This window comes from Salmo salar, chromosome 12, assembly GCF_965601325.2.
Source record: "Salmo salar chromosome 12, fSalSal1, whole genome shotgun sequence".
Taxonomy (NCBI): domain Eukaryota; kingdom Metazoa; phylum Chordata; class Actinopteri; order Salmoniformes; family Salmonidae; genus Salmo; species Salmo salar.
In genome coordinates this window covers 6,738,190-6,810,278 of record NC_138302.1, presented here as the reverse complement: position 1 = coordinate 6,810,278, position 72,089 = coordinate 6,738,190, and the positions used below count along the sequence as shown (strand labels likewise).

At 41.2% G+C, this 72,089-nt stretch overlaps 2 protein-coding genes and 1 pseudogene across 5 annotated transcripts in view; all 3 read left to right on the top strand.

Annotated features, from left to right (window-relative positions):
* The window catches only part of LOC106591909 (uncharacterized), a 36,973-nt gene extending 3,489 nt beyond the window's left edge, over positions 1-33,484 (top strand). The window contains exons 1-2 of one of the 2 annotated variants that reach the window (XM_045690552.2): positions 27,242-27,842; positions 32,189-33,484. In XM_045690552.2, coding sequence (XP_045546508.2) covers positions 27,467-27,842; positions 32,189-33,363 — 1,551 coding nt within the window. In that variant the 5' untranslated portion in view covers positions 27,242-27,466 and the 3' untranslated portion in view covers positions 33,364-33,484. Of the gene's footprint in view, positions 1-11,666; positions 27,843-32,188 lie in introns of those variants that run through there. The other variant, XM_045692041.2, reaches the window with a different exon arrangement.
* A 6,427-nt stretch (positions 33,485-39,911) lies between these two features.
* On the top strand, positions 39,912-53,225 carry LOC123725383 (uncharacterized). Of its 2 annotated transcripts, none has more exons than XM_045690567.2 (2): positions 39,912-40,578; positions 51,868-53,225. In XM_045690567.2, the coding sequence occupies exons 1-2, from the start codon at positions 40,134-40,136 to the stop codon at positions 52,641-52,643; spliced, it is 1,221 nt and encodes a 406-aa protein (XP_045546523.2). In that variant the 5' UTR covers positions 39,912-40,133; the 3' UTR covers positions 52,644-53,225. The 2 variants fall into 2 exon arrangements, with proteins under 2 accessions (XP_045546523.2, XP_045546522.2); XM_045690566.2 differs by having other exon boundaries at positions 51,865-53,225.
* A 1,507-nt stretch (positions 53,226-54,732) lies between these two features.
* On the top strand, positions 54,733-70,674 carry LOC123725384 (uncharacterized; annotated as a pseudogene). Its single transcript, XR_014379567.1, has 2 exons — positions 54,733-55,282; positions 69,249-70,674. The product of XR_014379567.1 is annotated as an uncharacterized LOC123725384 (transcript).
* Positions 70,675-72,089: the final 1,415 nt, after the last annotated feature.

Genomic DNA, 72,089 nt, shown 5'->3' with positions numbered 1-72,089 from the left:
ATTTCAGAATGGGTGGCAAGGAATAAGCTAGTCCTAAATAGCTGTATTATTAGAGGGGGGTAAAGATAGAGATTTTGTTGGGGCGCCAGGCAGGTATTAACCTGCTGAAAAGAAAAGAGTAGAATAGATAGAGTAGCGCTACCAGACACACACATGAAAACATTTTGGAGTCTTAAAGGAGGACTGTAGCATCTAATGATGAAACATTATGGCGTTTTAAAGGAGGCCTGTAGCGTCTAATGATGAAACATTATGGAGTCTTAACCTTTCTGGCGCAGGCGTTCCGCTAGCGACCCACCTCGACAACATCCGGTGAAATTGCAGAGCGCCAAATTCAAAATACAGAAATGGTCATAATAAACATTCATAAAAAATACAAGTGTTATACATCGGCTTAACCTGTTAGGGCTAGGGGGCAGCATTTGCACGTCTGGATAAAAAAAATGTACCCGATTTAATCTGGTTACTAATCCTACCCAGTAACTACAATATGCATATACTTATTATATATGGATAGAAAACACTCTAAAGTTTCTAAAACTGTTTGAATGGTGTCTGTGAGTATAACAGAACTCATTTGGCAGGCAAAACCCTGAGACATTTTCTGACAGGAAGTGGATACCTGATGTGTTGTATTACCTTTAAACCTATCCCATTGAAAAACACAGGGGCTGAGGAATATTTTGGCACTTCCTATTGCTTCCACTAGATGTCACCAGCCTTTACAAAGTGTTTTGAGTCTTCTGGAGGGAGATCTGACCGAACAAGAGCCATGGAACGATGATGTCCCATTAGACACCTGGCGCGCGAGTTCATGTTGGGTACCCTCGTTCCAATACGTTATAAAAGAGTATGCATTCGTCCACCTTGAATATTATTCATGTTCTGGTTAAAAAAGGCCCTAATGATTTATGCTATACAACGTTTGACATGTTTGAACGAACGTAAATATATTTTTCCCCCTCGTTCATGACGAGAAGTCCGGCTGGCTTAGATCATGTGCTAACAAGACGGAGATTTTTGGACATAAATGATGAGCTTTTTTGAACAAAACTACATTCGTTATGGACCTGTGATACCTGGAAGTGACATCTGATGAAGAGAATCAAAGGTAATGGATTATTTACATAGTATTTTCGATTTTAGATCTCCCCAACATGACGTCTAGTCTGTATCGCAACGCGTATTTTTCTGGGCGCAGTGCTCAGATTATTGCAAAGTGTGATTTCCCAGTAAGGTTATTTTTAAATCTGGCAAGTTGATTGCGTTCAAGAGATGTAAATCTATAATTCTTTAAATGACAATATAATATTTTACCAATGTTTTCTAATTTTAATTATTTAATTTGTGACGCTGACTTGACTGCCGGTTATTGGAGGGAAACGATTTCCTCAACATCAATGCCATAGTAAAACGCTGTTTTTGGATATAAATATGAACTTGATAGAACTAAAAATGCATGCATTGTCTAACATAATGTCCTAGGAGTGTCATCTGATGGAGATTGTAAAAGGTTAGTGCATCATTTTAGCTGGTTTTATGGTTTTGGTGACCCTGTCTTTGACTTGACAAAACATTACACACAACTCTTGTAAATGTACTGTCCTAACATACTCTAAATTTATGCTTTCGCCGTAAAACCTTTTTGAAATCGTAAAACGTGGTTAGATTAAGGAGATGTTTATCTTTCAAAGGGTGTAAAATAGTTGTATGTTTGAAAAATTTGAATTTTGACATTTATTTGGATTCAAATTTGCCGCTCTTGAAATGCACCTGCTGTTGATGGAGTGCACCACGGGTGGCACGCTAGCGTCCCACCTAGCCCATAGAGGTTAAAGATTAACTTCTTGTTAATCCAGCCGCTTTGTTAGATTTCAAAAAGGCTTTACGGCGAAAGCATACCATCTGATTATCTGAGGACAGCTCCCCACTTACAAAAGCATACAAACATTTTACAACCAAGTAAAGGAATTACAAAAGTCAGAAATAGCGATACAATTAATCTCTTACCTTTGAAGATCTTCATATGGTCACAAGAGTCCCAGCTACACAATAAATGTTTGTTTTGTTCGATAAAGTCCCTCTTTATATTCTAAAAACTCTGTTTTGTTGGCTCGTTTTGTACAGTAATCCACTGGCTCAAAGGCGGTCAAAACATGCAGACGAATACATCCTAATAGTACTGGTAAAGTTCGTCGACACATGTCAGACAATGTTTGTAATTAATCCTCAGGTTGTCAATTGTCTAAATAATCGATAATATTTCAACCGGACAGTAGCGTCTTCAATAGAAAGGAAAAACAACGAAGGGCGCGCACTCGGTCATGTGCGCAAACCAGCACTGAATGATTCCACACTCCACTGACGGAAAGGTCTCATTCTTCTTCCTTTTTCTGAAATCAAGCCTGAAACAATGTCTAAAGACTGTTGACATCTAGTGGAAGGCATAGGAACTGCAATCTGGGTCCTAACCCATTAGATACTCTATAGGCATTCAATTGAAAATACCCACATCAAAAAAATCCTACTTCCTGGAAGGATTTTCCTCAGGTTTTTGCCTGCCATATCAGTTCTGTTATACTCACAGACATTATTTTAACAGTGTTGGAGTGTTTTCCATCTAATCTACCAATTATATTCATATCCTAGCTTCTGGGCCTGAGTAACAGGCAGTTTACTTTGGGCACGCTTCTCATCCAGAGGTCGAAATACTGCCCCCAAGCCATAAGAAGGAGACCTGTAGCATCTAATGATGAAACATTATGGAGTATTAAAGGAGGCCTGTAGTATCTAATGATGAAACATTATGGAGTCTTAAAGGAGGACTGTAGTATCTAATGATGAAACATTATGGAGTCTTAAAGGAGGACTGTAGCATCTAATGATGAAACATTATGGAGTCTTAAAGGAGGACAGTATCATCTTCCGGCGCCGACAAAGATGGCCGCCTCGCTTCGCGTTCCTAGGAAACTATGCAATATTTTGCTTTTTTATGTGTTATTTCTTACATTGTTACCCCAGGTAATCTTAGGTTTTACTACATACAGCCGGGAGGAACTATTGGATATAAGAGCAACGTCAACTCACCAACATTACGACCAGGAATACGACTTTCCCGAAGCGGATCCTCTGTTTGGACCACCACCCAGGACAATGGATCGGATCCCAGCCGGCGAACCAAAACAACGACACCGTAGAAGGGGCAGACGGAGCGGTCTTCTGGTCAGGCTCTGTAGACGGGCACATCGCGCACCGCTCCCGAGCATACTACTCACCAATGTCCAGTCTCTTGACAACAAGGTAGACGAAATCCGAGCAAGGGTAGCATTCCAGAGAGACATCCGAGACTGTAACGTTCTTTGTTTCACGGAAACATGGCTCACTCGAGACATGTTATCTGAGTCGGTACAGCCACCTGGTTTCTTCACACATCGCGCCGACAGAAACAAGCATCTCTCTGGTAAGAAGAAGGGTGGGGGTGTATGCCTTATGATTAACGAGACGTGGTGTGATCATAACAACATACAGGAACTCAAGTAATTTTGTTCACCTGACTTAGAATTCCTCACTATCAAATGCCGACCGCATTATCTACAAAGAGAATTCTCTTCGATTATAATCACAGCCGTGTATATCCCCCCCCAAGCAGACACATCGACGGCCCTGAAAGAACTTCATTGGACTCAATGTAAACTGGAAACCACATATCCTGAGGCTGCATTTATTGTAGCCAGGGATTTTAACAAGGCTAATCTGAAAACAAGGATCCCCAAATTCTATCAGCATATCAGTTGTGCTACCAGGGCAGGTAAAACCCTAGATCACTGTTATTCTAACTTCCGCGACGCATATAAGGCCCTTCCCCACCCTCTCTTTGGAAAAGCTGACCACGACTCCATTTTGTTGCTCCCAGCCTATAGACAGAAACTAAAACAGGAAGCTCCCGCCCTCAGGTCTGTTCAACTCTGGTCCGACCAATCGGATTCCACGCTTCAAGATTGCTTCGATCACGTGGACTGGGATATGTTCCACATTGCTACGAACAACAACATTGACGAACACGCTGACTCGGCGTTCGAGTTCATTAATAAGTGCATCGGTGATGTCGTACCAACAGCGTCTATTACAACATTCCCCAACCAGAAACCGTGGATTGATGGCAGCATTTGCGCAAAACTGAACGCGCGAACCACTGCTTTTAATCAGGGCAAAGTGACCGGAAACATGACCGAATACAAACAGTGTAGCTATTCCCTCCGCAAGGTAATCAAACAAGCTAAGCGTCAATACAGAGACAAAGTGGAGTCGCAATTCAACGGCTCAGACACGAGAGGTATGTGGCAGGGTCTACAGTCAATCACGGACTACAAAAGAAAAATCAGCCCCGTCGCGGATCACGATGTCTTGCTCCCAGACAGACTGAACAACTTTTTTGCTCGCTTTGAGGACAATGCAGTGCCACTAACACGGCCCGCTACCAAAACCTGCGGGCTTTCCTTCACTGCAGCCAACGTGAGTAAAACATTTAAACGTGTTAACCCTCGCAAGGCTGCAGACCCAGATGGCATCCCCGGCTGCGTCCTCAGAGCATGCGAAGACCAGCTGGCTGGTGTGTTTACAGAAATATTCAATCAAGCCTTATCCCAGTCTGCTGTCCCCACATGCTTCAAGAGGGCCACCATTGCTCCTGTTCCCAAGAAAGCTAAGGTAACTGAGCTAAATGACTACCGCCCTGTAGCACTCACTTCCGTCATCATGAAGTGATTTGAGAGACTAGTCAAGGACCATATCACCTCCACCCTACCTGACACCCTAGACCCACTCCAATTTGCTTATCGCCGCAATAGGTCCACAGACGACGCAATCGCCATCACACTGCACACTGCCCTAACCCATCTGGACAAGAGGAATACCTATGTAAGATTGCTGTTCATCGATTACAGCTCAGCATTTAACACCATAGTACCCTCCAAACTCGTCATTAAGCTCGAGACCCTGGGTGTCGACCCCGCCCTGTGCAACTGGGTCCTGGACTTCCTGACGGGCCACCCCCAGGTGGTGAGGGTAGGTAACAACATCTCCACCCCGCTGATCCTCAACACTGGGTCCCCACGAGGGTGCGTTCTCAGCCCTCTTCTGTACTCCCTGTTCACCCACGACTGCGTGGCCATGCACGCCTCCAACTCAATCATCAAGTTTGCAGACGACACTATAGTGGTAGGCTTGATTACCAACAACAATGAGACGGCCTACAGGGAGGAGGTGAGGGCCCTCGGAGTGTGGTGTCAGGAAAATAACCTCGCACTCAATGTCAACAAAACAAAGGAGATGATCGTGGACTTCAGGAAACAGCTGAGGGAGCAGCCCTCTATCTACATTGACGGGACAGTAGTGGAGAGGGGGGAGAGTTTTAAGTTCCTCGGCGTACACATCACGGACAAACTGAAATGGTCCACCCACACAGACAGTGTGGTGAAGAAGGCGCAGCAGCGCCTCTTCAACCTCAGGAGGCTGAAGAAATTCGGCTTGTCACCAAAAACACTCACAAACTTTTACAGATTCCCAATCGAGAGCATCCTGTCGGGCTGTATCACCGCCTGGTACGGCAGCTGCTCCGCCCATAACCAGAAGGCTCTCCAGAGGGTAGTGAGGTCTGCACAACGCATCACCGGGTGCAAACTACCTGCCCTCCAGGACACCTACACCACCCGATGTCACAGGAAGGCCAAAAAGATCATCAAGGACAGCAACCACCCGAGCCACTGCCTGTTCACCCCGCTAACATCCAGAAGGCGAGGTCAGTACAGGTGCATCAAAGCTGGAACCGAGAGACTGAAAAACAGCTTCTATCTCAAGGCCATCAGACTGTTAAACAGCCATCACTAACATTGAGTGGCTGCTGCCAACATACTGACTCAACTCAAGCCACTTTAATAATGGGAAAATTTATGTAATCAATTTATCACTTGCCACTTTATATTATTTATATTAGATCATGTTTACATAACCTACATTATTCATCTCATATGTATATACTGTACGCTATACCATCTACTGCATCTTGCCATCTTGATGTAATCAGATGTATCACTAGCCACTTTAAACAATGCCACTTTATATAATGTTTTCATAACCTACATTACTCATCTCATATGTATATACCGTAAATTCCGGACTATAAGCCGCAACTTTTTTCCCAGGCTTTGAACCTCGCGGCTTAAACAATGACGCGGCTAATATATGGATTTTACCCGCTTTCAAAAAAGAATTCTCCCAAAAAAACATTCTGTGACGTGCTCAGTTTTTTGGCGGCATGAAGCTTTCATTAGACCAATGAAATTGCCGAACGGGTTAAGGTCAAACAACTTTTTTGTTTACTGTTTAGATTAAATCGAGCGCTCTCAAACTTCCCATCATTCTGATTACGGTAGTCATTTTGTCACCCTCATCATGGCAAAGACATGGAGAAATGCATATGATGCAGCTTTCAAGTTGAAGGCGATTGATCTGGCTGTTGGAAAAGGAAATAGAGCTGCTGCACGGGAGCTTGGTCTTAATGAGTCGATGATAAGACTTTGGAAACAGCAGCGTGAGGAATTGACTCAGTGCAAAAAGACAACTAAAGCTTACTGCTATTTTTTTATTTTTTTGTTACAAGCCGTGTTTCGTTAAAGCCTATTTATTTTTGTTACAAGCCGTGTTTCGTTAAAGCCTATTTATTTTTGTTACAAGCCGTGTTTTGTTAAAGCCTATTTATTTTTGTTACAAGCCGTGTTTCGTTAAAGCCTATTTATTTTTGTTACAAGCCGTGTTTCGTTAAAGCCTATTTATTTTTGTTACAAGCCGTGTTTCGTTAAAGCCTGTGTACAGTTCATTTGTTTCAATGTACCGGTAGGCACCTGCGGCTTATAGACATGAGCGGCTTATTTATGTTCAAAATAAATAAAAAATTAATTCAGTGGGTGCGGCTTATATTCAGGTGCGCTTAATAGTCCAGAAATTACTTTACTGCACTCTATACCATCTACTGCATCTTGCCATCCTGATGTAATGTATCACTAGCCACCTTAAACAATGCTGCTTTATATGTTTTCATAACCTACATTACTCATCTAATATGTATATACTGTACTCTATACCATCTATTACATCTTGCCTATGCCGTTCGGCCATCACTCATTTATATATTTTTATGTACATATTCGTATTCATTCCTTTACACTTGTGTGTACAAGGTAGTTGTTGTGAAATTGTTAGGTTATATTACTTGTTAGATATTACTGCATGGTCGGAACTAGAAGCACAAGCATTTTGCTACACTTGCATTAACACCTGCTAACCATGTGTATGTGACAAATAGATTTGATTTGATCTAATGATGAAACATTATGGAGTCTTAAAGGAGGACTGTAGTATCTAAAGATGAAACATTATGGAGTCTTAAAGGAGGACTGTAGCATCTAATGATGAAACATTATGGAGTTTTAAAGGAGGCCTGTAGTATCTAATGATGAAACATTATGGAGTCTTAAAGGAGGACTGTAGCATCTAATGATGAAACATTATGGAGTCTTAAAGGAGGACTGTAGCATCTAATGATGAAACATTATGGAGTCTTAAAGGAGGACTGTAGTATCTAATGATGAAACATTATGGAGTCTTAAAGGAGGACTGTAGCATCTAATGATGAAACATTATGGAGTCTTAAAGGATGATTTTTCCTACTTGCCGTCGTGGGGATTCGAACCGTAGACATTTCAGTTACTGGCCCAATGCTCTTAACCGCTAGTCTACAAATGCCACAAATGTTCCAACTATGCTTTAAAGGAGAAGTTTACCCAGAATCCAGAAACTCCTAAGTGATTCCATACATTGAAACTAGTCCAGTGTAGTTTTCCCTCTCCCCCTCTCTCTCCCTGTAGTGTTGTACTGAAACGGCTGCAAAACGTGACTCATGCCGTTGCTGGATGCGGACCTCGTTCTGCTACTTTCCCAGTTAATAAATGATTCAGAAATCCACAGTGTGTGGACAAATTTGTTGTTTTATTAAAGCTATAGGCCTTTGGCTTCAAATTGTTTATTTATGTCTGAGAAAAAAAAACATTTTTCAACCCATTATTACATAATAAAAGTCTAGTAAAACACTACTCAACCCATACGATCTATTACATAATAAAAGTCTAATAAAACACTTTTCAACCCATATGATCTATTACGTAATAAAACACTTTTCAACCCATATGGTCTATTACATAATAAAACACTGCTCAACCCATATGATCTATTACGTAATAAAACACTTTTCAACCCATATGGTCTATTACATAATAAAACACTGCTCAACCCATATGATCTATTACATAATAAAACACTTTTAAACCCATATGATTTATTACATAAAACACTACTCGACCCATATGATCTATTACGTAATAAAACACTACTCAACCCATACGATCTATTACATAATAAAAGTCTAATAAAACACTTTTCAACCCATATGGTCTATTACATAATAAAACACTACTCAACCCATATGATCTATTACATAATAAAACACTACTCAACCCATATGATCTATTACATAATAAAACACTACTCAACCCATATGATCTATTACATAATAAAACACTACTCAACCCATATGGTCTATTACATAATAAAACACTACTCAACCCATATGGTCTATTACATAATAAAAGTATAATAAAATGTATACAAATATGATGATGTCATAGTGAATTAATGACGTGAAGGAACAGGCATTTTCATACTTTATAATATGGCTATATATATATATATAACAAAATATAAACGCAACAATTTCAACGATTTACAGTTCATATAAGGAAATCAGTCACTGTAAATAAATTCATTAGGCCCTAATGGTGGACCGGGAGGGCGGGCGGGGGCCAGGCCCAGCCATCCGAAGGAGTTTTTCCCCACAAAAGGGCTTTATTACAGAGAGTCATACTACTCGGTTTCATCCAGTGTTCGGGTAGGTGTGGAGGTCCTGGGCGGGCTTGGTTACACGTGGTCTGTATTTGTGAGGCCGGTTGGACATACTGCCAAATTCTCTAAAACAACGTTGGAGGCAGCTTATGGTAGAGGAATTTACAGTACCAGTCAAAAGTTTGCGGACCCCTACTCATCCCAGGGTTTTGCTTTATTTTTTACTATGTTCTACTTTGTTGAATAATAGTGAAGACATAAACTATGAAATAACACATATGGAGTCATGTAGTAACCAAAAAGTGTTAAACAATCAAAATATATTTATATTTGAGATTCTTCAAAGTAGCCACCCTTTCTTTGCCTTGACTGCTTTGCACACTCTAGGCATTCTGTCAACCAGCTTCATGTGGTAGTCACCTGCAATGCATTTCAATTAACATGTGTGCCTTGTTAAGTTAATTTGTGGAATTCCTTTCCTTCTTAATGCGTTGGAGCCAATCAGTTGTGTTGTGACAAGGTAGGGGTGGAATACAGAAGATAGACCTATTTGGTAATAGACCAAGTCCATATTATGGCAAGAACAGCTCAAATAAGCAAAGAGAAACGACAGTCCATCATTACTTTAAGGTCAGTCAATCAGGAAAATGTCAAGAACTTTGAAAGTTTCTTCAAGTGTAGTCGCAAAAACCATCAAGCGCTATGATGAAACTGGCTCTCATGAGGACCTCCACAGGAAATGAAGACCCAGAGTTACTTCTACTGCAGAGGATAAGTTCATTTGAGTTACCAGCCTCAGAAATTGCAGCCCAAATAAATGCTTCACAGAGTTCAATTAAGAGACACATCTCAACATCAACTGTTCAGAGGAGAATCAGGCCTTCACGGTTGAATTGCTGCAAAGAAACAACTACTTAAGGACACCAATAAGAAGAAGAGAGACTTGCTTGGGCCAAGAAACACGAGCGATGTACGTTAGACTGGTGGAAATCTGTCCTTCGGTCTGATGAGTCCAAATTTGAGATTTTTGGTTCCAAGTGCCATGTCTTTGTGAGACGCAAAGTAGGTGAACGGATGATCTCTGCATGTGTGGTTCCCACCGTGAAGCATGGAGGTGTGAGGGTGTGTAGGTGCTTTGCTGTTGACACTGTCAGTGATTTTATTTTGAATTCAAGGCACACTTAACCAGGTTGGCTACCACAGCATTCTGCAGCGATATGCCATCCCATCTGGTTTGGGCTGAGTTGGACTATCATTTGTTTTTCAACAGAACAATGACCCAACACACCTCCAGGTAGTTTAAGGGCTATTTTACCAAGGAGAGTGCTGCATTAGATGACCTGGCCTCCACAATCCCCCGACCTCAACCAAATTGAGATGGAGTTGGACCGCAGGAAAAGCAGCCAACAAGTTCTCAGCATATGTGGGAACTCCTACAAGACTGGTGGAAAAGCATTCCAGGTGAAGCTGGTTGAGAGAATGCCAAGCGTGTGCAAAGCTGTCATCAAAGCAAAGGGTGGCTACTTTGAAGAATCGAAAATATATTTTGATTTGTTTAACACTTTTTTGGTTACTACACGATTCCATGTGTTTTTTCATAGTTTTGATGTCTTCACTATTATTCTGCAATGTAAAAAATGAAGAAAAACCTTTGAATGAGTAGGTGAGTCCAAACTTTTGACTGGTACTGTACATTAAATTCCCTGGCATCAGCTCCAGTGGACATTCCTGCAGTCAGCATGCCAGTTGCAAGCTCCCTCTGAGACATCTGTGGCATTGTCTTGTGTGACAACTGCACATTTTAGAGTGGCCTATTATTGTCCCCAGCACAAAGTGCACCTGTATAATGCTGTTTAATCAGCTTCTTGATTTGCCACATCTGTCAGGTGGATGGATTATCTTGGCAAAGGATAAATGTTCACTAACAGGGACGTAAACAACTTCGTGCACAAAATTCTGCAATCTTTTATTTCAGCTCATGAAACATGGGACCAACACTTTACATGTTACGTTTATATTTTTGTTCAGTATAGTTGCTATCAGTTTTAGGAACATATGATGTCATAGTGAATTCATGACATGTGAATGAACAAGCCTTTTCATATTTTGTAACATGGCTATATAGTTTTAGGAACATCTCCCCAAAATATTTCACCAGAATTTCACCAGAATCTACCCGAAATGTCATAACATCAGCGATTAGTCAAAATGTAGAAAATTTGTGAACATCTAAATAAATTGGGCCATTTAAATAGCGTGTGTCGAACCCTTTCGATAATGGGGAGATGTTACTGGTGTGCTTTGTGTCTTCGACGTAAAAACAAGTTTTGGACTTCCACAGAACATTACTTCTTTAATTATTTTAGATTTAAAGAAGTGTGTAGGTTGCATTCTGTATCATACAGCTATGAAGGTTATATATTAAGAACCGCCTGCTTGATAGGAATCCAGTGACGTCTGTGTCTCCATGTCCTAGAACAGTTTAGTGTTTTGTGTTCTGACTTGTAAAACAGAATGAATAAAATATGTAATGTAAACATTATCAGTAATTACCAGGAAGCTCTACAACATAATTTGTTTTAAAATCACACCAAGATTTAAACTGGCCTCAGGTTATTGAGGGATCTGATTAGGATTTACCCTCGTAGCATGGCTGTTTTATCATTTGGAGGTTTCATTCAGGTCTCTATTTAAATAAACACTATCTTTGGCAGGAGAAAGACCAGACTCCGAGGAACCAGAGCCAGAGACGTCCAAACCAGCAAGACGACACCAGTGCTCCCAGTGTGGAAAGAATTTTAAACACTTACGTAACCTGAAAACACATGAGAGAATACACACACAGGAGAAGCCTTACCACTGCTCCCAGTGTGGAACGGGTTGTAACCGGTTAAGGGACCTGAAACAGCATGAGAGAATACACACAGGGGAGAAGCCTTACCACTGCTCCCAGTGTGGGAAGCGTTTTACCCAGTTATGTAACCTGAAAACACATGAGCGTATACACACAGGGGAGAAGTGTTACCACTGCTCTCAGTGTGGAAAGAGTTATACAACATTTGGGAGCCTGAAAATACATGAGAGAATACATACAGGAGAAAAGCTGTTCCACTGCTCTCAGTGTGGTAAGAGTTTTAACCAGAAAGGATACCTGAAACAACACGCGAGAATACACACAGGGGAGAAGCCTTACCACTGCTGCCAGTGTGGAAAGAGTTTTAACCAAAAAGCCCACCTGAACCAACATGAGAGAATACACACAGGAGAGAAGCCTTACCACTGCTCCCAGTTGGGAACGGGTTTTAACCAGTTAAGGGACCATGAGAGAATACACACAGGGGAGAAGCCTCACCACTGCTCTCAGTGTGGAAAGAGTTTTACAATAATGGGGAGCTTGAAAATACATGAGAGGATGCATACAGGAGAAAAGCCGTACCACTGCTCCCAGTGTGGAAAGAGTTTTACAGCGTTAGGGAGCCTGAAAATACATGCGAGAATGCATACAGGAGAAAAGCCGTACCACTGCGCCCATTGTGGAAAGAGTTTTACCCACTTAAGTAACCTGAAAACACACGAGAGAATACACACAGGGGAGAAGCCTTACCACTGCTCCCAGTGTAGAAAGAGTTTTACTCACTTGTGTAACTTGAAAACTCATGAGCGAATACACACAGGGGAGAAGCCTTACCACTGCTCCCAGTGTGAAAAGAGTTTTACAGAGTTAGGTAACATGAAAAGACATGAGATAAAGCACAGAGGAGATAAAGATGTAGGCTGCTGAACATTAGGACATAGGACAAATGTAGGCCTCTGAACAGTGAGAAATAGGACAGGTCCAGGCCCAATACATGGTGGGACAGTAGTTCCCAGAGACTCTGAATGTGTCTTAACTTCCCAGTGTTTTCCCTACTGCTTGTATTATAGTGGATTGTGTTTGTGGATTTGTTTGCTGACTTCACAAAATGAATTTCCATTTAAATGGGCTAAGTATATCGTACTTTGCTCTCAATTTGAGAAGAAAAAATATCCAGTTAGAGGAGGGTTTCCCCAACTCAGTCCTTGGGGGAAGATCAGCTTTAATATTGAACATAGATTGTAGATTCCATCAATGTAATTGTCTGCATCATTTCCAATCATCCAAATATTTTTGGGTAAATATACAAATATACTGTTATCTCAGAATGATGTTGTGGATAATTAAGTAGTGGTCCTATAATGTAAACTCCAACAGAAATAAATGAACATGTATATCTTCAAGTTAAACAATAATTTTCACTCATGACTACTGGTTTCAATTACATTTATCAAACTAACAAGCAAATATTTTAGAAATATATTGTTACAAATCAACTTGCAAGGTTTCTAGTCTGCTAACATTGGCCTTACCAGCCTATAAATAATGTACACTACCGTTCAAAAATTTTAGAACACCTAAAAAAAAAATGTTTTTATTGAAATTCATACAGTTGAATGTCTTAATGTACTCTGAAATTAAAGCATAGAACAAATAAACAATTGGAGACAAAAAATAAATTATGGAATCGTTTTATTTATCAAAATGTAATCAACATTTTTTGACTCATCAAAGTAGCCACCTTTTGCAGACATAACAGCCGAACACACTCGTGGCATTCTTTCTACTATGGAAATCAAATTATTCTTTGGAATGTTCTTCCCAACACTGTTACAGAAATTCCCACATGTGTTGCACAGGTTTCTTTGCTTTCACCCTTCTGCCCAGTTCATCCCAAACCAGCACCATGGGGTTTAAGGCTGGAGACTGTGCTGGCCATTCCATGATTTGAAGACTACTGTCTTGTTCTTTTCTTCTAAGGTAGTTCTGACATAGCCTGGATGTATGTTTTGGGTGATTATCTTGCTGTAGGATGAACCCCATAGCCTGGAGGTATGTTTTGGGTCATTATCTTGCTGTAGTGTGTGTGTATATATATATATATATATATATATATATATATATATTTATTTACATTTACATTACATTTAAGTCATTTAGCAGACGCTCTTATCCAGAGCGACTTACAAATTGGTGCATTCACCTTGTGATATCCAGTGGAACAACCACTTTACAATAGTGCATCTAAATCTTTTAAGGGGGGGTTAGAAGGATTACTTTATGCTATCCTAGGTATTCCTTAAAGAGGTGGGGTTTCAGGTGTCTCCGGAAGGTGGTGATTGACTCCGCTGTCCTGGCATCGTGAGGGAGCTTGTTCCACCATTGGGGTGCCAGAGCAGCGAACAGTTTTGACTAGGCTGAGCGGGAACTGTGCTTCCACAGAGGTAGGGAGGCGAGCAGGCCAGAGGTGGATGAACGCAGTGCCCTTGTTTGGGTGTAGGGCCTGATCAGAGCCTGAAGGTACGGAGGTGCCGTTCCCCTCACAGCTCCGTAGGCAAGCACCATGGTCTTGTAGCGGATGCACACATATACACACAGTTGAGGTCGGAAATTTACATACACTTAGGTTGGAGTCATTAACTTGTTTTTCACCCACTCCACAAATTTCTTGTTAACAAACTATAGTTTTGGCAAGTCGGTTAGGACATCTACTTTGTGCATGACACAAGTCATTTTTCCAGCAATTGTTTACAGACAGATTATTTCACTGTATCACAATTCCAGTGGGTCAGAAGTTTACATACACTAAGTGCCTTTAAACAGCTTGGAAAATTCCAGAAAATGATGTCATGGCTTTAGAAGCTTCTGATAGGCTAATTTACATCATTTGAGTCATTTGGAGGTGTACCTGTGAATGTATTTCAAGGCCTACCTTCAAACTCAGTGCCTCTTTGCTTGCCATCATGGGAACATCAAAAGAAATCAGCTAAAACCTCAAAGACCTCCACAAGTCTGGTTCATCCTTGGGAGCAATATCCAAACGCCTGAAGGTACCACGTTCATCTGTAAAAACAATAGTACGCAAGTATAAACACCATGGGACCAAGCAGCCGTCATACCGCTCAGGAAGGAGACGTGTTCTGTCTCCTAGAGATGAACGTACTTTGGTGCGAAAAGTGCAAATCAATCCCAGAACAACAGCAAAGGACCTTGTGAAGATGCTGGAGGAAACAGGTACAAATGTATCTATATCCACAGTAAAACGAGTCCTATATCGACATAACCTGAAAAGGCCGCTCAGCAAGGAAGAAGCCACTGCTCCAAAACCACCATAAAAATGTCAGACTACGGTTTGCAACTGCACATGGGGACAAACATTTTACTTTTTGGAGAAATGTCCTCTGGTCTGATGAAATGTCCTCTGGCCAACTGTTTGGCCATAATGACCATTGTTATGTTTGGAGGTAAAGGGGGAGGCTTGCAAGTCGAAGAACACCATCCCAACCGTGAAGCACGGGCGTGGCAGCATCATGTTGTGGGGGAGCTTTGCTGCAGGAGGGACTGGTGCACTTCACAAAATAGATGGCATCATGAGGCAGGAAAATGATGTGGATATACTGAAGCAACATCTCAAGACATCAGTCAGGAAGTTAAAGCTTGGTCGCAAATGGATCTTCCAAATGGACAATGACCCCAAGGATACTTCCAAAGTTGTGGCAAAATGGCTTAAGGACAACAAAGTCAAGGTATTGGAGTGGCCATCACAAAGCCCTGACCTCAATCCCATAGAAATGTTGTGGGCAGAAAACGGAAAAAGCGTGTGCGAGCAAGGAGGCCTACAAACCTGACTCAGTTACACCAGCTCTGTCAGGAGGATGTAAACTTCTGACCCTCTGGGAATGTGATGAAATAAATAAAAGCTGAAATAAATAATTCTCTCTACTATTTATTCTGACATTTCACATTCTTAAAATAAAGTGGTGATCCTAACTGACCTAAAACAGGGAATTTTTACTAGGATTAAATGTCAGGAATTGTTCAAAACTGAGATTAAATGTATTTGGCTAACGTGTATGTAAACTTCTGACTTCAACTGTGTTATATATATTATATATATATTTATACTTAACAAAAATATAAAACAAAATGCAACAATTGCAAAGATTTTACTGAGTTACAATTCATATAAGGAAAAAAGTCAATGTAAATAAATTCAATAGTCCCTAATATATGGATTAACCATGACTGGGAATACAGCTATGCATCTGTTGGTCAACGATACCATGAAAAGGGAGGGGCACGATCAGAAAACCAATCTGTATCTGATGTGACCACCATTTGCCTAGAGTTGATCAGGCCGTTGATTGTGGTTTGTGGAATGTTGTCCCACTCCTCTTCAATGGCTGTGCAGAATTGCTGCATATTAGCGGAAACTGGAACACGCTGTCGTACTTGTCAATGCAGAGCATCCCAAATATGCTCATTGGGTGACATGTCTGGTGAGTATGCGGGCCATGGAAGAACTGAGACATTTTCAGCTTCCAGGAATTGTGTACAGATCATTGCAACATGGGACCGTGCATTATCATACTGAAACATGAGGTGATGGCGGCAGATGAATGGCACGACAGTGGGCCTCAGGATCTCGTCACGGTATCTCTGTGCAATCAAATTGCCAACGATAAAATCCAATTGTGTTCATTGTCCGTAGTTCATGCCTGCCTATACCTTAACCCCACCACCATGGGGCACTCTGTTCACAACGTTGACATCAGCAAACCGCTTGCCCACAGAACTCCATACATGTGAGGCCAGTTGGACGTACTGCCAAATTCCCTAAAACAACGTAGGAGGTGGTTTATGGTAGAGAAATTAACATTTAATTCTCTGGCAACAATTCTCTGGTGGACATTCCTGTAGTCAGCATGCCAATTGCACGCTCCCTCAACTTGAGACATCTGTATCATTGTGTGACAAAACATCACATTTTAGAGTGGCCTTTTATTGTCCCCAGCACAAGGTGCACCTGTGTAATGATCATGCTGTTTAATCAGCATCTTGACATGCCACATCTGTCAGGTGGATGGATTATCTTGGCAAAAGAGAAATGCTCACTAACAGGGACGTAAACAACTTGGTGCACAACATTTGAGCAAAATCTTATTTTTGTGCATTTGGAACATTTCTGGGATCTTTTATTTCAGCTCATGAAACATGGGACCAACACTTTACATCATGCGTTTTTATATTTTTGTTGAGTGTATATATACAGTGCATTTGGAAAGTATTCAGACCCCTAGATTTTTTCCAGATTTTGTTACATTACAGCCTTATTCTAAAATTGAAAAATAAATAATATGCATGATCAATCTACACACAATACTCCATGATGACAAAGCAAAGAAATTTTTAAAATTTATATATATATAAAAAAACACCTTAAATGTCACATTTACATGCATTACTAGTCAAAAGTTTGGACACACCTACTCATTCAAGGATTTTTCTTTGTTTTTACTATTTTCTACATTGTAGAATAATAGTGAGGACATCAGAACATCAGAATTATGAAATGAAACATATGGAATCATGTAGTAACCAAAAAAGTGTTAAACAAATCAAAATATGTTTTAGATTCTTCAAAGTAGCCACCCTTTGCTTTGATGACAGCTTTGCACACTCTTGGCATTCTCTCAACCAGCTTCACCTGGAATGCTTTTCCAACAGTCTTGAAAGAGTTCCCATATATGCTGAGAACTTGTTGGCTGCTTTTCCTTCACTCTGCGGTCCGACTCATCCCAAACCATCTCAATTTGGTTGAGGTCGGGAGATTGTGGAGGCCAGGTCATCTGATGCAGCACTCTCCTTGGTAAAATGGCCCTTACACAGCCTGGAGATGTGTTGGGTCATTGTTCTGTTGAAAAACAAATTATTGTCCCACTAAGTGCAAACCAGATGGGATGGCGTATCGCTGCAGAATGCTGTGGTAGTTTTGCTGGTTAAGTGTGCCATGAAATCTAAATAAATCACAGACAGTGTCACCAGCAAAGCACAATCACACCTCCATGTGTCACAGTGGGAACTACACATGCAGAGATCATCTGTTCACCTACTATGCATCTCACAAAGACACAGCGGTTGGAACCAAAAATCTCAAATTTGGACTCATCAGACAAAAGGACAGATTTCCACCAGTCTAATGTACATTGCTTGTGTTTCTTGGCCCAAGCAAGTCTGGTCTTATTGGTGTCCTTTAGTAGTGGTTTCTTTGCAGCAATTTGACCACGAAGGCCTGATTCATGCAGTCTCCTCTGAACAGTTTTTTTTTTTTTTTTTTTTTTTTTTTTTTTACATTTTAGTAATTTAGCAGACGCTCTTATCCAGAGCGACTTACAGTAGTGAATGCATACATTTCATACAATTTCATACATTTTTTTTTCTGTGCTGGCCCCCCGTGGGAATCGAACCCACAACCCTGGCGTTGCAAACACCATGCTCTACCAACTGAGCTACAGGGAAGGCTGAACAGTTGATGTTGAGATGTCTGTTACTTGAACTCTGAAACATGTATTTGGGCTGCAATTTCTGAGGCTGGTAACTCTAATGAACTTATCCTCTGCAGCAGAGGTAACTCTGGGTTTTCCTTTCCTGTGGCGGTCCTCATGACAGCCAGTTTCATCATAGCGCTTGATGGTTTTTGCGACTGCACTTGAAGAAACGTTCGAAGTTGACATTTTCCTGATTGACTGACCTTCATGTTTTAAAATAATGATGGACAGTTGTTTCTCTTTGCTTATTTGAGCTGTTCTTGCCATAATATGAACTTGGTCTTTCACCAAATAGGGCTGTCTTCTGTATACCACCCATACCTTGTCACAACACAACTGATTGGCTCCAACGCATTAAGAAGGAAAGAATTTCCACAAATTAACATTTAACAAGGCACACCTGTTAATTGAAATGCATTCCAGGTGACTACCTCATGAAGCTGGTTGAGAGAATGCCAAGCATGTGCAAAGCTGTCATCAAGGCAAATGGTGGCTACTTTGAAGAATCTCAAATATAAATATATTTTGATTTGTTTAACACTTTTTGGTTACTACATGATTCCATATGTGTAATTTCATAGTTTTGACTGGTATTGTAAGTATTCAGCCCCTTTACTCAGTACTTTGTTGAAGCACCTTTGGCAGCAATTACAGCCTTGAGTCTTCTTGGGTATGACGTTACAAGCTTGGTACACCTGTATTTGGGGATTTTCTCCAATTCCTCTATGCAGATCCTCTCAAGCTCCGTCAGGTTGGATGGGGAGCATTGCTGCACACCTATTTTCAGGTCTCTCCAGAGATGTTAGATTGGGTTCAAGTCCGGGCTCTGGTTGGGCCACTCAAGGACATTCAGAGACTTGTCCCGATGCCACTCCTGCGTTGTCTTGGCTGTGTGCTTAGGTTCATTGTCCTGTTGGATGGTGAACCTTTGTCCCAGTCTGAGGTCCTGAGCACTCTGGAGCAGGTTTTCATCAAGGATCTCTCTGTACTTTGCTCAGTTCATCTTTGTCTCAATTTTGACTTGTCTCCCAGTCCCTGCCGCTGAAAAACATCCCCACAGCATGATGCTGCCACCACCATGCTTCACCGTAGGGATGGTGCCAGGTTTCCTCCAGACGTGACACTTGGCATTCAGGCCAAAGAGTTCAATCTTGGTTTCATCATACCAGAGAATCTTGTTTCTCATGGTCTGAGAGTTTTAGGTGTGTTTTGGCAAACTCCAAGCTGGCTGTCATGTGCTTTCATGTCATGTTTACTGAGGAGTGGCTTCCGTCTGGCCACTCTACCATAATGGCCTGATTGGTGAAGTGCTGCAGAGATGGTAGTCCTTCTGGAAGGTTCTCCGCAGAGGACCAATAACCATTCTGTTCTTGTTCACCTCCCTGACCAAGGCCATTCTCCACCAATTGCTCAGTTTGGACAGGTGGCCAGCTCTAAATCAAATCAAATGTTTTATTGGTCACTAACACATGGTTAGCAGATGTTATTGGTCACATACACATGGTTAGCAGATGTTATTGGTGACATACACATGGGTAACAGATGTTATTGGTCACATACACATGGTTAGCAGATGTTATTGGTGACATACACATGGGTAACAGATGTTATTGGTCACATACACATGGTTAGCAGATGTTATTGGTGACATACACATGGTTAGCAGATGTTATTGGTGACATACACATGGTTAGCAGATGTTATTGGTGACATACACATGGTTAGCAGATGTTATTGGTGACATACACATGGTTAGCAGATGTTATTGGTGACATACACATGGTTAGCAGATGTTAATGGTGACATACACATGGTTAGCAGATGTTATTGGTGACATACACATGGTTAGCAGATGTTATTGCGAGTGTCGTGAAATGCTTGTGTTCAAGTTCAGAAGTAATCAAACAATTAATCGAACAATTCCACAACTTCCGAATACACACAAATCTAAGTAAAGGGATGGGATAAGAATATATACATATAAAATATATGGATTAGCTATGACCTAGCGGCATAGGCAAGATGCAATAGATGGTATGAAATGAGTAATGCGAGATATGTAAACATTATTAAAGTGACCCATGATTTCAAGTCTGTATGTAGGCAGCATCTGTTAGTGATGGCTGTTTAACAGTCTGATGGCCTTGAGATAGAAGCTGTTTTTCAGTCTCTCGGTCTCAGCTTTGATGCACCTGTACTGACTTCGCCTTCTGGATGGTAGCGGAGTGAACAGGCTGTGGCTCGTGTGGTTGTCCTTGATTATCTTTTTTTGGCCTTCTTGTGACATCGGGTGCTGTAGGTGTCCTGGAGGGCAGGTAGTTTACCTAATTTTTTGAATCACCATCATCAGTGACCTTGCTGCCTTGGTAGAGGAATTCTTTAACTTCCTCCACCACTTTTCCCTTTATGTTCATGTGAGTCATTTAGCAGACACTCCTATCCAGAGAGACTTACAGCATGAGTAATTTAGCAGACACTCTTATCCAGAGAGACTTACAGCCTGAGTCATTTAGCAGACACTCTTCTCCAGAGTGACTTACAGTAGTGAGTGCATACACACTGCTCAAAAAAATAAAGGGAACACTTAAACAACACAATGTAACTCCAAGTCAATCACACTTCTGTGAAATCAAACTGTCCACTTAGGAAGCAACACTGATTGACAATACATTTCACATGCTGTTGTGCAAATGGAATAGACAACAGGTGGAAATTATAGGCAATTAGCAAGACACCCCCAATAAAGGAGTGGTTCTGCAGGTGATAACCACAGACCACTTCTCAGCTCCTATGCTTCCTGGCTGATGTTTTGGTCACTTTTGAATGCTGGCGGTGCTTTCACTCTAGTGGTAGCATGAGACGGAGTCTACAACCCACACAAGTGGCTCAGGTAGTGCAGCTCATCCAGGATGAAACATCAATGCGAGCTGTGGCAAGAAGGTTTGCTGTGTCTGTCAGCGTAGTGTCCAGAGCATGGAGGCGCTACCAGGAGACAGGCCAGTACATCAGGAGATGTGGAGGAGGCCGTAGGAGGGCAACAACCCAGCAGCAGGACCGCTACCTCTGCCTTTGTGCAAGGAGGAGCACTGCCAGAGCCCTGCAAAATGACCTCCAGCAGGCCACAAATGTGCATGTGTCTGCTCAAACGGTCAGAAACAGACTCCATGAGGGTGGTATGAGGGCCCGACGTCCACAGGTGGGGGTTGTGCTTACAGCCCAACACCGTGCAGAACGTTTGGCATTTGCCAGAGAACACCAAGATTGGCAAATTTGCCACTGGCGCCATGTGCTCTTCACAGATGAAAGCAGGTTCACACTGAGCACGTGACAGAGTCTGGAGACGCCGTGGAGAACGTTCTGCTGCCTGCAACATCCTCCAGCATGACCGGTTTGGCGGTGGGTCAGTCATGGTGTGGGGTGGCATTTCTTTGGGGGGCCGCACAGCCCTCCATGTGCTCGCCAGAGGTAGCCTGACTGCCATTAGGTACCGAGATGAGATCCTCAGACCCCTTGTGAGACCATATGCTGGTGAGGTTGGCCCTGGGTTCCTCCTAATGCAAGACAATGCTAGACCTCATGTGGCTGGAGTGTGTCAGCAGTTCCTGCAAGAGGAAGGCATTGATGCTATGGACTGGCCCGCCCGTTCCCCAGACCTGAATCCAATTGAGCACATCTGGGACATCATGTCTCGCTCCATTCACCAACGCCACGCACAGACTGTCAGGAGTTGGCGGATGCTTTAGTCCAGGTCTGGGAGGAGATCCCTCAGGAGACCATCCGCCACCTCATCAGGAGCATGCCCAGGCGTTGTAGGGAGGTCATACAGGCACGTGGAGGCCACACACACTACTGAGCCTCATTTTGACTTGTTTTAAGGACATTACATCAAAGTTGGATCAGCCTGTAGTGTGGTTTTCCACTTTAATTTTGAGTGTGACTCCAAATCCAGACCTCCATGGGTTGATAAATTGGATTTCCATGGATTATTTTTGTGTGATTTTGTTGTCAGCACATTCAACTATGTAAAGAAAAAAGTATTTCATAAGATTATTTCATTCATTCAGATCTAGGATGTGTTATTTTAGTGTTCCCTTTATTTTTTGAGCAGTGTATTTTCGTACTGGTCCCCCTGTGGGAATCGAACCCTCAACACTGGCGTTGCATGCGTGGTACTACTACCAACTGAGCCACACTGGACCGTGTTAACGCGCGTGTCTGTTTTATGTTTTTTTCTTCATGAGCTTGGTTTTCTTTAATTGATTTTCAAACCAATTTGGAGGGATGTGTTTGAGCTTGTCAACTTTTGTCTTGCTGGAGAGCAGGGTCATCTGCACAATCCAGGTCTTCCAGGGTTGAGGTGATCTGGTCCATCTGATGCCCCCTCTTCCCATTTTTCAGGGTCTGTGTCATAAACCAGTCATTGGGTTGGAGGGGGGATGCAGCCTTGCTTAACACCAGTGTTGACTCTGAAACGGTTGGTTACATGCCCATTACAGACAACTTGACAGCAGAAATCGGTGTAGAAAGTCTTAATGATGTTGACTATTTTGGGAGGGAATCCATAGTGGCAAAGTGTTTTCTATAGGGCTATTCAGGGGGCTTTTGTCTTTCAGATTTTATACACCTGATGCGTTTCTTGACATCTTTCCATTGTTCTATTGTCTTCCATGCCCAGAACTGTCTTGCCAGCCTCTTCCATTGGCTGGTTCAAAGAGTAGGTGGTCCTCTCCACTTCCTTGTGGAGGACGGTTAAATCTATTGTTTAGAGATGATGTTAGAACTGACGCTCGGCCTCTGGGTGTTTCAACTTGGCAGAGTCTAAACCGCTTGTTCCTTTTTTCTCCCCCAGTTGAACTTCAGAGACGTCTTCCTGATCAGCAGACTGTGGTCACTGCTTACATCTGCCTCTCTTTTGCTCCTATCTTTAAGGGAGGGTTTTTTAAGGGAGTGTGTTTTTGTTCATGCCACATGAAAACGAATTATATATACAGTGGGGAAAACAAGTATTTGATACACTGCCGATTTTGCAGGTTTTCCTACATACAAAGCATGTAGAGGTCTGTAATTTTTATCATACGTACACTTCAACTGTGAGAGACGGAATCTAAAACAAAAATCCAGAAAATCACATTGTAGGATTTTTAAGTAATTAATTTGCATTTTATTGCATGACATAAGTATTTGATCACCTACCAACCAGTAAGAATTCCGGCTCTCACAGACCTGTTCGTTTTTCTTTAAGAAGCCCTCCTGTTCTCCACTCATTACCTGTATTAATTGCACCTGTTTGAACTCGTTACCTGTATAAAAGACACCTGTCCACACACTCAATGAAACAGACTCCAAGAAAACCATTAGTAACACACTACGCCATCATAGATTAAAATCCTGCAGCGCACGCAAGGTCCCCCTGCTCAAGCCAGCGCATGTCCAGGCCCGTCTGAAGTTTGCCAATGACCATCTGGATGATCCAGAGGAGGAATGGGAAAAGGTCATGTGGTCTGATGAGACAAAAATAGAGCTTTTTGGTCTAAACTCCACTCGCCGTGTTTGGAGGAAGAAGAAGGATGAGTACAACACCAAGAACACCATCCCAACCATGAAGCATGGAGGTGGAAACATCATTCTTTGGGGATGCTTTTCTGCAAAGGGGACAGGATGACTGCACAGTATTGAGGGGAGGATGGATGGGGCCATGTATCGTGAGATCTTGGCCAACAACCTCCTTCCCTCAGTAAGAGCATTGAAGATGGGTCGTGGCTGGGTCTTCCAACATGACAACGACCCGAAACACACAGCCAGGGCAACTAAGGAGTGGCTCCGTAAGAAGCATCTCAAGGTCCTGGAGTGGCCTAGCATGTCTCCAGACCTGAACCCAATTGAAAATCTTTGGAGGGAGCTGAAAGTCTGTATTGCCCAGCGACAGCTCCGAAACCTGAAGGATCTGGAGAAGGTCTGTATGGAGGAGTGGGCCAAAATCCCTGCTGCTGTGTGTGCAAACCTGGTCAAGAACTACAGGAAACGTATGATCTCTGTAATTGCAAACAAAGGTTTCTGTACCAAATATTAAGTTCTGCTTTTCTGATGTATCAAATACTTATGTCATGCAATAAAATGCGAATTAATTACTTAAAAATCATACAATGTGATTTTCTGGATTTTTGTTTTAGATTCTGTGTCTCACAGTTGAAGTGTACCTATGATAAAAAATTACAGACCTCTACATGTTTTGTAAGTAGGAAAACCTGCAAAATCGGCAGTGTATCAAATACTTGTTCTCCCAACTGTATATGAAATATAATTCTGTATCTGACATCTAATTCTATATCTGACATCTAATTATATCTCTGACATCTAATTCCATATATGAAATCTAGACCTAATTTTGTTTCATGTTGAGACATGATCATATCTAAAATAAGATTTGGATAATGAATGTGTATTTTGTTTTGATTATGAACTTTGAGTGATTGGAGATAAACCCTTAGATGCTCATTGTATGATTTGGATATAAACCCTTAATGTTCATCATTTGGATATTTAAAAATGAAAACTAACAAATAGATTAATATAATTTAAATGTTATTTATTCTAACCTTGAAACCGCTTTAATTTAGTTGTGTTTCATTGAGTTAATTTGTGTAACTTGTCATCAAGCTCAAGGTGTATGAAAATGTGATGACGTTGTTGATCTAAAAAAAACACTCACTACCTCATGAATGTTCCCATCAGTATTACTAAAACACTCACTACCTCATGAATGTTCCCATCAGTATTATTAAACACTCACTACCTCATGAATGATCCCATCAGTATTATTAAAACACTCACTACCTCATGAATGTTCCCATCAGTATTATTAAAACATTCACTACCTCATGAATGTTCCCATCAGTATTATTAAAACATTCACTACCTCATGAATGTTCCCATCAGTATTATTAAAACATTCACTACCTCATGAATGTTCCCATCAGTATTATTAAAACATTCACTACCTTATGAATGTTCCCATCAGTATTATTAAAACACTCACTACCTCATGAATGTTCCCATCAGTATTATTAAAACATTCACTACCTCATGAATGTTCCCATCAGTATTATTAAAACACTCACTACCTCATGAATGTTCCCATCAGTATTATTAAAACACTCACTACCTCATGAATGTTCCCATCAGTATTATTAAAACATTCACTACCTCATGAATGTTCCCATCAGTATTATTAAAACACTCACTACCTCCTGAATGTTCCCATCAGTATTATTAAAACATTCACTACCTCATGAATGTTCCCATCAGTATTATTAAAACACTCACTACCTCATGAATGTTCCCATCAGTATTATTAAAACACTCACTACCTCATGGATGTTCCCATCAGTATTATTCCATGTCAGATCAAATAATGTGCTGATTGTAAAAAGGATTAGATTGTCTGAGTAGAATTAAAATATGAAATGCCCCTAATAAGACGTTCATTATAAAATGTATAGAAATAGAAGTACACCATGTAGGCACATTAGGGGTTAGGTGCTTATTGTGATGTCTGTTTGACTGACTGACTGTTTTTCATTGTCATTCATTAATAAAATATGCACTGACTAACAAATGGTTCTCTTTGTACGTTTCCAAATAATAACAAGTATTTGATGAAATAAGTGAAAAATGTACTTTTTGTCTGAAAATATAATACAAAATGTTACCAACTACGTTACCCACTCTAGACAGCAGATGGCGATGTGCGTCTTTCAGTCGATGCCGTCAGCGTGACTAATAATCTAGTGGACATGACGCGTCAACCAACAACAACCAGGGTTGCCATGTTCGGCGTTTTCTAGATAAATTGTGCTACTTTGAAAAGGATGTGGTGGGTGAAAATGTATTGGTCGCGGATTGCAGGTTCTGGGCCACTTCTAATTTGCACAGCGGCCGCCATGGCATTTTTCTTAAAGATATATACTTTATATACTTCACTGTGATCTGCTGCTGCTGACTCAGGCAGTCTGTTGCTGAGTGGATGAGTGTTGGGAGGGGGCGGGCAAGAAGGGGTGGGTGGGGGGGGGGGGTGAGACAGAGCTTTTTATTTGACCCTTTATGTAACTAGGCAAGTCAGTTAAGCACAAATTCGTATTTACAATGACGGCCTACTTATAACCCCACCGCAAATTCTCCCCTAACCCGGACGACGCTGGGTAAATTGTGTGCCGCCCTATGTGACTCCCGATCACGGCCATTTATGATACAGCCCATAATCGAACCTGGGGCTGTAGTGACGCCTCTAGCACTGCATCGCTGTAGTCTTAACGGTTTGTAGTCTTAACATCTGGGACATAATAACGTCACAATTGCCAGTAAATTGCCTAATATTCGTTTTTTATTTTTTTTATTCATCCAAGTGTTTCTTGCATAGAGGTTGAGATCCTCTGTCCAACTTTCATCCCTCAAACTCTCCTGTTGGATTTATATATAGTTATACGCATGCCATACGGGATTTATTTACAATCATAGCAGACAAACGAGTTAAATCGAAATCCATTGATGGAAAATAATATGGCAAATTTAATTAGGGCGAATTATAATTTCTCTTGCGACATTATTAAATTATTTTTAGTCACCTTTAGCTCGCAAGAATTATTGTTTCAATGGAAAACCGAATGTTGCTTCTTACATCGTTACAAGTTAAGTTGATATTCCTACGTAAATCGCTCGATAACGTCATAGAAAAGGAGTTTGACTAAATGTTGCAACTCCGATGTTGCTGCGAAATGTTTTTCTTTTTTTAGAGAGGCGGGATCGTTTTCAGGCCTTCTGGGCGGGTTTTGAGTGGTCATTGTTATAGATAGAAATTGATCTAGATCTGGCAACCACAACAGCAGCTAGTCAGCCACCATTGTTCAGCAACCTCGGTAGCTTGCTAACAAACAGCAGAAACATGGAGCCCTTTAGACACTATCGGTGATTATTTGAGTATTAGCCATTTTGTTTTCAACACACTTTCGTCGTATCTACCAGTTACCCCATTTAATAGCATATTTACGTTGTTGTTGTCAGTCAACTAGATGGATGGTTAAATTACCACTACGTTAGCGAGATAACATCCCCGACCATGAGTTCCCTAAGCTACTCCCTCCCTGCTAAAGAAGAAGAGGAGGTCAGATGGACGGAGAAAGAAGCTCCCGTGAAAGAGGAGAAGGAAGAAGAGAATGTCACAGTAAAACAAGAAGTAGAGGGTGAGGCTGTTACAGTGAAAGAAGAAGAGAAAGACGTTACAGTGACAGAAGAGGAAGAAGCTTTCGGAGTGAAAGACGAGAAGGATGTTACCGTGAAAGAAGAGGAGGAAGAGAAACGAGACGATGCGGTTTTTGGAGTGAAAGAGGAGGCGGCGATGACAGTGAAGGTAGAGGAAGACGTTTTTAGAGTGAAAGAGGAGGGGATGACTGTCTCGTTGGAGGAAGAGGAGACTGGAGATCTTATTAAAACCAGTGAGTACTGTCTCAAAAACGGGTAAAAACGTTGAATATGTGTGTTTTTTAAGGGGAATTGTACTGAAATTGTTTAGTTGCATATGTTGTTCTGTACTGTAGGGATTGTTAAAGTTACAAATAGTGGGGACCACCAAAAAACCGTAACGGATTAAATGCATTCTACTATTCTTTCTTTTATAAAGGTAGATAGCTGATTTTATATTCCTGCACTCTGTATGATTTTAATAGGTTCTCCATCGGTGGATGGAATGAAAAATGTAATATAGAGTCCTAGACAGAGTCTTGTCCATCAGTCAGTGTGGATGGAGTGGAACATTAAATATAGAGTCCTGGACAGAGTCTTGTCCATCAGTCGCTGTGGATGGAGTGGAACATTAAATATAGAGTCCTGCACAGAGTCTTGTCCATCAGTCGCTGTAGATGGAGATGGAACATTAAATATAGAGTCCTGGAAGGAGTCTGCTACATCAGTAGATGGAGATGGAACATTAAATATAGAGTCCTGGACAGAGTCTGCTACATCAGTAGATGGAGATGGAGATGGAACATTGAATATAGAGTCCTGGACAGAGTCTGCTACATCAGTAGATGTGGATGGAACATTAAATATAGAGTCCTGGACAGAGTCTGCTACAGCAGTAGATGGAGATGGAACATTAAATATAGAGTCCTGGACAGAGTCTGCTACATCAGTAGATGGAGATGGAACATTAAATATAGAGTCCTGGACAGAGTCTGCTACATCAGTAGATGTAGATGGAACATTAAATATAGAGTCCTGGACAGAGTCTGCTACATCAGTAGATGTAGATGGAACATTAAACATCTAGTCATTATACTGTCAGACCCCATGACCTCTGAACCCTAAATGATACAGACATCATCTAGTCGTTATACTGTCAGACCCCATGACCCCTACATGATACAGACAACATCTAGTCATTAACCTCGGCAAGACGGAGCTGCTCTTCCTCCCGGGGAAGGACTGCCCGTTCCATGATCTCGCCATCACGGTCGACAACTCCCTTGTGTCCTCCTCCCAGAGTGCTAAGAGCCTCGGCGTGACCCTGGACAACACCCTGTCGTTCTCCACTAACATCAAGGCGGTGACCCGATCCTGTAGGTTCATGCTCTACAACATTCGCAGAGTACGACCCTGCCTCACACAGGAAGCGGCGCAGGTCCTAATCCAGGCACTTGTCATCTCCCGCCTGGATTACTGCAACTCGCTGTTGGCTGGGCTCCCTGCCTGTGCCACTAAACCCCTACAACTCATCCAGAACGCCGCAGCCCGTCTGGTGTTCAACCTTCCCAAGTTCTCTCACGTCACCCCGCTCCTCCGCTCTCTCCACTGGCTTCCAGTTGAAGCTCGCATCCGCTACAAGACCATGGTGATTGCCTACGGAGCTGTGAGGGGAACGGCACCTCCATACCTTCAGGCTCTGATCAGGCCCTACACCCAAACAAGGGCACTGCGTTCATCCACCTCTGGCCTGCTCACCTCCCTACCTCTGAGGAAGCACAGTTCCCGCTCAGCCCAGTCAAAACTGTTCGCTGCTCTGGCACCCCAATGGTGGAACAAGCTCCCTCACGACGCCAGGACAGCGGAGTCAATCACCACCTTCCGGAGACACCTGAAACCCCACCTCTTTAAGGAATACCTGGGATAGGATAAAGTAATCCTTCTAACCCCCCCCCCCCCTTAAAAGATTTAGATGCACTATTGTAAAGTGGTTGTTCCACTGGATATCATAAGGTGAATGCACCAATTTGTAAGTCGCTCTGGATAAGAGCGTCTGCTAAATGTCTTAAATGTAAATGTAAATACTGTCAGACCCCATGACCCCTACATGATACAGACAACATCTAGTCATTATACTGTCAGACCTCATGACCTCTGAACCCTACATGATACAGATAACATCTAGTCATTATACTGTCAGACCCCATGACCTCTGACCCCTACATGATACAGACAACATCTAGTCATTATACTGTCAGACCCCATGACCCCTACATGATACAGACAACATCTGGTCATTATACTGTCAGACCCCATGACCTCTGACCCCTACATGATACAGACAACATCTTGTCATTATACTGTCAGACCCCATGACCTCTGAACCCTACATGATACAGACAACATCTAGTCATTATAGTGTCAGACCCCATGACCTCTGAACCCTACATGATACAGACATCATCTAGTCATTATACTGTCAGACCCCATGACCTCTGACCCCTACATGATACAGACAACATCTAGTCATTATACTGTCAGACCCCATGACCTCTGACCCCTACATGATACAGACATCATCTAGTCATTATACTGTCAGACCCCATGACCCCTACATGATACAGACAACATCTAGGTGTCGTTATACTCCCTATAGTGTGCTCTAACATATGGAGTATGTCTTGATTCCGAAATACAAATTGTCATGTTAATTTATTCAGCATTCAAATATTCATCTCAAAAGTCCTCTTTTTTTTATTTGGTTCATTTGAAGGCATATTGTTTGTCACAGTGTATTCCACAAGTAGGCCTACTTCACATGCCGGGAGTGGGCTCTCTTGTTAATTTTGAAGCTGTGCTTCATTTTATGAGCTTCACCAACACAGTGAATGTGAAAATGCATTTAAAAAAAGGGACCTCTCTCTGTTGGTGATTTGCTGAATGTGCAATCGTCAAGGAGGGATGTGATTGGTTAATGACCTACAATGTACATTTCCATGTATAAAATGGGTGATATCTTCAGAGAGTGCCCACTCTGGAAATGTGACCTGCTTGAAAAATATTTAGTTTAAAAAAACCAAATCTAAGAAGAAGTTAAATCAAAAAGGGTAATTTTCAGATCTTTTTAATGTTGAATAAATGAATGAATGTTCATATTTGAAAGCTCACTATAAGGCAACTAGATTCAGCCGCAGGACAATTTTCTTTTTTCTTTTTTTTTTCTTGAGGGGAAGGTCAGGGTGCCGGAACTTAATTACAAAGAATTTGTTGACTGCAAGAAGCCCAAACAAATCTAATGTTTGACTAGAACATAATCATTTCAAACCTTGCTTACATCACGTCGTGTCTCTCTATTATGCGTGTGAATACTTAGGAACAGATTTCTTAAATTACAATCACTTGGAGCTGATTTTTCTGGTGTTTTTTTTTTGTCTTATGTCCAACAATATAATTTTTTTATCTATATTTATTATTTATTTATTTTCTCTGAAAACTTGGTTGGGACAAATAAAAACACCCGTGGGCCAAATTTGGTCCACGGACCGACAGTTGGGGAACCCTGCTATAACTAGCGTAAGACACCGAGATGTTGTCCGTATCATGAACGGTTCACAGATCATAGGGTCTTAAAGGAAGCATGTATAGGTCTCCCAATTAAGTTTCTATGTGAGAATTGCCAGAACAATCTGAGATGCCCAACATATATTTTGGGGTTTGTCCTGGCGCGGAATTGTCCTCTCACAAAGATTGCTTAACATCTTCCGCTTCGTATGAACAATATTTGAGGCAGTGGACTGATGAAATGATAGGGTTGCTTTGTCTTACCTTGCTTCAAGGGGCTGGGTTACCAGAGCTACATCCAGGAAGAGAAGCGCTTCAAGGGAGGGGCCGTAGAGCTAGCCGGCAAATAAGCAGGGGGAGACGGGAGGTACACCGGGCCACTGGAGAGTCAGAGGGTAATCCGATGGGTATTCCAGAGAGAGAGCTATGGCGAGGGAAATCCCAAATAAATACATTCCCAAGGCAATAATCCAGAGCTGGGTCTGGGAACCAGGAGGCTAGCAATCAGAGGAAGAATCTAAACAGGTAGAAGTGATCAAAGCAGCACAGTCCAGACTCAGACGTTGGCAAACAGCCAATTAGCAAGCTTGCTAGCACTATTAAACCAAGGTTGTAAAAGTCACAAAACTCCCTTAGGCTTAAAAGTTGACAAAAACAAACAGAAGAAGACGAATCAAAGCTAACGGGTAAAAACAGGTACCAGGCATACGCGGCAGTCAAACACGACGCCAGCAGATGTTCTCGCCCAGATATGACTTCACTGACACGATGACATCGTATTTAATGACCTTTTGACCCAGACTTCTGACACACAAATTGTAATGTCTCAGCAATGGTATAAAGACATGAAACAAAGTGCACTGTGCTTCTGAGAGTATGTTGTATCAGCTTGAAAAGCAATGTTTATTTTACCCGCATAACACCCTACCATGACTACTGCCATCCTACCACTACCAGGACTGTTTCACAACCATAAATACTTTAAGCACACATTTCTTCAGTAAATCTAATTTTTGAGTAATATGTTTGTCTTTGGCAGGAGAGAGAACAGACTTTCATTCTGACAGTGGGAAGAGTCCTTCAGAGGAACCAGAGACGTCCAACCCAGCAAGACGACACTGCTGCTCCCAGTGTGGAAAGAGTTTAACTCAGTTAGGGAACTTGAAAATACATGAACGAATACACACCGGAGAAAAGCCTTACCAATGCTCCCATTGCGGGAAGAGTTTTACCCAGTCAGGGTACTTGAGAACTCATACGAGAATACACACAAGAGAGAAACCCTACCAATGCTCCCAATGTGGAAAGAGTTTTACCCAGTCAGGGCACTTGAAAGAACATAAGAGAACACACACAGGGGAGAAGCCTTACCAATGCTCCCAATGTGGGAAGCGTTTTACCCTGTCAGGACACCTAAAAGTGCATGAAAGAACACACACAGGTGAGAAGCATTTAGCAAGACCACACCACTGTTCCCACTGTGGAAAACATTTTACTCAGTTAGGGAACTTAAAAATACATGAACGAATACACACAGGAGAAAAGCCTTACCAATGCTCCCATTGTGGGAAGAGTTTTACCCAGTCAGGGTACTTGAGAACCCATACGAGAATACACACAAGAGAGAAACCCTACAAATGCTCCCAGTGTGGAAAGAGTTTTACCCAGTCAGGACACTTGAAAGAACATAAGAGAACGCACACAGGGGAGAATCCTTACCAATGTTCCCAGTGTGGGAAGCGTTTTACCCTGTCAAGTCACCTAAAAGTGCATGAAAGAACACACACAGGGGAGAAGCCTTACAAATGCGCCCAGTGTGGAAAGAGCTTTACCACATTAGTTCAATTGAAAGAACACAAAAATAAACACACAGGGGAGAAGCCTTTCCACTGCTCCCAGTGTAGAACAAGTTTTACACAATCAGGAGGCCTAAAAATACATATGAGAATGCACACAAAAGAGAAACCCTACCAATGCTCCCAGTGTGGAAAGCGTTTTGCCCGGTCAGGGCACATGAAAGAACATAAGAGAACACACACCGGGGAGAAGCCTTACCAATGCTCCCAGTGTGGGAAGAGTTTTACCCTGTCAGGGCACTTAAAAGTGCATGAAAGAACACACACAGGGGAGAAGCCCTACCAATGCTCTCTGTGTGGAAAATGTTTTACCACATCACAGAATCTTAAAGTACATGAGAGAATACACACAAGATAGAATCCTTACCACTACTTCCAGTCTGGACATTGATATTTTACATCACATGAAGAGGGAGTGGTTACAAAATTGATTGGACAACACCTAGTAAGCAATACTATACACATTAAAAAGCGAAATAATGTAGATATGTTATTATAAAATTCAACTCAAAGCTAGAAGCATCAGAGCTCCTAGAAAGGTAGTTCTACCCTTAAGTATGACTGGGCAAAGCCATATTAAAGGTTAGAACTAATATGGCTTTGCCCAGTCATATTTAAGGTTAGAACTACCTTTCTAGGAGTTCTGATGCTTCTAGCTTTGAGTTGAATTTTTTAATAACATATCTACAGTATTTCCCTCTTCAAATTAGAGCTGATTGGAAAAAGCTGTTCAAAAGAGAACAATGTATTAACATTTCTTTGTACTCCCTAAAAGGCCATGCAGCCGAAATGCATCTGATCTTAAAACTTTGTTTCTATTGAACATGCCATACAAATAAAGTCATTTTAATTAATTAGATGAAGAGTGCCTTGGTCCTCTCTTTCATGACCAATTTACCCCTTTCACCAAAGAGTACCTTCTGTCTACCAAAATCTACTATTGTCTACCAAAATCTACTATTGTCTACCTTACGAGTGCTTCCCTTCCTCCTCTTTTTTTCTACAAGGAAATGAATCATTTGAAATTAATTCCTTAGGCCCTAATCTATGGATTTCACATGACTGAGAATACAGATATGCATCTGTTGGTCACAACTGCCTTAAAAAAAGGGTAGGGTGTGGATCAGAAAACCAGTCAGTATCTGGTGTGACCACCATTTGCCTCATGGAGTGCGACACATTCCTTCGCATGGAGTGCTGGATATTGGCGGGAACTGGAACACACTCTCGTACAAGTCGATCCAGAGCATTCCAAACATGCTCAATGGGTGACATGACTGGTGAGTATGCAGGCCATGGAAGAACTGGGACATTTTCGGCTTCCAGGAATTGTGTACAGATCTTTGCAGCAAGGGGCTGTGCATTATCATGCTGAAGCATGAGGTTGTGGCTGAAACATGAGGTGATGGCTGAAAGGAGCCTCTTGCCCACACAATTTGCTTAATAGAAGGAAGTTGAAATGATTTACACTTTTACTTTTGATTAATTAAGCATATTTACAACCAAATACTTTTAGACTTTTACTCAAGTAGTATTTTACTGGGTGACTTCCACTTTTACTTGAGTCATTTTCTATTAAGGTATCTTTACCTTTACTCAAGTATGACTATTTAGTACTTTTTCCACCACTGGTTTCTAACATGTATTGACTCAGGGTGGGGAATACTTATCTAATCAAGGTATATTAATGTTACATTTTTCATTAATCTTAAAAAAAAAAAAAAAATCCACTGACTTTACAGAGTATTTTATCTAGATAGTTGACAAAAAAATGACAATTCAATCCATTTTAATCCCACATTGTAACACAATAATATGTGAAGAAATCCAAGGCGGGTGTAGACATTCTATAGGCAATGTTCTAAAGACTCCAGCCAACCAAAAGCCATAGACTGTTCTCTCTGCTTCTGCGCAGCAAGCGGTACAGGAGCATCAAGTCTGACACCAACAGGCTCCTGAACCAACACAATCTCACAATCAATTCATGCAAATATGTACAAAAAAAGAATTTCCGTAGATTTTGTGCGTTTTTTGTGTGGCTTAATTCGTGTGAAAATACACACATTTTTTTGCAACTCAATTCGTAGGAAAATACATAGGTTTTTGTGAGACTTCATTTATAGGAAAATACATGGAGGGGTGGGGCAAACTTCGGAACAAACATTTTAAAGTTATTGGAGCAATGCATTTTGGGTAATGGGGTTCTACACTGCCTTTTTTTGTGTCCCACATTTATTTATATAAAAAAACAAACGTGTTAACAATCCAATATTGTTAATCAACCAGGTTGTCACCGAAATACTTATAATATAATAGTAGCCTTCCGTTTTTACATTTTTATTAAAGCCAATGCTGTTCTCTATGCTTGTTTTCGCTTAATACTTTGGGATTCTGGTGCTGTCGGAGTTTCATGAGGGTTGCCAGATTGGAGTAAAAAACTGTTTTTGTCAGTTTTTTGTATGGTATTGATGAAAGTGTTTGGTTGGGGAATAGAGATACATTTTCATGATGATATATTCATTTATCAATAAAGGTGGAGAAATAGAAGACCTGCAAAAAAATATGTTTGTTTTAAATTCTCCTGGTGCAACTGCATGGTATTTACAACTAAAAATGAGTCTGGACTATGATCAATTAAACCATGTCTATAACGAGTCTGGACTATGATCAATTAAACCATGTCTATAATGAGTCTGGACTATGATCAATTAAACCATGTCTATAATGAGTCTGGACTATGATCAATTAAACCATGTCTATAATGAGTCTGGGCTATGATCAATTAAACCATGTCTATAACGAGTCTGGACTATGATCAATTAAACCATGTCTATAACGAGTCTGGACTATGATCAATTAAACCATGTCTATAATGAGTCTGGACTATGATCAACTAAGCCATATCAACGCAGTTAAACATGTAAAATCCTGAATTATGTTGGTTTACACTCATGGCTTTTCCAAGGTCGTTTCATGATGATTATTACTGTTGTGTGAATTATGTTATATTCTTAGGCTATTGTAACAAGGCATATGCCAGCATTGTAGGCTTACTGCCTCTGCCCAGAGGAATACTAGGCTTTCATGGCAACGGCCATTGGCGCTCACTTTGCCACGTATGAGCCCTGGTTAGAGTCCCTGTTGCAGCTTTCACTTTCTTCCGCTACATTGGTGGCAGCGTTAGGATCACATCCAGCACACGTCTAGTTATGTGATCTAGTGGTGGGAAGCGTTCTGTTTTTCAACATTGTGTTGGGTGTAATTACATTGATGTATCTAGTGAACAATGGATAAGCAACAATGGGTTATGACGGATAGAAGTAGTCACTACAGGTGTGATCAAACCTTACATCCAAGTTGCCTGAAGCTGAATGGAAAGTGCAATGCCCTGACCAGTAATTCAGAGGAAAATCCTCTGTGACTGTCTAATTTACATAAGTTAACTTACCAGTGTGGACCCAAAACAAAACACATTCTACACATTTACAATGTGTTGTTACAACCATGGTGTTCTGTTGTTACTGAAACTTATATCAAATAACCTGACATTGATCTACATCACATGGGTAGACAAATAATGTAAGAGTGTTATGCAGATCAAACACAACTATCCTTTTTAAAGATGCAAACCAGTAATATGAATCACTGTTGACCATCCTGTTGACCATCCTGTTCCCATCTAATGAGATGGATGGAGGATTTACTACGGCCTAGAATCAAGGCCTTTCCTGTTCCCATCTAATGAGATGGATGGAGGATTTTCTACGGCCTAGAATCAAGGCCTTTCCTGTTCCCATCTAATGAGATGGATGGAGGATTTACTACGGCCTAGAATCAAGGCCTTTCCTGTTCCCATCTAATGAGATGGATGGAGGATTTACTACGGCCTAGAATCAAGGCCTTTCCTGTTCCCATCTAATGAGATGGATGGAGGATTTTCTACGGCCTAGAATCAAGGCCTTTCCTGTTCTGATCTAATGAGATGGATGGAGGATTTACTACGGCCTAGAATCAAGGCCTTTTCCAGCCATGAAGGACGAAGCTGGGCCCCTCTCTTGGAAGACTGAACTCAAGTTAGGGGTTGTAAGTCAGACTCTCCTATACCACTTTGCCCAACATGTTATACCCCAGAGGTTGTAAATAAACTATTATTAAGGTAATGGAACTTGTATAGGGCTGTAAACCCCATATCCAAATGTCCTCAGACTGAGAATTTCTCACCACTTATTTAGAGAGCAATTTCCATTTTATACACAGCGAGTGTCCATTTATTTACACTAGTGTTTTGATTATTTATTGCTTTCTTCAGTGGAAATACAGAATATTTATACAAATGCGAAATATACCAAAAGCTAAATCAAGCATAGATTTACAACTATTTAACCATGTTAATAATCATTACTGAAACATGCAAACTACAAACATTTAACCAGTTAAAGATAATGAATACATGACAACTTGATACAAATATTTAATACAATATTATTCAGACGAAAGTCTAGTTGGCACACATTGTGTTATCTGCATTGACCCTTCCATATTCTATTTTTCACTGTCTCTATGCACACATTGGGGTACCGGGCCATCCAAAGCCATGAGTACAAACAAAGTGAGTGTTTGTATATGTGTGTTTGTGTGTGTATTATGGTGTGTATTGTGGTGTGTATTATGGTGTGTATTGTGGTGTGTATTATAATTACCCATCATCGAAATGTATCCCTATTCCCGAATCACATATCTTCATCGATACCAAAAACCAAACAAAAATCTGTATTTCTTTCTCCTATTTGGCAACCCTCATAAAATTTGACATAGCCTTGTATAAAATGCATTATGAAAGAAATGGTGTAACGTACACGACAAAAATTATAAAGGAAATTGTGTAATGTAGATTCTACGAAATATGAAATGCGTTATGAAGAAAATTGTGTAGGCCTACTGTTGTCTACATGAAAAAAGGGGACCTTTCTAACTACAAGTGTACCAGAATCCCAAAGTATTAAGCATAAAACAGGCATAGAGAACAGTATTGGCATTCATTTTTAAAAAAATCTACGTAAGACTACTATTATATTAGAATTATTTCAGTGACAACCTGGTTGATTAACAATATTGTTTTGTTTTTATATAGAAATAAATGTGAAACACAAAAAATGCCAGTGTAGAACCCCGTTACCCATCATGCATTGCTCGAATAACTTTCAAAAGATTGTTCCGAAGTTTTCCCCCCAAAAAATGTATTTTCCGATGAATGAAGTCGCACAAAATGAGTGTCTTTTCACACTAATTAAGCCGCACAAAAACGCACAATCTGCTGAAATACTTTTTGTACATATTTGCACGAATTTAGTGTGAGATTGTGTTACAACACCTGAACAGATTTTATCCCCAACCCATAACAAGCCTAGTTAAATAAAGGTGAAACATTTTTAAATACATTCAAAAAAATAAGGCTGCTAACAAAATGGCTACATGAACTATCTGCATTGACCCTTCCATATTATATCTTTCACTGTCTCTATGCACACATTGGGGTACCGGGCCATCCAAAACCGATCTCGCCCAGTCTTTTCCCAGAAGAATAACTCAAATATAGGCTACTTAAAGTTCATGAGAGAACACACATACTGCTCCCAGCGTGTAAAGGAATATATCACATCAAATACATACTGCTTGTACACTTGTCTCATATTTTGAACTGAGAAATTGCGCTTTCTGTTTATGCCACATGACATGAAATTGTATAAAGTGGACTCAAAAATACATGTATGTTTTTTTTTTCAACATGAACTGAATATGGAGTATATCAGTTTTGATGTATCCACTCTGTGACTAATTCATAATTTTCAAACTCTGCCTGTGTGGGTGTGTGTGTGTGTGTTTGCTTATGTCATTCCTTGAGCACTACAGATAATCAAGCGCAATCTGCTATTTTCTCAATTGTTTATATTTGTGTTGATGGATCACTCAAATTATTTGTATTTTACAGAGTGTGATTTTAAGGAAATAGTATGTTTATATTTTACAGAGTGTGGCTTTAAAGGGGCAATCTGGGATTGCTACATCCAATTTCAAACTTTTAAAATAATGATATACACTCCTGGATTATTGGAGAATATAACTTATACATGCCTCATGGGCTTAGTTCAACTGCCGTACCCCATCAGAACCTAACTATAACTTATACATGCCTCATGGGCTTAGTTCAACTGCCGTACCCCATCAGAACCTAACTATAACTTATACATGCCTCATGGGCTTAGTTCAACTGCCGTACCCCATCAGAACCTAACTATAACTTATACATGCCTCATGGGCTTAGTTCAACTGTCGTACCCCATCAGAACCTAACTATAACTTATACATGCCTCATGGGCTTAGTTCAACTGTCATACCCCATCAAAACATCAAAGCCTGTTTATACCTCGTTGTTTGTAAACAATGTAATTCTAAAAAAACACTGTATATTCTCACAGCTTAGTTAAAACTATAACCCCTTTTTTTTTTAACCCAAAACAGTGGCGGGGTAGCGGCTTGTTATTGTTTGAACTGCAGATTGCCCCTGTAAAGTAATAAAATGCTCTCATCGAGATTAAAACTCTGGAGGTGAAAACATAACAAACAACAACAACAGATAATAGTTTAACACATGATCTTTCCATAAAATGATTTATTAATTATGTACATATTCATATTCAGCTTCTACATCTGTGTAGAGGTACTTAGAAGTAAGAGAAAACATATCTGGTTATTTTCCAATTATTTTTTTGTGACGTTTGCCAGAATTGTTAATTTCATTAAACTGCGTTGCCCACTCCAGTCAGCAGATGGCGATGTGTCTTTCAGGTGATGCTTCTTGGTGACGTGTATTCTAGTGGACGGGACGTGATGCTTCTTCAACAACAACACGGCTACTGATTCAACCACCTCGCTAGCTTGCAAGCAAACATAAAACCTAAACATTGAAGCTCTTTCGACCATTGGTGTTTATATGAATCTCAGTGTTTTAAACACAAGTCTCTTTACGTATACATTACTTAACTTACATGCAATTTGCTTGTTAACTTAAATAGCACATTTGTTAAATTCATACTGATTTTAGCACTAGGCTAGCTAACATCCCCGACCATGAGCTCACTAAGCTACTGCCCCCCTGCTAAAGAAGATATCTGCTGGACGGAGAAAGAGGGTCTGGGGCTGAACATTGTCGTGAAAGAAGAAGAGGAGAATATTACAGTGAAAGGAGAGAAAGAAGCTTTCAGAATAAAACAGGAGGAAGAGGAGGCTGTTACATTGAAAGAAGAGGAGGATGTTACAGTGAAAGAAGAGAAAGACACTTTTGTAATGAAAGAGGAAGAGGGGATAGAGGCTGTCACAGTGGGAGAGGAGGAGGTAGAAGCTTTCAGAATGATAAAGGAGGAAGAGGCCATAACATTGAAAGAGGAAAAGAATTTAGTGAAAAAAGAGGAAGAGGAGGCTATCTCAATAAAAGAGGGGGAGGAAGATGTTTTGGGAGTGACAGAGGAGGAGGAAGATGGAGAGGAGGAAGAGACTGAAGATCTGATTAACATCCGTGAGTATTGTCTTAAAAACAGGGGACACAAGCTCTGCAGTTGTTGAACTAATGTGTGGTTTTAAAGGGGCATTCTACTGAAGTTCTACACTTGAATATGTTGTTCAGTACTGTATGAGTTGTTAAAGGAGAAGATGGCCATTGGTACATGCGTGTTTTGTTTAACTAAATTCTGTGGCCAATAGCCCAGGCCATTGATTCTAGGAGAATTATAAAAGCCCAATGAGCTTAGTTCAACTGTCGTACCCCAGGGGTAGGCCTATTTACTTTTGAGTCATTTAGCAGACACTCTTAACCAGAGAGACTTATAGTACTGAGTCATTTAACAGACGCTCTTATCCAGAGAGACTTATAGTACTGAGTCATTTAGCAGACGCTCTTATCCAGAGAGACTTACAGTACTGAGTCATTTAGCAGACGCTCTTATCCAGAGAGACTCAGAGAAATAGCCAAATTCACTAATTTGAAGTGGTGTCCACATACTTTTGTATAAACAGTATATCTTATATTAATTCTGACCATTTTGAAGAAACGTATACTGCCTACGGCGTCTCAAGATGGACAAACAGTACTATTGCAGTTTTAAGTACTATTAATTGGAGTAGCCTATGTGAGCACACTCGTTAGGTTCGCCAGCCGAACCGAAGCATGCGGAAGGCTTTTGGGGCGGCAGGTAGCCTAGTGGTTAGAGCGTTGGGCCAGTAACCGAAAGGTTACTAGATCTAATCCCCGAACTGACAAGGTAAAAATCTGTCGTTCTGCCCCTGAACAAGGCAGTTAACCCACTGTTCCCCGGTAGGCCGTCATTGTAAATAAGAATTTGTTATTGACTGACTAGCTTAGTTAAATATATATATATATATTTTTAAATAGGCAGGGCTTCGATATTAACGCTTTGTCCGCTTGCCTGGCACAAGTTTTTTTTTTTAAATAGTCAGACAACAGAGGAACTAGATAGCCAATTCAAATCATCTAGTTAACTATTTAGCGATTAGTGTCAAATACAACAGGTGTAGACCTTAGTGAAATGCTTACTTACAAGCCCCTAACCAACAATGCTTACTTACAATACATTGACATGTATTAATGTCAACTGCTTGTCCCCACTGTCCTAAAATAATTTTACCACCTGCACTCGTGTTTAACCGCAAATTGGCCGACACGCAGCAGTCGATACAGGTGCACAGTTGTTGAAACCAAACGCTGCCTACTCCGGTTGGAAAACAGTCTCTCAACAACTCAACGTTGACTTCTCCTCTATTCAATACAGGCCATGTAATTCTGACAAGTTACCAAAATATTCCTAGAAAAGCCTAATTGACAACCAGAGGTGGGGAAAAAAAGCACCTAATTGCCATACCTGTGTAAAAGATACCTTAATGAAAATGACTCAAATGAAAAATACTAGTGAAATAAACCAAAAAGTATTTGGTTTTAAATATACTTAAGCATCAAAGGTAAAAGTATAAATAATTTAAAATTCCTTATATTAAATCTACCTACATGTACATATTACCTCAATTACATCAACTAACCGGTGGCCCCACACATTGACTCTATACTGGTACCCCCTGTATATAGCCTCCACATTGACTCTGTACTGGTACCCCCTGTATATAGTCTCCACATTGACTCTGTACAAGTACCCCCTGTATATAGCCTCCACATTGACTCTATACTGGTACCCCCTGTATATAGCCTCCACATTGACTCTGTACTGGTTCCCCCTGTATATAGCCTCCACATTGACTCTGTACCAGTACCCCCTGTATATAGTCTCCACATTGACTCTGTAGCGGTTCCCCACTGTATATAGTCTCCACATTGACTCTGTACCGGTTCCCCACTGTATATAGTCTCCACATTGACTCTGTACCGGTTCCCCCTGTATATAGCCTCCACATTGACTCTGTACCGGTTCCCCACTGTATATAGTCTCCACATTGACTCTGTACCGGTTCCCCACTGTATATAGTCTCCACATTGACTCTGTACCGGTTCCCCACTGTATATAGTCTCACTATTGTTATTTTACTGCTGCTCTTTAACTACTTGTTACTTTTATTTCTTATTCTTATTTGTAATTTTTAAATTGCATTGTTGGCTAGGGACTTGTAAGTAAGCATTTCACTGTAAGGTCTACACCTGTTTTATTCGGCGCTTGTGAATAATACGATTTGATTTATATTAAGCAAACCAGATTGGAAGATTTGTGTTTTTAATTTTTTATTTACGGATAGCCAGGGGCACACTCCTATACTCAGACATCATTTACAAATGATGCGCTTGTGTTTAGTGAGTCCGCCAGATCAGAGGCCATAGAGATGACCAGGGCTGTTCTCTTGAAAAGTGTGTTTTCACGTCTTTCTAAGCATTCAAAATGTCACGAGTACTTTTGGGTGTCATAAAAAGTACACTATTTTCTTTAGCAATGCATTAAAGTAAAAGTTGTAAAAAAATATATAAATTGTAAAGTACAGTTCCTCCCAAAAAATGACTTAAAGTACTACTTTAACATATTTTTACTTAAGTAAAAATGACAAGTAACTCAAATGCTGTCAAGATCTCCCCAGCAGTAAGCATGCCCCTGTTTTAACCTACAAATTTGATCCCTGGTTCATTGAGTGAGGGAATTATTTTATAAAGACATCAAAAGTATTTGGTTGTAATTGTAATGTTGCAGGGTGGTCAACCATCGTTCAGGAGAGATACTGGGTCACACCACCATGGTGAAACTACTTCAATCAGGTGTGTTAGTTAGAGGTCGACCGATTAGGATTTTTCAACGCCGATACCGATTATTGGAGGACCAAAAAAGCCGATACCGATTAATCGGATGATTTTTATATATATATTTGTAATAATGACAATTACAACAATACTGAATGAACAATGAACACTTTTATTTTAACTTAATATAATACATCAATAAAATCAATTTAGTCTCAAATAAATAATGAAACATGTTCAATTTGGTTTATATAATGCAAAAACAAAGTGTTGGAGAAGAAAGTAAAAGTGCAATATGTGCCATGTAAAAAAGCTAACGTTTAAGTTCCTTGCTCAGAACATGAGAACATATGAAAGCTGGTGGTTCCTTTTAACATGAGTCTTCAATATTCCCAGGTAAGAAGTTTTAGGTTGTAGTTATTATAGGAATTATAGGACTATTTCTCTCTATACCATTTGTATTTCATATACCTTTGACTATTGGATGTTCAAGTAGGTACATTAGTATAGCCAGCCTAATCTCGGGAGTTGATTTGCTTGAAGTCATAAACAGTGCAATGCTTGAAGCATTGCGAAGAGCTGCTGGCAAACGCAGTAAAGTGCTGTTTGAATGAATGCTTACGAGCCTGCTGCTGCCTACCACCGCTCAGTCAGACTGCTCTATCAAATCATAGACTTCATTATAATATAATAACACACAGAAATACGAGCCTAGGTCATTAATATGGTCGAATCCGGAAACTATCATTTCGAAAACAAAACGTTTATTCTTTCTTTCAGTGAAATACGGAACCGTTCCGTATTTTATCTAACGGTTGGCATCCCTAAGTCTAAATATTCCTGTTACATTGCACAACCTTCAATGTTATGTCATAATTACGTAAAATTCTGGAAAATTAGTTCGCAACGAGCCAGGCGGCCCAAACTGTTACATTTGCCCTGACTCTGCGTGCAATGAATGCAAGAGAAGTGACACAATTTCCCTAGTTTAATATTGCCTGCCAACATGAATTTCTTTTAACTAAATATGCAGGTTTAAAAATATATACTTCTGTGTATTGATTTTAAGAAAGGCATTGATGTTTATGGTTAGGTACATTCGTGCAACGATTGTGCTTTTTTGGCAAATGCACTTTTGTTAAATCATCCCCGTTTGGTGAAGTTGGCTGTCTTTGTTAGGAAGAAATAGTCTTCACACAGTTCACAACGAGCCAGGCGGCCCAAACTGCTGCATATACCCTGACTCTCTGTTGCACAGAACGCAAGAGAAGTGACACAATTTCCCTAGTTAAAATAAATTCATGTTAGCAGGCAATATTAACTAAATATGCAGGTTTAAAATATATACTTGTGTACTGATTTTAAGAAAGGCGTTGATGTTTATGGTTAGGTACACATTGGTGCAACGACAGTGCTTTTTTCGCAAATGCCCTTGTTAAATCACTCGTTTGGCGAAGTAGGCTTTGTTTCAATGATAAATGAACAGGCACCACATCGATTATATGCAACGCAGGACAAGCTAGATAAACTAGTAATATCATCAACCATGTGTAGTTAACTAGTGATTATGTTAAGATTGATTGTTTTTTACAAGATTTGTTTAACGCTAGCTAGCACCTTACCTTGGCTCCTTGCTGCACTCGCATAACAGGTAGTCAGCCTGCCACGCAGTCTCCTCGTGGAGTGCAATGTAATCGGGCATGATCGGTGTCCAAAAATGCCGATTACCGATTGTTATGAATACTTGAAATCGGCCCTAATTAATCGGCCATTCCGATTAATCGGTGGACCTCTAGTGTTAGTTCAGAGAGGCCAACCATCCTCCGGGAGAGCTACTGGGTGTGCAGGCTTTTACGAAATGTTTAGAGGCACAAGAACTGAGAACAAATGTGATCTATACTGTTCCGGAACAGAACTGTTATTTTAAGAGCATGGGAACAGGTTAATAACATTTATTTTATGTTCCAGGCATTTTGACAACAAAAAAACCCGCTTTAAAACAGTTACAGAGTTTAACCTCTTACATCTAGATGTTCCGCTAGCGGAACACCTGCTCCAATATCCAATGATAGGCGTGGCGCGAATTACAAATTCCTCAAAAATACAAAAACTTCAATTTTTCAAACATATGACTATTTCACAGCATTTTAAAGACAAGACTCTCCTTTATCTAACCACACTGTCCGATTTCAAAAAGGCTTTACAGCGAAAGCAAAACATTAGATTATGTCAGCAGAGTACCCAGCCAGAAATAATCAGACACCCATTTTTCAAGCTAGCATATAATGTCACAAAAACCCAGAAGACAGCTAAATGCAGCACTAACCTTTGATGATCTTCATCAGATGACACACCTAGGACATTATGTTATACAATACATGCATGTTTTGTTCAATCAAGTTCATATTTATATCAAAAAACAGCTTTTTACATTAGCATGTGACGTTCAGAACTAGCAAACTTCCGGGGAATTTACTAACAATTTACTAAATTACTCACGATAAACGTTCACAAAAAGCATAACAATTATTTTAAGAATTATAGATACAGAACTCCTCTATGCACTCGATATGTCCGATTTTAAAATAGCTTTTTGGTGAAAGCACATTTTGCAATATTCTAAGTACATAGCCCAGCCATCACGGGCTAGCTATTTAGACACCCGGCAAGTTTAGCCTTCACCAAAATCAGATTTACTATTATAAAAGTTTGATTACCTTTTGTTGTCTTCGTCAGAATGCACTCCCAGGACTGCTACTTCAATAACAAATGTTGGTTTGGTCCCAAATAATCCATCGTTATATCCGAATAGCGGCGTTTTGTTCGTGCGTTCCAGAAACTATCCGAAATGGTAAATCAGGCTCGCGCGCATGGCGCAATTCGTGACAAAAAAATTCTAAATATTCCATTACCGTACTTCGAAGCATGTCAACCGCTGTTTAAAATCAATTTTTATGCAATTTATCTCGTAAAAAAGCAATAATATTCCGACCGGGAATCTCCTTTTCGGCAAACAGAGGAAAAATCACAAAGACGGGGGCGGCCAGGGCACGCGCCTAAGCCCACAGTCCCTTGATCGGCCACTTGAGAAAGGCGATAATGTGTTTCAGCCTGGGGCTGGGATGACGACATTCAGGTTTTTCCCGGGCTCTGAGCGCCCATGGAAGACGTAGGAAGTGTCACGTTAGAGCAGAGATCCTTTGTAAAAGATAGAGATGGCAAAGAAGTTCAAGAAATGGTCAGACAGACAGGATTCCTGTAAAGGAATCTCTCAGGTTTTGACCTGCCATTTGAGTTCTGTTATACTCACAGACACCATTCAAACAGTTTTAGAAACTTTGGAGTGTTTTCTATCCAAAGCCAATAATTATATGCATATTCTAGTTACTGGGCAGGAGTAGTAACCAGATTAAATCGGGTACGTTTTTTATCCAGCCGTGAAAATACTGCCCCCTAGCCATAACAGGTTAATGGCTGTGATGGGGAAAAAACTGAGGATGGATCAACAACATTGTAGTTACTCCACAAAACTAACCTAATTGACAGAGTTAAAGTAGGAAGCCTGTACAGAATACAAATATTCCAAAACATCCATCCTGTTTGCAATAAGGAACTAAAGTAAAACTGCAAAGAAATTAACTTTATTTTTATTTTATTTATTTATTTAACCTTTATTTAACTAGGCAAGTCAGTTAACTTCTTTTGGCTCAAATCCCGTTAACGGGATCGATTTGACAACAGCCAGTGAAATTGCAGGGCGCCAAATTCATACAACAGAAATCTCATAATTAAAATTCCTCAAACATACAAGTATTATACACCATTTTAAAGATAAACTTCTTGTTAATCCAACCACAGTGTCCGATTTCAAAAAGGCTTTACGGCGAAAGCATACCATATGATTATGTTAGGTCAGCGCCTAGTCACAAAAAAACACAGCCATTTTCCAGCCAAAGAGAGGAGTCACAAAAAGCAGAAATAGAGAAAATTAATCACTAACCTTTGATCTTCATCAGATGACACTCATAGGACTTCATGTTACACAATACATGTATGTTTTCTTCGATAAAGTTCATATTTATATCCCAAAATCTCAGTTTACATTGGCGCGTTATGTTCAGTAATGTTTTGCCTTCAAAACATCCGGTGAATTTGCAGAGAGCCACGTCAATTTACAGAAATACTCATCATAAACTTTGATGAAAGATACAAGTGTTATACATAGGATTAGATCAAAAAAGCTTTACGGTGAAAGCACACCATGTGATAATCTGAGTACAACGCTCAGCCACCAAAACAAACCATACAGATACCCGCCAAATTGTGGAGTCAACAAAAGTCAGAAATAGCGTTATAAATATTCACTTACCTTTGATGATCTTCATCGGAATGCACTCCCAGGAAACCCAGTTCCACAATAAATGTTTGTTTTGTTCAATAAAGTTCATCTTTATGTCCAAATACTTCCTTTTTGTTTGCGCGTTTAGTTCACTAATCCAAATGCACAAAGCGCGGACACTAAGTCCAGACGAAAAGTTAAAAAATTACAGTTCATAGAAACATGTCAAACGATGTATATAATCAATCTTTAGGATGTTTTTATCATAAATATATCAATAATATTCCAACTGGACAACTGGACAATTCCTTTGTCATTAGAAAGGAAAGGGAACGGAGCTCGTGCTCACGGCTGCGCGTGATAAACAACTCATAGCTTTCAGCTGAGGCACTTACTGTGAGTGGTCTTATTCTCTCCCCTTTCACAATAGAAGCCTGAAACAACTTTCTAAAGACTGTTGACATCTAGTGGAAGCCGCAGGAAGTGCAATCTGACCCCATTTACACTGTATATTGTATAGGCAATCACTTGAAAAACTACAAACCTCAGATTTCTCACTTCCTGGTTGGATTTTCTCAGGTTTTCGCCTGCCATATGAGTTCTGTTATACTCACAGACATCATTCAAACAGTTTTAGAAACTTCAGAGTGTTTTCCATCCAAATCTACTAATAATATGCATAACCTAGCTTCTGGGCCTGAGTAGCAGGCAGTTTAGTCTGGGCATGCTTTTCATCCGGACGTGAAAATCCTGTCCCCTTGCATAACAGGTTAAGAACAAATTCTTATTGACAATGACGGCCTACCAAAAGGCAAAATGCCTCCTGCGGGGACGGGGGCTGGGATTAAAATAAATACAATATAAATAGGACAAAACACACATCACAACAAGAGAGACACTACATAAAGAGAGACCTAAAACAACAACATAGCAAGGCAGCAACACATGGCAACACAACATGGTAGCAGCACAAAACATGGTACAAACATTATTGGGCACAGTCAACAGCACAAAGGTCAAGGAGGTAGAGACAACAATACATCACACAAAGCAGCCACAAGTGTCAGTAAGAGCGTCCATGACTGAGTCTTTGAATGAAGAGATTGAGATAAAACTGTCCAGTTTGAGTGTTTGTTGCAGCTTGTTCCAGTCGCTAGCTGCAGCGAACTGAAAAGAGGAGCGTCCCAGGGATGTGTGTGCTTTGGGGACCTTTACCAGAATGTGACTGGCAGAACGGGTGTTGTATGTGGAGGATGAGGGCTGCAGTAGATATCTCAGATAGGGGGGAGGGAGGCCTAAGAGGATTTTATAAATAAGCATCAACCAGTGGGTCTTGCGACGGGTATACAGAGATGACCAGTTTACAGAGGCGCATAGAGTGCAGTGATGTGTCCTATAAGGAGCATTGGTGGCAAATCTGATGGCCAAATGGTAAAGAACATCTAGCCGCTTGAGAGCATCCTTCCTGACGATCTATAAATTATGGCTCCGTAATCTAACATGGGTAGGATGGTCATCTGAATCAGGGTTAGTTTGGCAGCTGGGGTGAAAGAGGAACGATTACGATAGAGGAAACCAAGTCGAGATTTAACTTTAGCCTGCAGCTTTGATATGTGCTGAGAGAAGGACAGTGCACCGTCTAGCCATACTCCCAAGTACTTGTATGAGGTGACTACTTCAAGCTCTAAACCCTCACAGGTAGTAATAACACCTGTGGGAAGAGGGGCATTCTTCTTACCAAACCACATGACCTTTGTTTTGGAGGTGTTCAGAACAAGGTTAAGTGTAGAGAAAGCTTGTTGGACACTAAGAAAGCTTTGTTGTAGAGCATTTAACCCAACATCCGGGGAGGGGCCAGCTGAGTATAAGACTGTATCATCTGCATATAAATGGATGAGAGAGCTTCCAACTGCCTGAGCTATGTTGTTGATGTTAATTGAGAAGAGCATGAGGCCTAGGATTGAGCCTTGGGGTACTTCCTTGGTGACAGGCAGTGGCTGAGACAGCAGATTTTCTGACTTTATACACTGCACTATTTGAGAGAGGTAGTTAGCAGAGATACCAATGCTCCTTTGCCGGCCCACAAGAAGGGAATGGTCTACCGTATCAAAAGCTTTGGCCAAGTCAATAAAAATAGCAGCACAATAATGTGAAGTAAAACTGGGTGATGTTCTGGGTGAGTATGCATGCCATGGAAGAACTGGGACATTTTCAGTTTCCAGGAATTGTGTATAGATCCTTGCGACATTGAGCTGTGCATTTTCATGCATTCAAATTGCCATCGATAAAATTCAGTTTTTGTTCGTTGTCTGTAGCTTATGCCTGCCCATACCATAACCCCAACGCCACCATGGGGCCCTCTGTTCACAACGTTGACATCATCTAACCACTCGCCCAAATGACGTCAAACACGTGGTCTGTGGTTGTGAGGCCTGTTGGACGTACTGCCAAGTTCTCTACAACTATGTTGGAGGTGGCTTATGGTAGAGAAATGAACACTCAATTCTCTGGTAACAGCTCTGGTGGATATTCCTGCAGTAAGCATGCCAATTCCACTCCCCCTCAAAACTTCAGACATTTGTGGTATTGTGTTGTGACAAAACTGCACATTTTAGAGTAGCTTTTTATTGTCCCCATCACACCTGTGAGGTGGATGGATTATTTTGGCAAAGTAGAAATGCTCACTAACAGGGATGAAACCAATTTGTGCGCGACATTTGAGAGAAATAAGCTTTTTGTGCGTATGGAACATTTCTGGGCTCTTTTTATTTTTAGCTCATGAAACATGGGACCAACACTACATGTTGCGTTTATATTTTAGTTGCGTTGAATTAAGATGCATGTGTGTTCATCTGAGTAAATAGGGTTAGAATGTTAGAATGTAGAATGTTAAATACAATTCTATGGCAAAGCAGTTCATACCTGGTGCTTTTCTCCACGTGAATGTTTTAAAAGTGTCTAATATTTTTTTTTTTGGGGGGGGGGATGATAATTTTTGGTCTGCTGATAGTTGCTTCAGGGGTATTGAGTCTAATAAGGCCGTAGGATCAGTCCAATGGTTGTTTAATTCAGATTTATATAGATTTTCATAGACGCTTTTAAAATTGTCATTAATATGTATCCTATACTGACTAGTATAATTATCCATTAGGTCTAATACATGTATCCTATACTGACTAGTCTATTTATCCATTAGGTCTAATACATGTATCCTATACTGACTAGTCTATTATCCATTAGGTCTAATACATGTATCCTATACTGACTAGTCTATTTATCCATTAGGTCTAATACATGTATCCTATACTGACTAGTCTATTATCCATTAGGTCTAATACATGTATCCTATACTGACTAGTCTATTATCCATTAGGTCTAATACATGTATCCTATACTGACTAGTCTATTATCCATTAGGTCTAATACATGTATCCTATACTGACTAGTCTATTATCCATTAGGTCTAATACATGTATCCTATACTGACTAGTCTATTATCCATTAGGTCTAATACATGTATCCTATACTGACTAGTCTATTTATCCATTAGGTCTAATATATGTATCCTATACTGACTAGTCTATTTATCCATTAGGTCTAATATATGTATCCTATACTGACTAGTCTATTATCCATTAGGTCTAATACATGTATCCTATACTGACTAGTCTATTTATCCATTAGGTCTAATACATGTATCCTATACTGACTAGTCTATTTATCCATTAGGTCTAATACATGTATCCTATACTGACTAGTCTATTTATCCATTAGGTCTAATACATGTATCCTATACTGACTAGTCTATTATCCATTAGGTCTAATACATGTATCCTATACTGACTAGTCTATTTATCCATTAGGTCTAATATATGTATCCTATACTGACTAGTCTATTATCCATTAGGTCTAATATATGTATCCTATACTGACTAGTCTATTTATCCATTAGGTCTAATACATGTATCCTATACTGACTAGTCTATTTATCCGTTAGGTCTAATACATATATCCTATACTGACTAGTCTATTATCCATTAGGTATAATATATGCATAACAACACTAAGTTTGATAGTGTTTTTATTGGTCTACAAAGCACTACAGCCACTCTGTGATGACAAGCTCTAGTCTACATTAAACCTCATAGGAAGACAGTGTTATTATGGGGAGGTTTCATTCAGGTCTCTCTGTTTAACTAAACTCTGTTTGTCTTCAGCAGGGGAGAGACCAGACACAGACTCTCACTGTGACAGCTTGAAGAGTGCTTCAGGGGAACCAGACCCAGAGACGTCCAAACCAGAACGACGACGACACTGCTCTCAGTGTGGAAAGAGTTTTAGCTTGTTTGGGAACCTGAAACGACATGAGAGGACACACACAAAGGAGAGACCCTACCAATGCATTCAGTGTGGAAAGAAGTTTAATTCATCAGAATATATGAAAAAACATGAAAAAATACACTCTAAGCCTTACCACTGCTCCCAGTGTGAAAGAAGTTTTACCCAACGGGGGGACCTGAAATCACATGAGAGGACACACACAGGAGAGAAGCCTTACCACTGCTCACAGTGTAAAAGGAATTTTTTCTCATCGGGGTCCTTGAAAAGACATGAGGGGACACACTCTGTGGAAAAAGCTTTCCACTGTTCTCATTGTGAAAAGAGTTTTAGGAATTTATGGAACCTGAAAGAACATGAGCAAAGACACACAATGGAGAAGCCTTTCCACTGCTCCCACTGTGGAATTACATTTACGTGGTTTCAACAACTTAAAGAGCATGAAAGAATCCACATCGTAGAGAAAAGTTATCAGTGCCTCCGATGTGGAAAGATATTTATGCAGTTAGGGGACCTGAAACTCCATGAGGTAACACACACAGGGGAGAAGCCTTACCAATGCTCCCAGTGTGGAAAGAGATATAGTACCTCACATGGACTTAAAATTCATCAGAAAACACACATTGTCCTCCCACAATTGTCTCATATTTTTGACTGAGAATGTGTTTTTGTTTATGCTACATGAAATCTAATTATAGAAAGTGGACTCAAAAATACATTTGTATGATTTATTTTAATTTTAAAATATAAATGGCTTTCCCAGATTTCTATGACGTATAATTAATTACAATATGAGTGAAATCGTTTTCCAAAAAATGGTAATTAAGTATGTTAAAAGGTAGCTTTTCTGTGTTGGAATGGTGTGCGTATCCCAACTACAGAATGTTGTGAGCGTATACAAGTCATTAAAGGGATACTTTATGATTTTGACAATGAGGCCCTTTATCTACCTTACCAGAGTCAGATGAACTACTGGATTCCATTTTTATGTGTCTGTGTCCAGTATGGGGGAAGTTTGAGGTAGTTTTGTGAGTCAGTGCTAACCAGATGAAATAGCTGAATCCACTCATTTTAAGGGGTAATCTTGCATACACTATATATACAAAATGATGTTGCATATCTTAATTCATATTCCCACTATTGATAAATAATATGTGTAATTATGTAGGCACTTCAACAGTTGTTCCATCCCCGAGCTCAATGTGCCTAAATAAATAAAAGAGGAGACTTGATGAGTGAATGTGTATTTTGTTATTTTTTGTATTTAACCTTTTATTTAACTAGGCAAGTCAGTTAAGAACAATGACGGCCTACACCTGCCAAACCCGGATGACGCTGGGCCAATTGTGCGCCGCCCAATGGGACTCCCAATCATGGCCGGTTGTGATACAGCCTGGAATCGAACCAGGGTGTCTGTAGTGACGCCTCTAGCACTGAGATGCAGTGTCTTAGACCGCTGTGATACAGCCTGGAATGGAACCAGGTACTGTAGAGATGCAGTGTCTCAGACCACTGTGATACAGCCTGGAATGGAACCAGTTACTGTAGAGATGCAGTGTTCTCAGACCGCTGTGATACAGCCTGGAATGGAACCAGGTACTGTAGAGATGCAGTGTCTCAGACCACTGTGATACAGCCTGCAATGGAACCAGTTACTGTAGAGATGCAGTGTCTCAGACCGCTGTGATACAGCCTGGAATGGAACCAGGTACTGTAGAGATGCAGTGTCTCAGACCGCTGTGATACAGCCTGGAATGGAACCAGGTACTGTAGAGATGCAGTGTCTCAGACCGCTGTGATACAGCCTGGAATGGAACCAGGTACTGTAGAGATGCAGTGTCTCAGACCGCTGTGATACAGCCTGGAATGGAACCAGTTACTGTAGAGATGCAGTGTCTCAGACCGCTGTGATACAGCCTGGAATGGAACCAGGTACTGTAGAGATGCAGTGTCTCAGACCGCTGTGATACAGCCTGGAATGGAACCAGGTACTGTAGAGATGCAGTGTCTCAGACCGCTGTGATACAGCCTGGAATGGGACCAGGTACTGTAGAGATGCAGTGTCTCAAACCGCTGTGATACAGCCTGGAATGGAACCAGGTACTGTAGAGATGCAGTGTCTCAGACCGCTGTGATACAGCCTGGAATGGGACCAGGTACTGTAGAGATGCAGTGTCTCAGACCGCTGTGATACAGCCTGGAATGGAACCAGGTACTGTAGAGATGCAGTGTCTCAGACCGCTGTGATACAGCCTGGAATGGAACCAGGTACTGTAGAGATGCAGTGTCTCAGACCTCTGTGATACAGCCTGGAATGGAACCAGGTACTGTAGAGATGCAGTGTCTCAGACCACTGTGATACAGCCTGGAATGGAACCAGGAACTGTAGAGATGCAGTGTCTCAGACCGCTGTGATACAGCCTGGAATGGAACCAGGTACTGTAGAGATGCAGTGTCTCAGACCACTGTGATACAAAAAATGGAGCAAGATTGAGCTTATCCCTGGTGTGGAAACTGCCTGGAAATTCTTTCATGATGGTTTTCTCCAAATAGTAAACAGACATGCTCCATTCTGCAGGTTCAGGGTTAAAGGGAGGGATAAGCCATGGTTTTCTTCTGAGCTGTTTTGCATTGTTCACGACCGTAATCTAGTTTGAGCTAAAGCAAGGAAATCGGTGGCGCTTCTTGCGTGACGTATAAATTAGTGGACGGAACAGGACGCTTCTTCAACAACAAAACGGCTGATTCAACCACCTCGGTAGCTTGCTTGCTAACATAACACCGAAACATTGAAGCTCATTGGGTTTGTATTAACCTCAGTGTTTTAAACATACTGTCTGCGTCTTTACTAGTTACTCCATTTAATGTTTACGTTGTTAGTCAGCTAGCTGACTGGTTAAATTAGCCTAGCACTTGGCTAGTCGCTAATGCTAACTAGCTAGTTAACATCACCGACTATGAGTTCACTAAGCTACTCCCCTCCTGCTGAAGAAGAAGTCTGCTGGACGGAGAAAGAAGTTGCAGTGAAAGAGGAGAAGGAAGAGGAGGATGTCACAGTAAAACAAGAAGTAGAGGGTGAGGCTGTTACAGTGAAAGAGGAGGAAGCTTTCGGAGTGAAAGAAGAGGAAGATAAATAACAGAATGTCGTTTTTGTTGAGGAGGAGGAGAATATGACTGTATTAGTAAAAGAAATGGAACAAGTTTTTGGACTGAAGGAGGAGGGGGAGATTACTGTCACATTGGAAGAGGAGGAGGAGGAGGAAGAAGAAGAGAATAATGGAGACCTGATTAACACCAGTGAGTACTGCCTTAAATTGGGGCACAAACTATGTAGTTGTTGAATCCATGTCTCTGAATATCTCTCTGTTGAACTGATGTGATTTTAAGGGTAATTCTATTGAAGTTATGGGTGAATCCAGCTCTATGGACATTACATTTGCACGCAAAATCACAACTTAAAAAATAATAATCATTTCACCTATTTTACTTCACCTATTTCACCTTTATTAACCAGGTAGGCTTCATTAATGTCTCACAGAATAGGCAGACAAAATATAAATTAAACATTTGATGTGTTTGTCTGTAGTACACCTTGGGCAGAGTGTATATCCAGGAAATCTGAATTCTAAATATTGGCATGTTGGAGAAATAAAACAAATAGAAGCTTTATGGAGGTTACATGAAATGGACAGGCTTTTTGGGGAGACTGAACATATTAGCTGTGGTTGATTCTGTGGAAAGCTCAACCTGAGCAATGCACAAATAAAGTTAGTCATTTCCAAATGAAACAATGTTCATAATTATCCTTAAGGACTATATTTTGGAGTTCAGGCTTAATTTGAAACGTTTAAGTAGGAAATTGCATTAATTTGGACTATTACAGAGTAGGAGGCCAAGTCTATAAAAAGGCGTTCTCAGTCAATCATATTTCATGGCTTTTTGAAAGGGCTCATTGAAGTTGTTTTTTTTCCCAATCACAGCTTTCCTCAGTATTAGTTAAGAAAATGTTAATGAAGCAATACAGGCCAAATTGAAATGTCTGGAGTTTAGATTGCCTGTTCTAGAGTCTGGTAAAGATAGTGGGTTGACTGGGACAGGCATTGTAACAGCCATAATGTTTTGAGAAAATGTTTTTGTAAAACATGCACCTTACATCGGATCATCTTGAAACTTTCTCTCTAAAGCTAACTTTCATCAAGGTTTTATATGGTCTATAATTGGTTTGTCTCTTTTCAGTATCATTTTTCAGCGTTCTGATATCATTAACATCCATAAGCAATTGGATTCTCTTAGAGAATATATGCTGAAATGCATTTCTCATAAATGTCAGTACTGTTGTTTTAATAGAAAGATCATTTAAGGTGTTTATCAACAATCTGTCAATATTTATTTTCTACAAATGAAAGCCCATCAATTTACAGTGCCTTCAGTACTTATTCATACCACTATACTTATTCCACATTTTGTTGTCACAGCCTGAATTCAACCCATGTACACACACTACCTCATAATGACAAAGTGAAAACATGTTTTTAGAAATTGTTGCCAATTTATTGAAAATTAATCTCCTTTACATAAGTATTCACACTCCTGGGTGAATACTTTGTAGGGGGGGGGCTCCCAAGTGGTGCAGCGGTCTAAGGCACTGCATTTCAAAGGCGTCACTACAGACACCCTGGTTCGATTCCAGGCTGTATCACAACCGGCCGTGATTGGGAGTCCCATAGGGCTGCGCACAATTGGCCCACCATCGTCCCGGTTTGGCCGGGTTAGGCCGTCATTGTAAATAAGAATTTGTTCTTAACTGACTTGCCTAGTTAAATAAATGTGAAAATGTAAAGCACCTTTGGCAGCGATTTTATAGCTGTGAGTCTTTCTGGGTCACTCTCTCTAAGAGCTTTCTACACCTGGATTGTACAACATTCTTTTCAAAATAATTCAAGCTCTGTCAAATTCGTTGTTGATCATTCCTAGACAACCATTTTCAGGTCTTGAAATAGATTTTCAAGTAGATTTAAATCCAAAACTTTAACTCGGCCACTCGGGAGCATTCACTGTCTTCTTGGTAAGCAACTCAAGTGTAGGTTTGTCTTGTGTTTTAGGTTATTGTCCTGCTATTAGGCTATTGTCAGGCTACCTGTAATTTGGGCTGGGTGATATATCAAATGAGTTCAATTAATTTGAATGTATGTTTTAGCACAATGTTCCAAATGCCAGTATTGCAAGACTGAATTATTATACTTTTTTTTAATGATTGTTTCTCTTTTTGGTCTCATCTTCTTCGCTTCTTCTGTGCTGTGTTCACTGTGCACCTTCCCACCGTACAGCCACCAAGCCCCTGTCACCAAGCCCCTCCCCCTGTCACTCACAACAAAGACTAAAGATCACTTCTTCCTCTGACGACAAGCCGTTTCAACTCGCTAATTGAGGTTTGGTCCAATAGAAACGGTCATTTGGACACTGAAACGCATTGAGACATTTTACCTTAATAAAGAACTTTATCCTCTCTCACGATACCATTTTTATGTGTCAACTCCTCAAATTGCGCGAAGAGCAGACCCTAGTAACACCCACCCTACTAGTAACACCCACCCTACTAGTAACACCCACCCTACTAGTAACACCCACCCTACTAGTAACACCCTAGTAAAACCCACCCTACTAGTAACACCCACCCTACTAGTAACACCCACCCTACTAGTAACACCCACCCTACTAGTAACACCCTAGTAACACCCACCCTACTAGTAACACCCTAGTAACACCCACCCTACTAGTAACACCCACCCTACTAGTAACACCCTAGTAAAACCCACTCTACTAGTAACACCCACCCTACTAGTAACACCCACCCTACTAGTAACACCCACCCTACTAGTAACACCCACTCTACTAGTAACACCCACCCTACTAGTAACACCCTAGTAACACCCACCCTACTAGTAACACCCACCCTACTAGTAACACCCTAGTAACACCCATCCTCCTAGTAACACCCACCCTCCTAGTAACACCCACCCTACTAGTAACACCCACCCTACTAGTAACACCCACCCTACTAGTAACACCCACCCTACTAGTAACACCCTAGTAACACCCACCCTACTAGTTACACCCTACTAGTAACACCCACCCTACTAGTAACACCCACCCTACTAGTAACACCCTAGTAACACCCACCCTACTAGTAACACCCACCCTACTAGTAACACCTACCCTACTAGTAACACCCACCCTACTAGTAACACCCACCCTACTAGTAACACCCACCCTACTAGTAACACCCTAGTAACACCCACCCTACTAGTAACACCCACCCTACTAGTAACACCCTAGTAACACCCACCCTACTAGTAACACCCTAGTAACACCCACCCTACTAGTAACACCCACCCTACTAGTAACACCCACCCTACTAGTAACACCCACCCTACTAGTAACACCCTAGTAACACCCACCCTACTAGTAACACCCTAGTAACACCCACCCTACTAGTAACACCCACCCTACTAGTAACACCCTAGTAACACCCACCCTACTAGTAACACCTACCCTACTAGTAACACCCACCCTACTAGTAACACCCTAGTAACACCCACCCTACTAGTAAAACCCTAGTAGACTAGTAGACCCTAGTAAAACTTACCCTACTAGTAAAACCCGAGTAAAACCTACCCTATTAGTAAAACCCTAGTAGACCCTAGTAAAACTTACCCTACTAGTAAAACTTACCCTACTAGTAAAACCTACCCTACTAGTAAAAACCTAGTAAAACCCTAGTAAAACCTACCCTACTAGTAAAAACCTACCCTACTAGTAAAACCCTAGTAGACTAGTAGACCCTAGTAAAACTTACACTACTAGTAAAACCTACCCTACTAGTAAAACCCTAGTAAAACCTACCCTACTAGTAAAACCCTAGTAAAACCTACCCTACTAGTAACACCCTAGTATCAAATCAATCAAATCAAATTTATTTTTATATAGCCCTTCGTACATCAGCTGATATCTCAAAGTGCTGTACAGAAACCCAGCCTAAAACCCCAAACAGCAAGCAAAGCATGTGAAAGAAGCACGGTGGCTAGGAAAAACTCCCTAGGAAAAACTCCCTAGAAAGGCCAAAAACCTAGGAAGAAACCTAGAGAGGAACCAGGATATGAGGGGTGGCCAGTCCTCTTCTGGCTGTGCAGGGTGGATATTATAACAGAACATGGTCAAGATGTTAAAATGTTCATAAATGACCAGCATGGTCAATTAATAATAATCATAGTAGTTGTCGAGGGTGCAACAAGCACGTCCGGTGAACAGGTCAGGGTTCCATAGCCGCAGGCAGAACAGTTGAAACTGGAGCAGCAGCACGGCCAGGTGGACTGGGGACAGCAAGGAGTCATCATACCAGGTAGTCCTGAGGCATGGTCCTAGGGCTCAGGTCCTCCGAGAGAAAGACAGAAAGAGAGAATTAGAGAGAGCATATTTAAATTCACACAGGACATCGGATAAGACAAGAGAAATACTCCAGATGTAACAGACTGACCCTAGCCCCCCGACACAAACTACTGCAGCATAAATACTGGAGGCTGAGACAGGAGGGATCAGAAGACACTGTGGCCCCATCCGATGATACCCCCGGACAGGGCCAAACAGGCAGGATATAACCCCACCCACTTTGCCAAAGCACAGCCCCCACACCACTAGAGGGATGTCTCCAACCACCAACTTACCGTCCTAAGACAAGGCCGAGTATAGCCCACAACGATCTCCGCCATGGCACAACCCAAGGGGGGGCGCCAACCCAGACAGGAAGACCACGTCAGTGACTCAACCCACTCAAGTGATGCACCCCTCCCATGGACGGCATGGAAGAACACTAGTAAACCAGTGACTCAGCCCCTGTAAAAGGGTTAGAGGCAGAGAATCCCAGTGGAAAGAGGGGAACCGGCAAGGCAGAGACAGCAAGGGCGGTTCGTTGCTCCAGCCTTTACGTTCACCTTCACACTCCTGGGCCAGACTATACTTAATCATAGGACCTACTGAAGAGATAAGTCTTCAGTAAAGACTTAAAGGTTGAGACTGAGTCTCCGTCTCTCACATTGGTAGGCAGACCATTCCATAAAAATGGAGCTCTATAGGAGAAAGCCCTACCTCCAGCCGTTTGCTTAGAAATTCTAGGGACAATTAGGAGGCCTGCGTCTTGTGACCGTAGCGTACGTGTAGGTATGTACGGCAGGACCAAATCGGAAAGATAGGTAGGAACAAGCCCATGTAATGCTTTGTAGGTTAGCAGTAAAACCTTGAAATCAGCCCTTGCCTTAACAGGAAGCCAGTGTAGAGAGGCTAGCACTGGAGTAATATGATCACATTTTTTGGTTCTAGTCAGGATTCTAGCAGCCGTATTTAGCACTAACTGAAGTTTATTTAGTGCTTTATCCGGGTAGCCGGAAAGTAGAGCATTGCAGTAGTCCAGCCTAGAAGTAACAAAAGCATGGATTAATTTTTCTGCGTCATTTTTGGACAGAAAGTTTCAGATTTTTGCAATGTTACGTAGATGGAAAAAAGCTGTCCTTGAAACAGTCTTGATATGTTCTTCAAAAGAGAGATCAGGGTCCAGAGTAACGCCGAGGTCCTTCACATTTTTATTTGAGACGACTGTACAACCATCCAGATTAATTGTCAGATTCAACAGAAGATCTCTTTGTTTCTTGGGACCTAGAACAAGCATCTCTGTTTTGTCCGAGTTTAAAAGTAGAAAGTTTGCAGCCATCCACTTCTTTATGTCTGAAACACAGGCTTCTAGCGAGGGCAATTTTGGGGCTTCACCATGTTTCATTGAAATGTACAGCTGTGTGTCGTCCGCATAGCAGTGAAATTTAACATTATGTTTCGAATGACATCCCCAAGAGGTAAAATATATAGTGAAAACAATAGTGGTCCTAAAATGGAACCTTGAGGAACACCGAAATTTACAATTGATTTGTCAGAGGACAAACCATTCACAGAGACAAACTGATATCTTTCCGACAGATAAGATCTAAACCAGGCCAGAACTTGTCCATGTAGACCAATTTGGGTTTCCAATCTCTCCAAAAGAATGTGGTGATCGATGGTATCAAAAGCGGCACTAAGATCTAGGAGCACGAGGACAGATGCAGAGCCTCGGTCTGACGCTTTTTCAAAAAATGTTGAGTGGAATGGAAGATTCGATATAGGCCGATAGTTTTTTATAATTTCTGGATCAAGATTCGGCTTTTTCAAGAGAGGCTTTATTACTGCCACTTTTAGTGAGCTTGGTACACATCCGGTGGATAGAGAGCCGTTTATTATGTTCAACATAGGAGGGCCAAGCACAGGAAGCAGCTCTTTCAGTAGTTTAGTTGGAATAGGGTCCAGTATGCAGCTTGAGGGTTTGGAGGCCATGATTATTTTCATCATTGTGTCAAGAGATATAGTACTAAAACACTTTAGTATCTCCCTTGATCCTAGGTCCTGGCAGAGTTGTGTAGACTCAGGACAATGGAGCTTTGGAGGAATACCCAGATTTAAAGAGGAGTCTGTAATTTGCTTTCTAATGATCATGATCTTTTCCTCAAAGAAGTTCATACATTTATTACTGCTGAAGTGAAAGCCATCCTCCATTTGCGAAGGCTGCTTTTTAGTTAGCTTTGCGACAGTATCAAAAAGAAATTTCGGATTGTTCTTATTTTCCTCAATTAAGTTGGAAAAACCTACCCTACTAGTAAAACCCTAGTAAAACCTACCCTACTAGTAAAACCCTAGTAAAATCTACCCTACTAGTAACACCCTAGTAAAACCTACCCTACTAGTAACACCCTAGTAAAACCTACCCTACTAGTAAAACCCTAGTAAAACCTACCCTACTAGTAAAACCCTAGTAAAACCTACCCTACTAGTAACACCCTAGTAAAACCTACCCTACTAGTAACACCCTAGTAAAACCTACCCTACTAGTAAAACCCTAGTAAAACCTACCCTACTTGTAACACCATAGTACACTAGCAGACCCTAGTAAAACGGGAGTATCAATGAACATTGATTCTTTAAAAAAATTACTTCTTGATCACACCGATTAGCGTCGTTGCGTAAAAAAAATGGTCCACAGCATCTTCTGGATATGTGTTCAACAACAGTTCAACATTCACCTTCTGCTACCGTTTCTGTCAAGCCGTCTACACTTACAGTTTGATGCATACGTTCTGTAAGTCCATCGTACGCACCACACGGAACACACTGCCTCTCCAACTCAATGCTGCAAGGTAAACGCAGCGTTTCCATTGGAAATGAATATGCCTCTGGTGTACCAAACAGCAATGACTCTGTAGGTGTGACTGAGGAGTACTGCACAGTTTCTGTCACGCTGCATTGCAGTACCACGTACCGCTAGCAGCGTTTTAGCCACAGACTGTTATACTAGCAGTCTAGTCTGTGTTTTTATAAATTTGCAATGAGCATAAACAACTGTTATATAAGGAATTGTCAACTCGTTCTCATTGTGAGAGAAAAGGTTGAGTTCAACGTCTGAACAAAGCATGTAACATCCATAATGTTTGATATTCCTCTCTGCGGTAAGAATGGAAATTACAATCTTTTAAAAAATGATATTTTTCGTGTTTGGCAGCCAAGCCTTTCCTTACAAATGGCTATTCATGTTATAACTAACACCGGGGGACGGCTGTGAGTGGAGGAACAGCTCTGTGAGATATTTCAAAAAGCCATGAAATATGATTGACTGAAAAGCCTTTTTTAAGACTTGGCCTCCTCCTCTGTAATGGACAAAATTCATGCAATTTCCTACTTGAACTTTTCAAATAAAGCCTGAACTCCAGCATATAAGGGTGGTTTCGCAGACACAGCCTAATCCTTGTCTAAATTGCACTTTTAAACGCGACTAACTCAAATTGCATTTCTCAGACATGGTTTAAAAATAGTCTCTGACTTGCCCCTAGTCTAGATTTTAAAAGTCTGAATTCCAGAAGGACGATTAGAGTTCATCTAGGTGAAGGTTTGGTAGAGCATGGTGTTTGCAATGGTGTTTGCAATGCCAGTGTTGTGGGTTCGATTCCCACGGGGGGCCAGTACGGGAAACAAAAAAAAAAATGTATGAAATGAATTGAAATGTATGCATTCACTACTGTAAGTCGCTCTGGATAAGAGCGTCTGCTAAATGACTAAAATGTAAAAATGTTAATGTAAGGTTTAAATTAAACCTGGCCAGAGGCGGGGCTTAACTTCAGATGAATGGATGTTGGTCCCCCAGGTTGACCTTGTCATTGGAGGAAAATGGTTCCCCAGGTTGACCTTGTCATTGGAGGAAAATGGTCCCCCAGGTTGACCTTGTCATTGGAGGAAAATGGTCCCCCAGGTTGACCTTGTCATTGGAGGAAAATGGTTCCCCAGGTTGACCTTGTCATTGGAGGAAAATGGTTCCCCAGGTTGACCTTGTCATTGGAGGAAAATGGTCCCCCAGGTTGACCTTGTCATTGGAGGAAAATGGTCCCCCAGGTTGACCTTGTCATTGGAGGAAAATGGTCCCCCAGGTTGACCTTGTCATTGGAGGAAAATGGTCCCCCAGGTTGACCTTGTCATTGGAGGAAAATGGATTACCTGAACTATTACAATGATGATCACCGAGCAGCACCAAGACCAGACAGAAGGCCGGTTATAGACCGCAACAACCCACTGAATGATTTTAATGAAATCAATTTCCATGATCGTTTCCATATGCAGCTGATTTTTAATTGTTTACTTGAGCCAAGGCTTTCATCTGACTCTCTTAGGGAAGTAGGGAAGCCCCCCCCCCCCCCCCCCCCAGCCTACAAGTACTGATCACCTTGAGCAAGGCTTTCATCTGACTCTCTTAGGGGAAGGCCCCTCCCTCCTTCCCTACAAGTACTGATCACCTTTAGGGTTTTTTGGGCATTTAGAACCTTCTATCGTGAAACAGGAGATTAATGTGGTGTAAGGGAACCGACTCTATGCAGAATAGTCCACAAAGTCTGCAATGCTATGTGTGAACTGAAAGACAGTTCCATGATGCTTTCTGCCAACTACCAGGTAGAGTTCTATGAATATGATGCTGCTGCCCAAGCCAACTACCAGGTAGATTCCTATGAATATGATGCTGCTGCCCAAGCCAACTACAAGGTAGAGTTCTATGAATATGATGCTGCTGCCCAAGCCAACTACAAGGTAGAGTTATATGAATATGGGTACTTCCCTGGAGTCATTGGCTCTATAGATGGATGTCATATTCCCATCAGGTGTCCCTGTACAGCAATGCTGTGGAGTGCAGAAATATTACACTCTGGTTCTCAATAAGTGTGTGTGTGTGTGTGTGTGTGTGTGTGTGTGTGTGTGTGTGTGTGTGTGTGTGTGTGTGTGTGTGTGTGTGTGTGTGTGTGTGTGTGTTTCTCCCAGTGTGCAGTTCTCCAACATTGTTGCATGTTGGAAAGGTACAAATCATGACTCAAGGATTTTCCAAAACTCTGCTTTGTATGCTCATGTTGAAGGAGGACAACATAGTGGAATCATTCTTGGTGACAGTGGGTACGCAGTAGAGGTCGACCGATTATGATTTTTAAACGGCGATACCGATTTATTGGAGGACCAAAAAAAGCCGATGCCGATTTGTTTTTAATTTTATTTATTTATTTGTAATAATGACAATTACAACAATACTGAATGAACACTTATTTTAACTTAATATATAAATAAAATCAATTTAGCCTCAAATAAATAATGAAACATGTTCAATTTGGTTTAAATAATGCAAAAACGAAGTGTTGGAGAAGAAAGTAAAAGTGCAATATGTGCCATGTAAAAAAGATAACGTTTAAGTTCCTTGCTCAGAACATGAGAACATATGAAAGCTGGTGGTTCCTTTTAACATGAGTCTTCAATATTCCCAGGTAAGAAGTTTTAGGTTGTAGTTATTATAGGAATTATAGGACTATTTCTCTCTATACAATTTGTATTTCATATACCTTTGACTATTGGATGTTCTTATAGGCACTTTAGTATTGCCAGTGTAATAGTATAGCTTCCGTCCCTCTCCTCGCTCCTACCTGGGCTCGAACCAGGAACACATCGACAACAGCCACCCTCGAAGCAGCGTTACCCATGTAGAGCAAGGGGAACAACCACTCCCAAGTCTCCGAGCGAGTGACGTTTGAAACGCTATTAGCGCGCACTCGCTAACTAGCTAGCCATTTCACATGGGTTACACCAGCCTAATCTCGGGAGTTGATAGGCTTGAAGTCATAAACAGCGCGATGCTTGAAGAATTGCGAAGAGCTGCTGGCAAAACGCACGAAGGTGCTGTTTGAATGAATGCTTACGAGCCTGCTGCTGCCTACCATCGCTCAGTCAGACTGCTCTATCAAATATCAAATCATAGACTTAATTATAATATACTGCTCAAAAAAATAAAGGGAACACTTAAACAACACATCCTAGATCTAAATGAAAGAAATAATCTTATTAAATACAATTTTCTTTACATAGTTGAATGTGCTGACAACAAAATCACACACAAATAATCAATGGAAATCCAATTTATCAACCCATGGAGGTCTGGATTTGGAGTCACACTCAAAATTAAAGTGGAAAACCACACTATAGGCTGATCCAACTTTGATGTAATGTCCTTAAAACAAGTCAAAATGAGGCTCAGTAGTGTGTGTGGCCTCCACGTGCCTGTATGACCTCCCTACAACGCCTGGGCATGCTCCTGATGAGGTGGCGGATGGTCTCCTGAGGGATCTCCTCCCAGACCTGGACTAAAGCATCCGCCAACTCCTGGACAGTCTGTGGTGCAACGTGGCGTTGGTGGATGGAGCGAGACATGATGTCCCAGATGTGCTCAATTGGATTCAGGTCTGGGGAACGGGCGGGCCAGTCTATAGCATCAATGCCTTCCTCTTGCAGGAACTGCTGACACACTCCAGCCACATGAGGTCTAGCATTGTCTTGCATTAGGAGGAACCCAGGGCCAACCGCACCAGCATATGGTCTCACAAGGGGTCTGAGGATCTCATCTCGGTACCTAATGGCAGTCAGGCTACCTCTGGAGAGCACATGGAGGGCTGTGCGGTCCCCCCAAAGAAATGCCACCCCAAACCATGACTGACCCATCGCCAAACCGGTCATGCTGGAGGATGTTGCAGGCAGCAGAACGTTCTCCACGGCATCTCCAGACTCTGTCACGTGCTCAGTGTGAACCTGCTTTCATCTGTGAAGAGCACAGGGCGCCAGTGGCGAATTTGCCAATCTTGGTGTTCTCTGGCAAATGCCAAACGTCCTGCACGGTGTTGGGCTGTAAGCACAACCCCCACCTGTGGACGTCGGGCCCTCATACCACCCTCATGGAGTCTGTTTCTGACCATTTGAGCAGACACATGCACATTTGTGGCCTGCTGGAGGTCATTTTCCAGGGCTCTGGCAGTGCTTCTCCTGCTCCTCCTTGCACAAAGGCGGAGGTAGCAGTCCTGCTGCTGGGTTGTTGCCCTCCTACGGCCTCCTCCACGTCTCCTGATGTACTGGCCTGTCTCCTGGTAGCACCTCCATGCTCTGGACACTACGCTGATAGACACAGCAAACCTTCTTGCCACAGTTCGCATTGATGTGCCATCCTGGATGAGCTGCACTACCTGAGCCACTTGTGTGGGTTGTAGACTCCGTCTCATGCTACCACTAGAGTGAAAGCACTGCCAGCATTCAAAAGTGACCAAAACATCAGCCAGGAAGCATAGGAACTGAGAAGTGGTCTGTGGTCCCCACCTGCAGAACCACTCCTTTATTGGGGGTGTCTTGCTAATTGCCTATAATTTCCACCTGTTGTCTATTCCATTTGCACAACAGCATGTGAAATGTATTGTCAATCAGTGTTGCTTCCTAAGTGGACAGTTTGATTTCACAGAAGTGTGATTGACTTGGAGTTACATTGTGTTGTTTAAGTGTTCCCTTTATTTTTTTGAGCAGTGTATAATAAACACACAGAAATACGAGCCTTTGGTCATTAATATGGTCCAATCCGGAAACTATCATTTCGAAAACTAAACGTTTATTATTTCAGTGAAATACGGAACCGTTCCGTATTTTTATCTAACGATGGCATCCCTAAGTCAAAATATTCCTGTTACATTGCACAACCTTCAATGTTATGTCATAATTATGTACAATTCTGGCAAATTAATTACGGCCTTTGTTAGGAATAAATGGACTTCACACAGTTCGCAATGAGCCAGGCGGCACAAACTGCTGTGTATATACCCTGACTGCTTGCACGGAACGCAAGAGAAGTGACACAAATTCATGTTAGCAGGCAATATTAACTAAATATGGAGGTTTAAAAATATATACTTGTGTATTGATTTTAAAGAAAGGCATTGATGTTTATGGTTAGGTACATTGGTGCAACGACAGTGCTTTTTTCGCAAATGCGCTTGTTAAATTATCACCCATTTGTAGAAGTAGGCTGTGATTCGATGAGAAATTAACAGGCACCGCATCGATTATATGCAACGCAGGGCACGCTAGATAAACTAGTAATATCATCAACCATGTGTAGTTAACTAGTGATTATGTTAAGATTGATAGTTTTTTATAAGATAAGTTTAATGCTAGCCAGCAACTTACCTTGGCTTCTTGCTGCCCTCGCGTAACAGGTAGTCAGCCTGCCATGCAGGCTCCTCGTGGAGTGCAATGTAAGGCAGGTGGTTAGAGCGTTGGACTAGTAACCGAAAGGTTGCAAAAACGAATCCCCGAATCCCCCCTGAACAAGGCAGTTAACCCCCGTTCTTAGGCCTTCATTGAAAATAAGAATGTGTTCTTAATCTGACTTGCCTAGTTAAATAAAGGTCTTAAAAAAATATATATATATATATATATATATATATATATATATATATATATATATATATATATATTTAGATTTTTTTTTTTAAATCAGCAAATCGGTGGCCAAAAATACTTGAAATCGGCCCTAATTAATCGGCCATTCTGATAAATCGGTCGACCTCTAGTACGCAGGGACCAACTTCTTGTTCACCTCCTTATCGTCATGCAATAGGACCTGAGCAACAACGGTACAACCAAGCTCATATCTGCACCAGAGGTGTAGTGGAGCACGTTTGGCATATAGAAGAGTCATTTCCGGTGTCTCAGAAACACATTGCGCGTTCAACCAAGAAGATGCTGCATTTTCATAATTGCAACAGCAGTGCTTCACAATGACCTCAAACAACATGGCTGCCCAGTGCTTCACAATGACCTCAAACAACATGGCTGCCCAGTGCTTCACAACGCTCAGCCTCTTTGTCTTTGACCTCCGACCCGGGTTAGTGACACAATCTTCCATCCTGTCTGCTGCAGATGTAGAGGGCTGACTTTCATCCTGTTAAGACAAGTCTCCTCCATGTCTTAACCTCCAACCTATGGTGCTCTGCCTCTAGAAAAATATTACTGCATTAGAGAACATTATTTCTTCAAGAGTTGAGTTCACTACATATTTTTTATTATGGGAGTGCAAAAGGTGACTGATAACATTTAGATGTTCCCTGCAGTCCGGGATGGCACATGTTGAATGAAAGTGTCCTACCAAATGAGAATTGGAACAGTCCCCCCCATCTAAACTGTCCTAATGGTCATGATTGGGGTTATCGTCCAGGGTTTGCTGGCTATCAATGATCCCGGGTCAACAAGTCCCCCAGCCAGTGGCGCGTATTCATGGATGCCAAGGAAAGCCAGGATCCCCCCCAAAAAAATTACCAACAAATTACACAATTTATTTAGTAAGTAAAGCAGCTTTGAAATCTAGCAACACTGCACCAACTAACTTCCTGTCGTCCATACTCTTTAACCAATCATTTGTCACCAACAAAACGTAACAATGGCTCAACTGTATCCTATTATAGTAGACTTTTCAGACTTTTCTAGACCTGACTTGGTTTCCAGCTGTTGCACAGCTTGACTTTGTCATAGTGATTAACTTGACCTCAGGTTGAGGGATCTGATTTGTATTAAACCCCTTAAACAGGAAGACAGTTTTATCATGTGGAGGTTTCATTCAAGGTCGTATTCATTAGTGAAAAACGTAGCAAAATGTTTTGCATCGGAAAACAAAAACAAGCGTTTCTTATTGGACAAGTTTCGCTAGTTGTCCCTCCCCATTTCCCGCATGTTTTCATTAGTTTCTTGTGAATAAGATATCAATCTCTGATACATGAAATACTTTGTTTGTCTTTGGCAGGAGAGAGACCAGAATCAGAGGAACCAGAGCCAGATACGTCCAAACCAGCAAGACGACACCACTGCTCCCAGTGTGAAAAGAGTTTTGCCAAGTTAGGGAGCTTGAAAATACATAATAGATTACACACAGGAGAGAAGCCCTACCAATGCTCCCAGTGTGGAAAGCAGTTTACCCAGTTAGAGACCCTAAAATTACATAATAGAATACACACAGGAGTGAAGCCTTACCAATGCTCCCAGTGTGGAAAGAGGTGTTCACAGTTAAGTTCCCTGAAATCACATGAGAGAATACACACAGGAGATAAGCCTCACAAATGCTCTCAATGTGGCAATACATTTAAGCGGATAAGTAACCTGAAAGATCACACACTGGGAAAAAGCCTTACCACTGTTTCCATTGTGAAGAGAGTTTTAGCTGGTCAAGGCAACTGAAAGCGCATGAGAGAACACACACTGGAGAGAAGCCTTATCACCACTGCTCCCAGTGTGGAAAGAGTTTTACCCAGTTATGGAACCTGAAAGCACATGAGAGAATGCACACAGGAGATAAGCCTCACAAATGTGCTCAATGTGGAAAAACTTTTAACCGGTTATATAACCTGAAAGTACATAAGAGAATACACACAGGGGAAAAGCCTTATCACTGCTCCCACTGTGGTAAGAGTTTTATCCTATCACGGGCCCTGACAAAGCATAAGAGGACGCACACGGGAGAAAAGCCTTACCATTGCTCCCAGTGTGGAAAGAGTTTCACTGACTCAAGTAACTGGAAAAAACATGAGCTAACACACTCTGTAAAGAAGCGTTTCCAGTGTTCTCATTGTGAAAGGAGTTTTAAGAAGTTAGGGAAGCTGAAGCAGCATGAGAGAATACACACTAGGGAGAAGCCTTTTGGAACTGCTCCCACTGTGGAATGACATGCACCTGGTTAAGGCAAATGAAATGACATGAAAGAAGCCACACCGGAGAGAAACCTTACCAATGCTTCCAGTGTGGATCGATATTTACCCAGTTAGGGAAAGACCATGAGGTAACACACACAGGGGAGATTTCTTACCATTGCTCCAAGTGTGGAGAGAGATATTTCACATAAACTTACAATTTATGAGTTGACACACAGTGCTCCCACATTTGTCAAAATTTTGACTGAAAGTTGGTGCTTAGTGGTTTTGTTTATGCCCTTATTGCCATATGAAATCCGGTTGGAGAAAGTCTACTCAGAAATACATTTTGTTTTTTTTCATCCCAAGACATGAATTGAATATGGAGTCTGTCTGTTTTTATGTTGATTCAGTGTACAAACTGTGATTAAATAGTTTTTTTTACTCTGTCTGTCTGTCTCTGTGTGTGTGTGCGTTAATCAAGGGCCACAGTATTTGCTTGTGATGTATATGCTTTATTATTTACATGTGGAAATGTGTCTTTAAAACCCCATGCTGTCTTTTAAATGTATTTTTAAATTGTCACTTTGTTTAATAAATCACTGTGTGTTTATTTTTTATATATAACTCCAAAATGTATTTTTAATAATACATTTTTCTGAGAGAGACAAAGAAATGTGTTCCCTCTTCTTTGTTTCTGGTTAAGGTCTTGTAGGTACAGCTCAGGGCTTCGTTCCCTCTTCTGTCCCTCTTCTCTGTTTCCAGATCAGGTTTGGGGTTGGACAAGGGACCTTGACTAAATTAAAACAAACTTTATTTGGTTTAAAAAATTTAAAGAAGACAATAAAGATGGGGTTGGATTGAGGGAAACAGGGTATGAACCTGGTTTAGGGGTAAGGTTGGATACAGGATATGAACCTGGTTTAGTGGTAGGGTTGGATACAGGATATGAACCTGGTTTAGTGGTAGGGTTGGGTACAGGGTATGAACCTGGTTTAGGGGTAGGGTTGGATACAGGATATGAACCTGGTTTAGGGGTAGGGTTGGATACAGGATATGAACCTGGTTTAGGGGTAGGGTTGGGTACAGGATATGAACCTGGTTTAGGGGTAGGGTTGGGAACAGGATATGAACCTGGTTTAGGGGTAGGGTTGGATACAGGATATGAACCTGGTTTAGTGGTAGGGTTGGATACAGGATATGAACCTGGTTTAGTGGTAGGGTTGGGTACAGGATATGAACCTGGTTTAGTGGTAGGGTTGGGTACAGGGTATGAACCTGGTTTAGGGGTAGGGTTGGATACAGGATATGAACCTGGTTTAGGGGTAGGGTTGGATACAGGACATGAACCTGGTTTGGGGTAGGGTTGGGTACAGGATATGAACCTGGTTTAGGGGTAGGGTTGGATACAGGATATGAACCTGGTTTAGTGGTAGGGTTGGATACAGGATATGAACCTGGTTTAGTGGTAGGGTTGGGTACAGGGTATGAACCTGGGGTAGGGTTGGATACAGGATATGAACCTGGGGTAGGTTTGGATACAGGATATGAACCCGGTTTAGGGGTAGGGTTGGGTACAGGACATGAACCTGGTTTAGGGGTAGGGTTGGATACAGGACATGAACCTGGTTTAGGGGTAGGGTTGGGTACAGGATATGAACTTGGTTTAGGGGTAGGGTTGGGTACAGGATATGAACCTGGTTTAGTGGTAGGGTTGGGTACAGGATATGAACCTGGTTTAGGGGTAGGGTTGGGTACAGGATATGAACCTGGTTTAGGGGTAGGGTTGGATACAGGATATGAACCTGGTTTAGGGGTAGGGTTGGGTACAGGGTATGAACCTGGTTTAGGGGTAGGGTTGGGTACAGGATATGAACCTGGTTTAGTGGTAGGGTTGGGTACAGGATATGAACCTGGTTTAGGGGTAGGGTTGGGTACAGGATATGAACCTGGTTTAGTGG

What these genes read in the sequence shown, in the direction of transcription:
- LOC123725383 (XM_045690566.2), top strand. Translation starts at nt 40,134, where the DNA reads ATGAGCTCACTAAGCTACTGCCCCCCTGCTAAAGAAGATATCTGCTGG. An exon ending in TGAAGATCTGATTAACATCC is followed by an intron (nt 40,579 to 51,864) that starts GTGAGTATTGTC and finishes GTTTGTCTTCAG; the next exon opens with CAGGGGAGAGACCAGACACA.